Source organism: Mangifera indica, chromosome 3 (genome assembly GCF_011075055.1).
Source record: "Mangifera indica cultivar Alphonso chromosome 3, CATAS_Mindica_2.1, whole genome shotgun sequence".
In the NCBI taxonomy this organism is placed as follows: Eukaryota; Viridiplantae; Streptophyta; class Magnoliopsida; order Sapindales; family Anacardiaceae; genus Mangifera; species Mangifera indica.
In genome coordinates, this window is record NC_058139.1 from 20,482,882 (window position 1) to 20,554,970 (window position 72,089).

General features: G+C 33.7%; 1 protein-coding gene and 3 long non-coding RNA genes across 15 annotated transcripts; 1 reads left to right on the forward strand and 3 right to left on the reverse strand.

Annotated features, from left to right (window-relative positions):
- Positions 1–19,032: 19,032 nt before the first annotated feature.
- Positions 19,033–55,784, forward strand: LOC123211521 (protein WVD2-like 3). Of its 12 annotated transcripts, none has more exons than XM_044630306.1 (6): positions 19,033–19,122; positions 21,329–21,411; positions 21,525–21,627; positions 21,722–21,793; positions 21,961–22,087; positions 55,708–55,784. In XM_044630306.1, the coding sequence occupies exons 2-5, from the start codon at positions 21,335–21,337 to the stop codon at positions 22,054–22,056; spliced, it is 348 nt and encodes a 115-aa protein (XP_044486241.1). In that variant the 5' UTR covers positions 19,033–19,122; positions 21,329–21,334; the 3' UTR covers positions 22,057–22,087; positions 55,708–55,784. The 12 variants fall into 12 exon arrangements, 11 of the variants coding, with proteins under 11 accessions (XP_044486241.1, XP_044486244.1, XP_044486240.1 ...); XM_044630309.1 differs by lacking the exon at positions 55,708–55,784 and adding an exon at positions 54,701–54,719; XM_044630305.1 differs by lacking the exon at positions 55,708–55,784 and adding an exon at positions 38,123–38,153.
- On the reverse strand, positions 22,237–22,567 carry LOC123211525. The gene is made up of 2 exons (XR_006501435.1): positions 22,502–22,567; positions 22,237–22,420 (listed from the first exon to the last, which is right to left on the reverse strand). It is a non-coding gene; the product is annotated as an uncharacterized LOC123211525 (long non-coding RNA).
- LOC123211524 lies at positions 37,996–39,046 on the reverse strand. Its single transcript, XR_006501434.1, has 3 exons — positions 38,987–39,046; positions 38,149–38,200; positions 37,996–38,060 (listed from the first exon to the last, which is right to left on the reverse strand). It is a non-coding gene; the product is annotated as an uncharacterized LOC123211524 (long non-coding RNA).
- Positions 55,614–58,336, reverse strand: LOC123211523. The gene is made up of 2 exons (XR_006501433.1): positions 56,112–58,336; positions 55,614–56,033 (listed from the first exon to the last, which is right to left on the reverse strand). It is a non-coding gene; the product is annotated as an uncharacterized LOC123211523 (long non-coding RNA).
- Positions 58,337–72,089: the final 13,753 nt, after the last annotated feature.

The window sequence follows — 72,089 nt, forward strand, 5'->3', positions numbered from 1 at the left end:
ATAAAATATTTTCATGCAGGTTTTCTATTAAACCGAAACATTTATACAAGTATTTTTGTAACTTATATAAATAGTCCATTTTGTTTATATATAAATGTTTTCATAAATTATATAAATATTTTGTCTTGTGTATATATAAACATTTTTGTGAGCTATATGAATAGTTTGTTTTGTTATGTAATACCCTTAGGCAAATCCCACAATGGCAAAGCAAAAGAGAACTGTTGGGTTTGTCTGTACTTTGTTTGTGTATCCCACATTGGTTAGGGATAGGAGAATTTGACCGGTTAAATAGTCTGTAAGCTCTTTAAACTTTCAAGACGCATTTTGGATTACAAAACTCAGAAACAAAACTATGATAGACTGTGTGTCTCGTAAGGGGGTTAAGTTATTGAATCAGAAATGTTAAAAATGGTATCAGAGCAGCTCTGCATGTCTTCTTGAACGATGGTGGGTCAAACTTCAATGTGGATGTTGAGTCTCGTAAGGGGGTGTATATAGTACCCTTAAGCAAATCTCACATCGGCAAACATAGGAGAAAAGTACTACGTCTATGCATTCCACATCGGTTAGAGATAGGAGAATTTGACTGCGTGAATAGCCTATGAGTTCCTTAAATTGTCAATATGTGTTTTGGCTTGTAAAGCCTAGAAGCAAAATCATGATAAATTGTGTGTCCAAAATAGATAATATTTTGATTGTAGATCGGACTATTGAACTAGGGATGTTAAACCATGATGGACTCTGTCTACAGAGTAGACAATTACTATGATGGACAATATCTTGACAGTGGGTCGGCTATTAAACCAAAGATGTTAAACCATGATAGCTTATATATCTAGAGTGGACAATATCTTAACAATGGGCACAGGAGCTGCTTCTTTCTTGTTAATGTCGTTGTTCTTATTCTTGACTTCCTCTTTCAAGAGCTCAACGTTCTCTGAAACAACCTTGGTGCTTGCCTCCTTTGTTAAGAAATCTCTTCTTTTCCTCTGCTTCTTTCTTTCTTGATAAGCAGCTTCTGGTTGGAGGCACCTTTATATAGTGGTGATTGGGCCAATACTGAACAGACACATGGAGGTTCCCATTGGATTAACTTTGTAGGCCGTTATTTTAAGCGGGAACAACCATGCAAGTAACAAGTTGTAATTGCAAGTAGTGCCAGTGGAACGATCATCATGAAATAGTTATCTTAATTAATTTAATTATGGCTGAGTTTGTTCCGTTTAGCTATTATTGTTTATGAACAAATAAAATCTACTTTTCAACAAGAAATCTACATAAACAGATCAGTGGTCGTAACAAGTTGAATTTGACGCATCCCCCAATGGGTCATGTTGCAGACCACCTAATTGCTTTGACATGTCTAATTATCTAACATATACTCTTGTAATAGTTCATTGTTACTGAAATATTGTTTTTCCCACATGCTTTAGATCAATGATTAAAGAGTATGGAAGTTGACAAAACACAACTTTTTTCCGTTTTCATTAAAGGCTGTTTGGGTTCTCTTGTAGATGAGCATGAGGTTTTTGTGAGCTTTCCTCAGATGCAAATCATTTAGTATTAGAACTACGATCACGTCTTCTAGTTAAAATGGTAACATTAGCACTGTAATATTCGACCAAGGCTAGCTCTAGCACCGAGCTAGGGCACAATAAGCTTGGGTGGGCCGAGCATAGTTCTCCCAACATTCTGATATGTATGTAAAAAGTCATGTTTTTCTATTCATATTACTCGTAAAATGAAGCAATATTGTATATGCCCAGCATGTGCAATATTACTGCAATTTTTAACCAAACACATTTCCTAAAATTAAAAAGATAATGAAGGAAAAATGAATGACAGAGATGCGCAAACACCAGTATGTATCTCCCACAAACTGCATGTGCACTCCATTTCTATGACATCTTGGGGAGATTAGGAGCAACGCGAAGTAGAAATGGCATACTATGATTGTTTCCTAGCTCAAAGCGAATTCTGGAAAAATAATCTCTACAGTGAATGCCATATAACCAGGCCTTTGTTAGTGCGACAGGCTGTAAGTTGGAGCAATGATCCTGTTGGCTTTCTCAAACATTGGCTTTCCAATCTGGGAGACAGTGAAAGAAAGGACCATTGGTAGGAAATGAGTAACTAGAATTGGTGACAAGTAAATCTAACTAATGAAAGCAGTTGAACCTTAGGTTTCTGAATGAATTGGCTTTGATTGTCCCCTAGCTTGGAGAGTATCAGACATATCTTCTTTATCCCTGTTGCATTTACCCAAAACATGTATATGATTGTTTAAAATGAGAGGAAATTTGTTTACAGGAAAAGGGTGTGGCCTGGCCTATTACCTCCTCAATTATCTCCTTTAAAAAGGTCATCATCACTGTACCACTGCAATACAATATAAGATCAAAGAAACCTGTTAAGAAAATTTCAGAGTGGTTTAGCCTATTATCAAAATATGTTGTCAAAATGTATCTTAATAATTTAATGAGCTCATACTCTATTTAAGCAATCATATTTTAACATTCTAAGGGATATGGGATATACATCTAAATCCAACATCTGTTGTGCTTTGCCTAGGAGAGTGTCACAGTGTCACAGTAAAGCACATGAATTGCAGTAAGTCTCTAGGAAAATCACTACTACCATTCAATGTTTCAAGAAATTCAAACAATACTCCAATCAAGATTATTTGATTAAAAAAAAAACCTGAAAACCTTAAAAATTTCCTGAAACCCCATCATTTTCATTCCCGTGAATTCTTCAGGAAAACGGGAAAAATCACAACTGAACCAAGAATTTCAGAATACAAGCCTGAAAATATAGAGGCAGATAAGAAAACTTCATTTCTTCTAAATCCAAGGATAAAGATTCTAATAAGCCTTTAGAGCTTATTTTCTTTTCCCTGCAGTTTTCTCGTCAGCCAAACATACCAAGCCAAGAACCAAAAAAAAAAAAAAAAAACCTTAAGCCCATTACACAAGATTGTAATGAAATCAATACACATAAAAGCAATCCCAAAAATTCCACAAGAAATGGACAAGTGAATCAATAAACTTTTGTGCTTATTTTCTTTTACAGAATTTTTCTCATCTAAGCAATCATAATTGATCCGAGAAAGTTTAATTAGTGCTTATTTACTTGGGTATGTTGGGCAAAGCAGTAAGTGCAGATAAAGACACGCAGTGGCACTTTAATTAGTGATATTTGGAAAGGAGAGAAAATAGAAACTATAAACAAGAATTTGTGTTTTTTTGCGGTAAAATGCAACTTGCAAGTCTAACCTGAACAAAAAAGCTCTGTTTATTATATCTCAACTACACTTGCAGGTAAAACTGGCAACACTACAGTGGAAAAAAATGGAGATGCTATGCTTCACAAGATCTGCTCCAATAAAATGTCTCCATCTCAATCAAATCATCATGTTAGCAGATTATCTAAATGCAACTCCAAACACTAATGGGTATATATACATCTCTTTTAAAAACTCATATAAACTGAAGAAGAACAGTTATGCGGAAGACCGCGGAGAGGGAATTCTTAAGCAACTGCTGGGTCAGGCATGCCTATCGGATTCCACATTAGGTGCTGTGGCACCATCAGCAGCAGTTGTGGTCTTGTCCAGACTCTGAGCCTTCCTCAGAATAATTTGGATCTGCCAAGCCAGAAAAATGGATGAAGAATAAGAACTTGTAACGGGTGAAAAAGAAGGAAGCTAAGTTAGCAGTACAACCTTAGGTTTCTGAATGAAAGAACCTCCATGAACCATCCATCTAAGAGCCGGTGCAGATCAAAAATCAAGAAAAAAATATAGTTTGTCGCTGCTGCTTAAGTTTCGAGCTAAGACATAATTCATTCAGTAGCCTAAGGTTCAACTGCTTTCATCAGTTAAATTTACTTGTCACAAATTCCAGCTTCTCATTTCCTACTAATAGCTTCATCTCTTTCATTGTCTCCCAGATTGAAAAGCCTGTTTTTGAGAAAGCCAACAGGATCACGGCTCCAGCTTACAGCCTGCAACAGTACCAACAAAGGTCTGGTGATATTTATATTCACTGTAGAGATTATCTTTCTGAAATTCCTTCAAGTTTTGAGCAAAACTATAAATATCTTACACCGCTTAACATTGCTCATAATGTCACCAAGATGTCATAGGAATGGAGTGACTATATAATTTGTTGCTTATTTTTCCCTTGTTATCTTTTTATTTTTAAGAAGTGTGTTTTAAAAATTACAGTGTTGTTGTTGTTCATATTAGGCATATACAATATTGTTTCATTTTACAACAAGCAATAAGAATAGAAAAACTTCTTAGTCTCTCTACTTCTCTTTTCTGCCAAATAACATCGTTTTATAAATAAGTCGCAAACTTTAAACCACAAATCTAAATCACAAACTCGAGCTATGGATCCAAGCCATCAATTCAAGTTGAACTAAAACTATAAATTCGAACTATGAATTTATGTCAAACTAGATCCAAATACCCCATAACTCAAGTTTGGTTCAGTTTAAAAGACACTCTAATTCATCTAGCTTGAACTTGATTCAAATTTAAACTAAATAAATTTAAAACAAGCTGAGCTCAACTGATTTTTATGATCGAGTCAGCTCAATTTAAATTTAACCCATTGATAAGCATCGATTAATCAATTTTATTATCTTGTATGGTGATAGATGAATTAAATGAAGTGAGGATAGGACAAATAGCTAGGTTTTTGAACCCACTTTTTGGATACTTACATCTATAGTTATGTGATTAGTGACTTTATGAGGTAGCTCAGGCAAAGTGGGAGTAGTAGAATGTCATGATTTTGGATAAGGGTTCCAAAAAGAGTAGTTGAATTTCTATAAGAATCTCTTCATCCACTTTAGAAAAAATCTGCCTGTCTTTTGTCTCACTATTCTCAATTAAAAGTCCTCATCAAAATTAGCAAAAGCAACTGATCTTGAGGGTGCAGTTGATTTGCAAGTTTATGTGTATGCATGCTTTTTTTTTTTTTTTTCATTTGGCAAGGAGTAGAGATAAAGAGACTAAGAAGTTTTGTTTTATATTCCTAATACTAACCGTAAAATGAAGCAATATTGTATATGCCCTACATGAACAACAACACCAGAATTTTCAACTAAACAAAATTCCTTAAAATAAAAAGATAACAATGGAAAAATGAGTGGCCAACAATATCTTCACTCCATTTCTATGACATCTTGGTGATATTAGGAGGAATGCTAAGCAGAAAAGGCATAATATAATTATGTCTAAGCCCAAAACTTAGACAAAATCCAGAAAGATAATCTCTACATTGAATTTTAGTATCACCAGTCCTTTGTTGGTGCAGCTGCATGTTGTAAGTTGGAGCAGTGATCCGGTTGGATTTCTCAAAGACAGGCTTTTCAATCTAAGAGACAGTGAAAGAGGTGATGCTATTGGTAGGAAATGAGTAACTGAAATTTATGACAAGTAAATTTGACTTATGAAAGCAATTGAACCTTAGGCCACTGAATGAATTGGCCTTGATTGTCCTCAAGCTTGGAGGCTATTAGACATATCTTCTTTGTCTGTGTTGCATTCACCCAAAGCATGTAACTGATTGTTCAAAAATGGGAGGAATTTGTTTAACAGGAAAAGGGTGTGGTCTGGCCACTTATCTCCATTGTATCTTTTCAGAACGGCATCATTCTTGTGCCACTGTATGTTCATCTGCAATACAACATAAGATCAAAGAAACCTGGTTAGGAAAATTTTAGAGTGCTTTTTCATTTTGGAGAACTATTTTTAGCATCCATGGTCTAATAGTTTGATCCAATATCAAGATATGTTGGTATGGGACTCAATGTTTATTATAAATACTAGAATAATTTATCATGGCTTTTTGGTTTTACAACCCGAAAGACATCTTGATATCTAGTGGAACTCACAACAATCTTAGCGATATGGGATGCACATCTAAACCCAACATCTTTACTATGTTTTATTGATGTAGGATTTGTCTAAGGTATTGGAGTATCATAGTAAAACACATGAATTACACTAAGTCTCCAAGAAATCCCTACTGCCATACAATGTTTCAAGAAATTCCAATAAAACGCCAAACAAGATTATTTGTTCAAAAAAAAAAAAAACTGAAAACCTTTAAAATGTCTTGAAACCATATAATTTTCATTCCTGTGATCTCTATAAGGAAAGGGGAATAGAAGCCTGAAAATGTTGAGGGAGATAAGAAAAGTTCAATTCTTCAAAATCCAAGGATATAGAATCTAATCCTATAGTTTTCTTGGCAACGAAACATACCAAGCCAAGAACAGAAGATAAAAACTTAAGCCCATTACACAAGATTGTAAAGAAATCAATACACACAAAAGCATAATTCCCAACCATTTCACAAGAGATGAGCAATTCTTTTACAAAATTTCTCTCATCTAAGCGATCATAATTGGTTCAAGAAAGTTTATTTACAGGGGGATGTTGGGAAAAAGCAGTAAATGCAGATATAGATATGCAGTAGCAGTGTCAAGATTGGTAAAGCACATGACTTACATACATTAAGTCTCCAGGAAAATCCCTGCTACCTACCATACAACGTTTCAAGAAATTCCAATAAAACGCCAAGCAAGATTATTTGTAAATAAAGAAATCTGAAAACTTAAAAATGTCTTGAAACCCCATCATTTTCATTCATGTGAATTCTTTAAGAAAAAGGGAAAAAATCACAACCGAACAAAGAATTTCAGAAGGGAAGCCTGAAAATGTAGAGGGAGATAAGAAAGCTTCAATTCCCCTATAGTTTTCTCGGCAACCAAACATACCAAGCCAAGAACAAAAAATAAAAACTTAAGCCTATTACACAAGATTGTAAAGAAACCAATACACATAAATGCAATTCCAACTATACCACAAGAAATGAACATGTGAATCATTAAACTTTTGTGGTTATTTTCTTTCACAAAATTTCTCATCTAAGCAACCATAATTGATCCAAGAAAGTGATATTTACTTGGGTACGTTGGGCGAAGGAGTATGTGCAGATAAAGACATGCAGTAGCAGTGTCAAGATTATCAAATTACCCCTTCTTGTAAATTGATGATGACAAAGTAACGCTTCCACTACGAGCAATAGTTCTGGTGCCATCTCTCAAGTAAAAAACTCCATGCAACAATGGCGCTTCTTGGAATGTTGGAGAGGCTTGAGAATTTTGTGAGGGAGTCTGTTGTGATGGGGGGCTGATCTTATGTAGAGGTAATAGTTATCTTTGGGGCCTAGTGTTTGTTAAGAGCATTCAGTTAAAGTCGTTTTAAAGACTCATGAGATTGCATTTGTTTCCTAGGCAGCCTATGCACCCAATTCATTACCACTCTATTTGTAGGCCGTTATTTCAAGCGGGAACAGCCTCACCGGTAACAAGTTGTAACTGCTAGTAGTGCCAGTTGAACGACCATCATGAAATATTTATCTTAATTAATTCAATTAAGGCTGAGCTTTAGTAGTAATTAAAAAATCTCTGCAATTTTGCGAGTTATCTGTTAGACTTAGATTATAACAATAATATAAAAGGAAAAGGATGAAGGAACAGTATGTACCATGTCCATGGCTTAGATTACAACAATTATTGTACTGCTTTATGTAACACTGCAACAAGTACATATTAATAAGATTAAACAAAACCCCATTTAGAAAATATGCAGATTTCCATGTCATTAATTTTTCATTTTAGTAAAATGAAGAGAGAAAATTGAATTAAAACCATCCATCTAAGAGCCTATACAGATAAAAAATAATATATATATTATATATAAAATCAAAATTAAGCTTTTAATTAGAGTTGAATTTAAACCGAGTTTGTTAGATCTCGAGTCAAGCTCGGCTCAAACAAGTCTGAAACAAACTCAACTCAAACAAACTTGAGCTTGAGTTTTGGGGTGTTTAACTCATTAAGCTTGTGAACTTAAAAATTTTGATACAAAACAACGTCATTTTGACTAATATATATTAAAACGATATCATTTTAATAACAAACTAGCTAAATGTTTGAGCTTGGCTCTTTTTAAACAAGCTGAGCTCGAGTTCGAGCTTAGTTCCATGCAGATCGAGTCGAGCTCGAGCTTGGCTCGGCTCGGCTCAAATCCAACCCTACTTTCAATCCTACATTTTATGAAACCATTTAGAGGAATTGTGATGAAATATATAGCTAATAAAGAAAACAAGAAAAAAAGTTGATACCTTGGCAAGATTGTGGTAGAAAATGAAGGGCTTATTTTGTTATCTTCATCATGAAGATTATCATTCTAGAATTCCTTAGAGCTAACAATTTTCAATAAGACTTGCTAACCCGACATAACATGATATGAAAAAAATTGGATTAGGATTAAAATTTTTTGACACAAAATTTATTTTAGGTCAACCCAATACAACTCAGAAATTAAATCGAATAGTGTTAGGGTCCACAAGAAAGTAACCCGATACAACCCAAATAGATTCGAATATTTTAGATAAATATTACTTTAATAGAATTTGTTAGAGATAAATTATAAAAATGTTGAAAGACAATATCAACAATAATTGAAATCTTTACAAATTACATATAGTTATAATTACTCATATTATTTTTTTTAAATTTTTATTTAAATATTTTATTTATTATTAAGTAGTCAAAATGTGATATGGTTAGTTAGATTGTTAATATGTTTTAAAAGTCTTAGTATGTAATTTTTAGACCATCTGTAAACAAGATAAAATGTTATATTGTACGTTTTATTAGTAGATTGGGGTAATTCGATAAAGAAATTAAAATAGTAAAAACACCCTAGAAAGTAAAATAGTAGATAATTTCAGGTCAATTTGGATCGAGTTGGATCAACTCAAATATTTAAGAGTTGGGTTAGGGTTAAAATTTTTTGACATGAATCTAATTCAGATCGGGCTAGAATTGAAGGTCTTTAACAAAAAACCCAAATTGGTACAATACAAACACGATCCGATGACACGAACTATCATGTCTATAATTCCTTTAAGTTTTGAGCTAAGATATAATCATATTATGCCATTTTTACCTAATGTTACTCATAATGTCACCAAGATGTCATAGGAATGAAGTGAAGATATAGTTTGTCACTCATTTTGTGATAACTCTAGGAAAATTCCATAGCGACAAAGCACGAGAGAGATGTTATGTCTATCTATGCATCCCACATTGCTTGAGGATGAGAAGATTTAACTAGTTAATACCTTTTGGATTGCAAAACCCATTAGCAAAACCATAGTAGACTATGTATCCAAACTTAACAATATCTTGATAGTGGCAAGGCTATTGGACCAAAGATGTTACAATGGTATTAGAGTGGCTCTATGTGTCTTCTTGAGCAATGGTAGGGCAAACCTCAGCTAAGATGTTAAGTCCTGTAAGGAGGGTGTATGTGATACCCTTAGACAAATTTCAAATAAACAAAACATGAGAGATATATTGATCTATTTGTCCATCCCACATTATTTGGGAATGAGAAAATTTGACTGGTTAAATGATCTTTGAACTTCTTAAGCCTTCAAGATATGTTTTGGCTTGTAAAACTTAGAAGCAAAGTCATGATGGACTAAGTAGACGATATCTTGACAGTGGGTTGGGCTATTAGACCAAGGATATTACACATTTTTCCTTTGTTATCTTTTTATTTGTAGGAAGTTTTTTTGGCTAAAGAATATAGTGCTATTATTTTTGTTGTGAATATTCAATGTTGCTTCATTTTACAATAAGTATTAGGAATGGAAAACAAAACTAATGGTTTCTCTGTCTCTCCTCCCTGCCAAACAACATCGTTTTATCTTGTAAAAGTTAAAATGATGTCATTTTGTAAATGACTCGCAAACTTTGAAACATGAATCTAAGTTACAAATTTGAATCACAAATGTAAACTATAAATTTAAGTCAAACTAGAGCTATGAATTCTAACGATGAATTCAAGTCAAACTCAATCCGAACATTCTATGACTTGAGTTCGGTTTGAATTAAAAGTTGATCCAATTCATCTAGCTCGAATTCAATCCAAAATCAAACTAAACAAATTTAAACCAAACCATGCTGAGCCAATTACCATGACCAAGTCCAAAAAGATAATCTCTATAGTGAATATTTGTATCACCAGGTCTTTGTTGGTGCAGCTGTAGGTTGTAAGGTAGAGCAATGATCCTGTTGGATATCTCAAAAATAAGCTTTTCAATCCAGGAGACAGTGAAAGAAATGAACCCATTTGTGGGAAATGAGTAACTAGATTTTGTGACCAGTAAATTTGACTATTGAAAGCAGTTGAACCTTAGGTATACATATTGTCCTTGATTGTCTTCAACCCTAGTGACTAGCAGACATACCTTCTTTATCACTGTTGCATTTACCATAAACATGCAGCTAATTGTTTAAAAATGAGAGGAAATTTGTATAACAAGAAAAGGGTATGGCCCAGCCTCTTACCTCCTCCATTGTCTCTTTTCAGAAGGGCAACATCCTTGAGCCACTGTATGTTCATCTGGAATACAATATAAGATCAGAGAAACTTGGTATGAAAATTTTAGAGTGGTTTTTCATTTCAGAGAACTATTTATAACATCTATGGTTAAATGGTCTAGTTCAATTTCAAGATATGTTGCTATGGGACTCAACGTCTATTATATAGATTAAACAAAGTTTATCATGGCTTTTGAGTTTTACAACTCAAAAGATGTCTTGATAGCTCAAGGAATTCACAACAATCTTAGTAACGTGAGATGCACATCTAAACCCAACATCTTTACTGTGTTTTACCGATGTGAAATTTCACTAGGGTATTGGACTATCATAGTAAACCACATTAATTACATTAAGTCTCCAAGAAAATCACTACTACCATATAGTGTTTCAAGAAATTCAAATAAAACGCCAAGCAAGATCATTTGTTAAAGGAAAAAACTGAAAACCTTTAAAATATCTTGAAACCCCATAATTTTTATTCTTGTGAATTCTTCAAGAAAAAGGGAAAAATCAAAACTAAACCAAAAATTTTTTAAGAGAAGCCTAAAAATGTAGAAGGAGATAAGGAAGCATCAATTCTTCTAAATCCAAGGATAAAGAAACTAATAAACCTTTCGAGCTTATTTTCTTTTCCCTATAGTTTTCTCAACAACCAAAGATACCAATCGAAGAACCAAGAACAGAAAACTTAAGCCTGACACAAGAATGTAAAGTACACATAAAAGAATTTACTTGGGTGTATTGGGCAAAGTAGTATATGAAAATAAGATATGTAGTAGCAGTGTCAAGATTGGTAAAGAAGTTATCAAGTTACTCCTCTTGGTTGATTGATAAAGACACAGTAACCTTTCCTACTATGAGCAATAGTTCTGGTGCCATCTCTACAGTAAAAAAACTCTATGCTACAATAACACTAGCTTCTTGAAAAGCCGGAGAGGCTTTAGATTTATGTAAGAGAGTCTGTTGTGATGGGGGGCTGCTCTTATATAGTGGTGACAGTTATCTTTAGGGCCAAGAGTTTGTTAAAGAGAGCAAGAGCTATCGATAGAAGGTAGTTTAAAAGAATGATGAGGTTGCAGTTGTTTCTTAGAAAGCCTATGCACCCAATTCATTACCGTTTTGTTTCTATCTTTTAAATGAAAGATTTTATTCGCATAATCAATCATTCAATCCTAATTCCACAAGATATAGACATAAATTATAAAACATAAAATTGAAAACTTTAGTATTATAAAATGTCATACAATCTGAAATTTTCAATTTGTCATGTTGTTGAGATTACCTGCATCGAAGTGGTTAGTCTACTACTTTCAAAACTATACTAAATGGGTTTTAGAGAGGGTACTTAGCCAAAAGTTCAATAACCTTCAAGTCTCACACTAATTTGTCAACCCATATCATAACGTAAGTTTATTATGTTAATTTTTATTAATCACTTAAACATGGTAATAAGCTTGGCTAGGCCCATGGCACGATCCAAAGTCTCAGTCCATGTCTTCATGAACCCTTAACAAGTTGATAGGCCAATTTTTTCTTTCATTATTTATAATTTTTTATTATTTTTAACGGTTAATTTGTAGGTTTTATCCCAAAGCTCTTGGTACAACTTACAATTTTGCAAGTCATGTCATACATGTTGTGTCAAAAGAAAGGGTGTGGACAGTCAACAACAGTATTTTCTCTAATAAACTATAAAAAATTCTCTATTATTTTTTCTCAGATTGTTTCTTTAGGATGCTGGGAAATAACGAGAAATATTGTCAAGATTTACTTGGTGGGAAGTTTATGATCAGAGGCTATCAATGATGAATGAACATGTGGAGGTGTAATACCTCGGCAAAATTTAAAAGGCAATTTGGTCATTTCTCTATTATTTGATACTACATTTTATTACTCAAATTTTGCTTTTAAATTGTATTCATATGCCCGTATTCAGAGATTGTGTATGCCTATCCAATTATATATATATATATATGTATATAAGGTGTGTGAACAAGGAAATGTGTAAGATAAGGATTTGTAATGAATGGTTAGAGATGTTAGGACCATTGAGTTTCTTTGATCACCAAAAGTCGACAGCGGAATGGGGTGGTTGACAACAGACGAACCTACATATGAGAATTGCACGGCTATGCCATGGTTGGGTTACCACTTGTCATAGCCAAGAGCTAGGCTAGTAGCCTAAGCACGCTTGGGGTTCATCGAGGTGTTGGACGTGCACCTATAGAAGTATCGTCTATGAGCAACTCACATGGCAGCCACGTAGTGCGCACACCAGACGTGTATCGCGTAAGCCAAACATGCTCCATGAACGTTGAATGTGTGAAAGCTCAAAGCTGTGTGTCATTGTGCACTTGCGAGAGATGAAATTCACGTGAAAAAATTTATACTAGGTATTGTAGCATGCTAGCCATGCATGCTTTGGGTTAGTGTGCTATGTGCGCACCCCCACATGTTATGGTGCACTTGGAGCTATTAAAATACGCTCCAACAGACCATAATGCATCCATGTCAACCTTTTCACATTCGAGTTGAATCTTAGGAAGGAAAAGTTAGCACTATTCATAAATGTGGGGACAAATTTAATGCCCATAAGAGTTCGTAAACGACCAAGCTAAAAAAGGTAGTCTTAATTATGAGCATAAGTAATTATGAGTCACATTGGGAGCTAGTTGATGAGACATTCTGATCTTGAGAATGTGTGAGCCGATTGATGAGATGTCTCGATTTCAAATAAAAGGACATGGGAATTAATCTAATACGTGGTGATGATGTAAACGACATTTGAGACAGATGTTTAAATTTGATATATATAGATGTAAGAGGTATCTAAGATAGATGCCCCATTTAATACGAAGGCATAGAAGGCACTTAAGTTCGGTATCCGACTAAGTGCTTTAGGGACGAGTGGGGGTGGTAAGACTCTATCAAGAATTTTCATGAGGAAAATCACATTAACTACAATTGTCTACTCAATATTACAAATCACATGTTTATTTTTGGGTTTTGCAGGTAGGGAAAACAGTAAGGCAGACAAGAAGGTGGCTGGATTAGTGCACTAAGTTCTGTATTCGGTTATCATTATTTTCTTTTATAAATTTATGGTTGCAATCAATGTTTTTATAGGGTTAATACATAATGGATTAATATTATTATTGTAAGTATTGAATTTAATTTCAGAACAATTTCTGGGCACACATATTAATTTTCAATAAAGGTATAAGGTTTATTTTCATTAAATTGTTGCTTTAATTTTTTTTTTTTTGTATATATGCACAAGTAACATGTCATATCAAGATAATTATCACTAGGGGTATGCTTCTTAAATAAGGTGTTACAGGAAATTTCTAATTTGGCATAATTTTATAGGTCGTTATTTGTAAGAGGGAACAACCTTGTAACTTGGAAGGGAAATTGGTTAAAAAGGCCATATTAAGAAGCCCAACTAATCCATTAGGCATTTGATGGCAGGCTTCGCACTAACCCATTCACTGAATCTGATATTTTGAGTTTGGTAACTAACAAGAAAATTAAGTTAATCTTTAGAGATAGAATATTAGTCTTTATTAATGATATTTGTATTAATAATAAGCATTAATTTATGTATTAAAAATATTATATCACTATATAAAATAGTTATTATTATTATTAGTACACATAATTTTATTAATTTATTATATGTTTAGAATTAAAAGTGTAATATTGTAACATATTATTCATATGTATAGTCCTCTAGAGGAAGATGTTACTAAATAAGCTATTTTAGTATCCATAAATTTTTAAAACATAAATAAATGATATAGAACTTTGAATAAAACATTAATCATAAATCAAATAAAAATTACAAAAATATCCTTCTGAAAACGTAATAGTTAGAAGTGTACAAAAGATGTTTGCAACACAAAAATATTAACAACATCAACATGGTGTGTGTAGCCAAAGCATAAAGATAACTGAAATACATAAATTGATAAAATCTTGAAAAGACAAAAATGCCCTCAATTGCTCTATGTCGGTTGACCACTATTTACCCATAACCATCACAATCACTTATACCTACACATAAAAGTAGGAGAGTGAGTGATAACACTCAATAAGTTAGAGACTCTATTACAAACTTTTATTTGTTTCCTAAATTGCCCTTGTCTTAACCCATATTAACTTTGTCATCTGGAGTTTATCTCTATACTCTCATTAGGATGATATTGGGTCTTACATCTTACAACTATACTCATACTACTCTCAAGAACCTTTAGGCTATACATTATAATTCTCAAATTAAACTAAGACCTTTTCGACCACTAAAGAAGCACTCCCTGAATTCTTAATTAGTGTGCCATATCATCTCTAAGGTCAACTTTGTCTCACTCGTTCACAAAGAAACCACTCCCCTAGACTTCTATATGATGTGACATATTATTTATTTGTAAAAGCATCGTCATCTAGAAGTTGTGTCTCATAATTATATACTAGGTCGATTGAACTAGATTGAATACATAGATTTGACACATTGGCCATGTGAACACTCGTTAATCCACTACATCTGAACATATCTCATTTGGGCTTTACTACAAACAAGTATCTTACTACGAGTACAATGTTTTACTATAGGCGATGTAGGAAAAATGTACACATAATGCCCTTCTGTAATGATCTTAACATGTCTAACATGCTTGTATCTCAAGCCTCATGTCATCTTTAGCTCAACTTAGCTTTCACCTTAACCATATCTCACACCCCTCCAAAGTCTTATCTCTTCGGCACATTAGGTACTACTATATACTCAAGATTTCTATACTGCCTCTTAGAACAACCCATAAACCTTTAGCCTAGTTTCCTTTATCTTTCTTTATTATGCCCTTTATACACGGACGTGTCATCTAAGATACATAGGCATGTATCTTCCTTGTACATTAGACACGGGCATGTTGCTTTACTGTGCCATATACATGGGCATGTTGCTTCTTAAACACAGGCATGTTAACCTAGTAAATTATACACGACCTTTTTTCCTCATAACCTGTCCTCGTGTAAACCAAATCACTTATACACAAGGAGGTGTATGTCTCCTAACATGAGCATATATTATTTTTTCTATAATTAGCATAATTTTCAAACATAACTCATTTTGATTGCTTTACTTCTCAAAGTATTTTAGTTATTTCACCCCACACATGGTCTTGAAAATGTCATACACAAGTGAACCTAGTGCCCAGTTGACTGCTCAATTATCAATGGTGTCTAATAGTTGTCGGATCATTGGAAAACTCAATCTGATATCTAGAATTCATGCACACGGGCATGTGTCCCATACCACATAATCTTGTGTCCAACCCAAAAAGTAAACTGAGGAACCTTAAGTTTCACAATCTATATGATCCTTATATGTTTTCATGCACCTTACAGATAATTCCATACTATACGATGAATTAAGGGCAAGAATTATAGCTTACAAATCAACTATACAACGTATACAGTCATGAGCAATCGCAAATCATACCCTTACTCGTGTTACTCAATATCGCATCCATAGCTAATTTATCAAACAACACGCCATCCGCTCCAATATATGTATATATTCATTCTTATCACAAGTTCATCAATGATACGCAAGATCCTTATCAAAGTCATGAGAATAGTATTGCATTATTAAAAAGATTTCAGTTGTAATGATAAATTTTTTTTTTTTTAATCAACATGTCCAAAAACCCTAACTTGAAACTATCCAAAATAATAAATAAATAAATATATATATATATATATATATATATATTTTCACAATAACTACTTAATTTGGAAAAAGAAACCACAAATTCGAAAACTATACGTTGAAAAATCTTATAATAGAAAAAATATCAATTTGCCCCCTTAAATGGTAAATATCATAAAACCCCCAAGTGAAAAATATCGAACAAAACCCTTTAATGGCAAATAGTAGAAAGGCCCCTCATGAAAATCATCAACTAGCTGCTAACCCTAAACTCATAATTTCAAGAGGTGGGAACTATTTCAAAACCCACATTTCCCCCTTCTCCATGATCCCACAATCCTCTCAAGTTCTAAAAAGTGGCTTTTTGCCCCCGACTCGTGATCCCATGAGTCCAACAAGTTTCAAAATTGACTCTTTGCTCCTTACCTCGTGAGAGCCTACGAGGCTAACACTATTTGAAAACTTGCAAAACTTAAACCGAAATTTGAGATTTTCTAATTAAAGAATTTGAACTTTCAAAATCTTTCATAAAAGAGATCAAATTTTCAAGAATTTTCAATTGAAAATATCGAACAAACACAATTAAGATTATTTATTTCATTTTATTTGAAAAGAAATATTATTAATTTGATACTTCTTATAAAAACTAATAAAAGTTTAATATTTTTAACAGAGTTTTGAAAGTTTGAACGATAAAACTTAAATATTCAAATTGTCTTATAAAAAAATAAAACAGAATTTATTTAATAGGCCAAAAGACTTATTTCCACCCAAGGTTTAGTTTATTCCTAAACTCTCACTCTTTTAAATTTCGAAAACCTAAATACCTACTAGTTATCTAACTTCTTTTAGAACTTATTGTTAGCTACAAGGTAAAAATGTCATTTAACTAATAATATTAAAAAACTAAAATTTTATCTCATTTTCTCCTATTAATTTAAAAATTTAACAATTTCCCCCACCCAAAAGTTTGAAAAGTTATCTTTGCCCCCTAGTGTTTCATTTTTTTCCCTTCCTTCTCTAACGACCATTCTCCAGCCGACCTCCCATTTGTCGATGCTTCCTCTCACCTCTTGAAAGAAGACACAACTGCAAAGCAACCATGATCGTGATGAATCAAAGTGGCTTCGCCAAAGATCTGTCGTGCTTCATCCAAAACATCTCCCCATCGCCTAAAGATGCAAACGAAGATGAATTGTCTTCGGCCACCTAAAGAGACGAAGACAAATCATCTTTGTCTCTTCATCAAATGAAGATGATTTGTCTTCAACTGCTGACAGACTCTCTTGAGAGGGAGAAGAAGATGGGTGGGAAGGGTCGGTTGTCGATTGGAACAAAGAAGATGGTTAAAGAAAGAGAAAAATACCATAAGGGAAAAATGTAACTTTTCAAACTTTTGGTGGGGAAAATTGTTTGTTTTTCAAATAGAAGGGGGTGGGGGGGATGAGATAAAATTTTAGTTTTTTAAATATATTTGTTTAATGACGAGTGATTATTTAAGTTTTTAAAATTTAATGGATAAGAGGTTGAGAATGGACCAAATCTTGAGTGGGAATAAGTCTTTTTGGCCTTTTTTTAAAAAAAAAAGCAATAATCCTAAAAATCATCCCTTCGTCTACTAGATCTATCTATGACTTAACATAGTTAACACCAACGAGAAACAAGGATAGAACAATTTTATGAAGGCCAAATGACTATTTCCCACCCAAGGTTTGATGCAAACCCAACTTTTCACCTACTAACCATCGAAAATCTAATACCTACTCATTTGTTAATTTTGGTCATTATTGTCAAGGATGAAATTGTTATTTATAGAATTTATCTAAAAAATATTAAAATTATCTCCTTTTTCCCCTTTAGTTTTAAAAACTAGCAATTTTCCCATAATTTAGTTTTAAAATTAATTTTTTTACGTTTACAAAATTCATTTTTGCCTCCCCCCCATTTTTAGGGTTACATATTTATAATTTTGAAACCTTCACTTAACCCCCCATATTTTTTACTCTTACACTATCGCCCCATTCTTTGAAACTTTCACTTTCCCTTCTCTTCTTCTGTTGCCCCTTGCTTTCCAACGTCGTTGTTCATTCTGTTGGTGCACCTTAAACTCTTGAATTAATGGACATATAACGAAGGCCGAATACAAAGCCAAAGTTGACTGAATCGATGTGAAATAAGCTTAGGGTTTCAACTTTGTCGACAAATTCACATCATCATCGACCTCTCCTTCGGTGGTTGACGACGACACAACATCTCCTTCCTTCAATTTGTCGAAATTGAAGGGAGATAGAGTGTCAATGGTTAACGACGAAGCCAAATCAAAGCTTTTGTGGTTGAAATCGAGTAAGATTTCTCACTCAATTTTTACCAAAATTTTGTGTCAGGCAAGATGTAAATGGGAAGAAGGTGAAGGGGAAGTCACATCTACTCGGTCTTAGTTGCTGGAGATAGAGGGAGAAAGACATTGCCGGTGATTTAGATGTCGAAGTTAAAGAGGGGGTGAAATTGAAATTTTTGAAAAGGCTAGGGATGGCTTTATATAGAAAAAAATATAAGAGTCTAAATAAAACCTAGACTTGGGGAAGAAGGAGGTTAGTTTTTAAACTTGAAAAAAATAGAGGGAGAATTATTAGGTTTTAAAACTAAGATAAGAAAAATAAGATAATTTTTTTATTTTTTAAATAAAAAACTAAATAACAATTTTACTCTTGATAATAACAATCAAAATTAATAAACAGTAGATATTTGAATTTTAAAAAATTACTATGTATAAGTTTGGGTTAGCGCCAAACCATGGGTGGGAATAAGTCTTTTGGCCTGGTATAAAAGGAACTCCGGTTTGAAAGAGAGACAACCGATTCACACACAGCTCCATTTTCCATTTTCCATATTCCACTTCTGCTCTCTTTACAGATCTGATCAAGACCGTGAGTGATTTACCTTGTTTGAAATTCTTTATCTCTCTTTTCTAATTCTTTATCTGTTTATCATCACCATGCATGCAATGTAGCTTCAATGATTCTTTCATTCCGTTGCCAACCGATCTGTTAATGTTGTCTGTTTGCTTCTGGGATTTGTTTTTTTGGGGTGTCTTATCACCGCAAGCATTTTTTCTTCACGGGAAAAAGTTTTAAAATTTGATATTTTTTATCTTTGTTGAGTTCAAGTTTCAAGATTGATATCATACTCGTAGTGGGCAGAAATTTCATGTTTTTAAATTGTTTTCTGCAGTATTGTGAGTAAATATATTCTGGGTCAGAATGGGATTCAGTTTGGGTCATAGATTTAATGCTTTTTTTAAGTTGGATAATTCTTCTGTATTTTGTGTGTCCACAGATAAATGAGTGAGCTTTTAACATGGTACACGTTTGTTTATAAGTTCGATTCCTTATTGTGCAATTTTTATTATTAAATGTGACCAACTAAAGATTGGGTGGCTTGAATTTTGAATCAATTCTGTAGTTGATGATTTTTCAAATATGTACTCTGGAATGTTTTCTTTCAATTTTGGTAACATTTCTCAATTTTGGTCGTGCCTTTCTTTTCTCTCTCTCTCTTTTTTTTTTTTTAATTGAAAGTAAACTCATTTCTTCTTGTTTGACTGGGTCCCTACACAGTTAATTAATTGCTTTTTAGAGTATAATCTGGTTGTTTGGTAGGAATTTTTTCATGATTATTAGTTTGAGCAGACTCATTTATCTAATTATTCTTCTTTTATTTGTCTTGACCATCCAGTTTTACGAAGGAAAATGATTCTGTTTGTCACTGTTTTTTTCTTGTAGGATCAATCAACTGTATTTTGAGCTTGTCAAAGACTTTGTTGTTCATTTTTTCTTAATATTTTTCCTTTTTCACATTGTCTTTTTGCTTGGTCAAGCTTGAATATCTTTTATTACTGCAGGTAATCTACTTTTACCTTAAGTAAAATCATTATATATGTTTAGTTGCCACTAAAATGAGTTTTATTGAGTGATTACCTTTGTATTTTTAATGGAGTGTTCTTCTGGAAATGAGACCATTTGGTAGATAGCTGCAAAGGCCCAGGATGAAATGAATTTTTGCAAACTGGAAATTTATTTGCTATTAGGGATTGACAACAGATACCAAAAATAATTCTTTTTGCCTGATTAAATATGATAATTTTGATTACTCTTATTTTGAATTAGAAGTCAGTTTCCAAATGTTTCTGTCATATTTTCTACCTTATCATTAAAACCAATTCCTCGAGCACCCCAAAGGCTTAAGTCTTTCTCTTTGGAAACATGTGGCTCTCCACAATATTATTCAAGGAAATTTATTGTTCTCCCATGGTTTATAAGGTCAATATCAGAATTAATGAATAATAACATCTTAACCTTAAGCATTTTACATCCAACAACATCCATACTCAATGTGCATGTGTAGTGGTGGTTCTCAAATCAATGTTGTGAATTCCTCATTCTTGTTCAACTAAAGTATGGTGCTGCTCTAGCTAAAGTTTCAAGGCCTCATGTATGGAACGGCTTGGTTAAACCTGTAAGATAATAGACTTTGTCATGAAGGCTTTCTCTAGTCTTGCATCAACTAAATTGTTTGTTTCCTTTTTGCTTTATCACCCTAGCTGCACTTTGTGTCTCTATTGATTGTCCTTGTAAACTATAAAGTGGCTTGTATATATTTTTATTGTTTTTTTCCTCTTTTTGGTTTTTGTTTTGACAATAGATAACCTAAAATATATAACATAGTGGATATAGAAGGATTGTGTCAAACACTATTGAGCTTAAGGACTAGTGACATTATGATTACTTCTTATATGAGTATGCTTAGGTATTCCTTTTCCTCATTGCCTTGAAAATTGAGGTTTTATTGTGTCAACATGATATTGGACCATCTAATGTGACCATAATTTAAGAGATGATTACCATAAATTTAGTGCAGAGATCATTTGTGACTGCTGGTAATATTAAAACCTTACTAACATATCAAAAAAAATCTCATGGCAGGCCATGAGCCACTTGCATTTGCTGTCTAATTGTAAATTTTTCATTTGGTTAAAAGTTTTGCAAAGTTTTATTTGAAAATCATAGAGTTGACAAATTCAGGATGAAGTAATTGTTTATAGCTGACCTATTAGCTTCATTTTTTTGGGTCCAGCCACCTATGGTGCTGAGGATGCCATTGCAACCCGAGAACAAGAAGCACCCTGATGAGGAAGATTCTTGTTCTGTAGCTTACTCATATCCTTTGATCCCCAGGAATCATTGTTTGATATCTTATTCTTCTATACCTTCTTGTTCTTTCTATTGCCTCTCCACTCTCTTTCTTTTCAAAATTCATGTTATCTTTTCACTATGCATAGAACTGCAGCATCTTCAAGGACTATTAAGTCCAGGATGACTGTTTCTGCAGCTCCTCCATTTAGATGTTCAGAACATGCAGAGAAACAGAAGGAGGTACTGCCTTTATATATATATATATATATTCAACATGAATCTTGTAGTTTGATTTTTCATATATAATGTATCTATTATGTTGCATTTTTTTTAGTTTTATTCAAAATTAGAGGAGAAACATAAAGCAATGGAAGCTGAGAAAAGCCAGAGTGAAGCAAGGACCAAGGTATGGCTCTCATGCAAATTAGGATAGTTAGAAATCTCTCTTTCTAATGATTTTTAGTGGAAATTAATTATCATGCAATTCTTTACTTTGTATTCCCACTTTCAGTTATGTTGGCTTTTCTGAGTTGGATGATTCTGACCCATCTTGTTACTTTGACCTTCTTCCAGATCTTAATATTTGAAGGAAGAGATAGAGGTGGCGGTCAAGCCATTCAGAAAGAGTTTATCTTTTATGGGGAACCCAATGCCAAGCTTCTACCATGAGGGACTACCACCAAAAGCTGACCTGAGAAAGGTATTGCATGGTTTTGTTTGTTCTTCTTGTCATATAAAAGTTTAGGATTCTGAGATGCCATGCAAATCACTTTCTCCACAAAGCTGCTGAGAAATTTTGACTTTTTAATTGATGAATAGAAGCATAAAAGCATAAGTGTAGGGTTCATCTATTACAAAATTATTTTCTCCTATATGTTGAAACACTTACATAAACTGGAAAAGAAAGAAAGGGAATTCTTAAGCAACTGCTGGGTCAGGCCTGCCTAGCAGATTCCACATTAGGTGCTGTGGCACCATCAGCAGCAGTTGTGATCTTGTCCAAATTCTGAGCCTTCCCCAAAATAATTTGGATCTGAAAACCCAGTAAGATGGATGAAGAATTAGAACTTTTAACTAATGAAATACAAGAAGGAAGCTAATTAATCAGTACAACCATAGGTTTCTGAATGAAAGAACCTCCATGAACCTGCTTGGAGTTCACTGTAGATATCTTCACCTCTGTAGCATCACAACATGAAAATCTAATTAGTTTCAATACTAAAGGATCTTTAGTTAATTAACATGAATAGAATGGGACCTCCTACCCTTGTTAATAGCCAGTCCATCTCCTTTCAGAATCTAAGCGATTTTTTTAACAGCAGGAAAGGCTGCATTAAATCACACCAGTATTTGCATCAATACAGAGAAATAGGAAAAGTTATCCAACTAGACAGTCTGTTAGAGAAAAGATTAACTTTAAGCTTTAGTAGCAATTAAAAAATGTCTGCAATTTTGCAAGTTATCTGTTAGACTTAGATTATAACAATAGTATAAAAGGAAAAGGATAAAGCAAGAGTATGTACCCATGTCCATGGCTAGGGCTGGATTCGAGCTGAGCTGGAGGCTCGGTTCAGTTTACATATAGCTGAGCTTGTGAAAGTCAAGCTTGAACTCGGTTCAAATTCAGCTCGACTCGTTTTTCGTTATTAAAACGACGTGATTTTAATATATATTGGTCAAAACGATGTCGTTTTGTATCAAAATTTTTAATTGAAAAATCTGATGAGTAGCTGGAGCCCGAGCTTGGCTAGGGCTGGCTCGTTTCGGGCTCGAGCTCGAACCGGCTCTGTTCGAATCCAGCCGTATCCATGGCTGAGAGTTCAACATTATTGTACTGCTCTATGTAACACTGCAACAAGTACATCTTAAGAAAGTGGAAGCTTGCCCAGTAGGCAGTTAGATGTAACCATTCTGGCATTACTATGATAGCCTTAGAGCTTGAAGGTCTCTGTCCCTAGGAACATGATGCTTAGGTGTGAGGTTGAGATGGCGGAAAGACAGAAGAGGATAAGCAGCTGTAAACAGGGCATGCCACAACTGTCTTGGGCTATTTTCTTCTGATAGAATTACAAAGTGGTAGCAAGCAGCTCTTTAAGCAGCAGGTTTTTGAAAGCATGAACCAATGAAATTAGCTTGTTTGGATGGAATCTGTGACTAATAAACCCCATTTAGAAAATTCTAAAAATGCAGATTTTCATGTCATTAATTTCTCATTTTAGTAAAATGCAGAGAGAAAAATGAATTAAAACCATCCATCTAAGAGCCAGTGCAGATAAAAAATCGAGGAAAAATAATCAAAATTCAGCTTTCAATTCTACATTTTATGATATCTTTATGAGGAATTATGAAGAAATATATAGCTAATAAAGAAAACAAGAAAAAATGTAGATAGCCTAGCAAGACCGTGGTAGAAAATGAAGGGCTTCCTTTATTATCTTCATTGTAGAGATGACCTTTCTGAAATTCCTTTAAGTTTTGGGCTAAGATTAATGATATCACGCCTTTTCCACTTAACATTGCTCGTAATGTCACCAAGATGTCGTAGTTTGTCGCTCATTTTTCCTTTCTTATCTTTTTTTTTGTAGGAAATGTGTTCAGTTAAAAATTACACTGTTGTTCATGTTGGACATAAATAATATTGCTTCATTTTGTAGCAAGTATTAAGAATAGAAAAACAAAACTTCTTAGTCTCTATATCTCTCCTCCTTACCAATGATGTCGTTTTCTCCGATAATGGGTAAAAGGAAGTCATTTTGTAAATGAGTGGCGAACTTTGAACCACGAATCTAAGTTACAAATTTGAGTTATGGATGTGAAGTCGGTTTTTTGAAACTTATCTTGCTCAAACTTGATTCAAATTTAAACTAAGCTGAGTTGAGTCAAATTTTACGACCAATTTAATTCAATTCAAATTCAGCCTTAAGATAAGCATTGGTTAATCTTATTATCTCTTATGGTGAGAGGTAAATTAAATGAAGTGAGGATTAGGCAATTAGTTAGGTTTTTTAACATGGTTCGACCTATTTTTTTGAAACTTACTTCTACAGTTATGTGATTAGTAACTTTTTGAGATAGCTCAAGTAAAGTGTGAGTAGTTGAATGTCTTGATTTTGGATAGGGGTTTGAAAAAGAGTGGTTGAATTTCTATGATAACCTCTTCATCTATTTTAGAAAAATGCTTATTTAATTAAATGAAAGGATCATGTTACAACATAACTAGTTATCATAAAAACAAATCTGTTCGGCTTTTGCCTCACAATTCTCAACTTAAAGTCCTCATCAAAATTAGCAAAAGCAGCTGATCCTAAGGGTGCAATTGATTTGCAGGTATATGTGTATGCATGCTTTTTTTTTTCCCTCATTTGGCAGGGAGTAGAGATAAAGAGATTAAGAAGTTTTGTTTTTCTATTCCTGGTACCAATTGTAAAATGAAGCGATATTGTGTATGTCCAACATAAACAACACCGTAATTTTTAACTAAACAAACTTCCTAAAAATAAAAAGATAATAAAGGAAAAATAAGTGACCAATTGTATCCTCGCTGCATTTCTATGACATTTTGGTGATATTAAGAGGAATGCTAAGTGAAAAAGGTGTGATATGATTATATCTTAGCCCAAAACTTGAAGAAAATCCAGAAAGAGAATCACTACAGTGAATATTTGTATCCCTAGGCCTTTGTTGGTGCAGCTGTAGGCAGTAAACTGGAGCTGTTACCCTGTTGGGTTTTTCAAAAATAGGCTTTTGAACCTAGGAGACAGTGAAGATGAAAGTATTTGTAGGAAATGTGTCACTGGAATTTGTGACAAGTAAATTTAACCGATGAAAGCAGTTGAACCTTAGGCCACTGGATGAATTGGCCTTGATTGTCCTCAAGCTTGGAGGCTAACAAACATATTTTCTTTGTCCCTGTTGCATTCACCAAAAATATGTATCTGGTTGTTTAAAAATGGTAGGAAATTTGTTTTACAGGAAAAGCGTGTGGCCTGGTCTTTTACCTCCTCCATTATCGCCTTTTAGAAGGGCATCATCCTTGTGCCACTGCATTTTCACAACATAAGGTCAGAGAAACTTGGTTAGGAAAATTTCAGAGTGGTTTTTCATTTTGGAGAACTATTTTTAGCATCCAAGGTTTAATAGTCTGGTCCAATTTTAACATATGTTGCTATAGGATTCAACGTTTATTATACATATTAGAATAATTTATGGTGGCTTTTGGGTTTTACAACCCAAAAGATGATTTGATATCTTAAAGAACTCATAACAATTTCAGCAATGTGAGATGCACCTCTAAACTCAACATTTTTATTATATTTTGTCAATATGAGATTTATCTAGCGTATTGAAATATCATAGTAAAGCACATGAATTACAATAAGTCTCCAAGAAGTCCCTACTACCATACAATGTTTCAAGAAATTCAAATAAAACACCTAGCAAGATTATTTGTTCAAAAAAAAAAAAAACTGAAAACCTTTAAAGTGTCTTGAAACCACAAAATTTTCATTCTTGTGAATTCTTTAGGGAAAGGGACAAGAGAAGCCTGAAAATGTTGAGGGAGATCAGAAAAGTTCAATTCTTCAAAATCCAAGGATATAGAATCTAACCCTATAGTTTTCTTGGCAACGAAACATACCAAGCCAAGAACAAAAGATAAAAACTTAAGCACATTACTCAAGATTGTAAAGAAATTGACACACACAAAAGCATAATTTCCAATCATTTCACAAGAAATGAGCAATTCTTATACAAAATTTCTCTCATCCAAGCGATCATAATTGATTCAAGAAAGTTTATTTACTTGGGTATGTTGGGAAAAGCAGTAAGTGCAGATAAAGACATGCAGTAGCAGTGTCAAGATTGGTAAAGCACATGACTTACATACATTAAGTCTCCAGGAAAATCCCTACTACCATACAATGTTTCAAGAAATTCAAATGAAACACCAAACAAGATTGTTTGTAAATAAAGAAATCTGAAAACTTAAAAATGCCTTGAAACCCCATCATTTTCATTCATGTGAATTCTTTAAGAAAAAGGGAAAAAATCACAACCGAACAAAGAATTTCAGAAGGGAAGGCTGAAAATGTAGAGGGAGATAAGAAAGGTTCAATTCTTCTAAATACAAGGATTCTAATTATATTTCCCCTATAGTTTTCTTGGCAACCAAACATACCAAGCCAAGAACAAAAAATAAAAACTTAAGCCTATTACACAGATTGTAAAGAAACCAATACACAAAAAAGCAATTCCAACTATTCCGCAAGCAATGAACATGTGAATCAATAAACTTCTGTGGTTATTTTCTTTCACAAAATTTCTCATCTAAGCTACCATAATTGATCCAAGAAAGTGATATTTACTTGGGTATGTTGGCTGAAGCGGTATGTGCAGATAAAGACATGCGGTAGCCTTGTTAAGATTATCAAGTTACCCCTCCTTGTAAATTGATGAAGACACAGTAACGCTTCTACTACGAGCAATAGTTCTGGTGCCATCTCTCAAGTGAAAAACTCTATGCAACAATGGCGCTTCTTGGAATGTTGAAGAGGCTTGAGATTTTTGTGAGGGAGTCTGTTGTAAATGGGGGGCCGGTCTTATATAGAGGTGATAGTTATCTTTGGGGCCTAGAGTTTGTTAAGAGCATTCGGTTAAAGGTAGTTTTAAAAATCATGAGATTGCGTCTGTTTCCTAAGCAGCCTAGGCACCCAATTCATTACCACTCTATTTGAATATTTTAAATGTAAGATCTTATTTACATAAACAAACATTAAATCATTAATTCTAATTTCACTGGATATACACGTAGGCTATAAAACATTGAATTAAAAACTTTAGGATTATGAAAATACTTGGAACATCATATAATCTGAAACTTTGAATTTGTGACGTTGTTGAGATTACTTGCATTGGCATGACTAATCTTTCGCTCCTGAAACTTCTTTAAAAGATAACTTTCAATCAATAAAGTTATATTGTATGGTTTCAGTAAGAGTATCTAGTTTATATATAATAGATTTCATCAATGGGATCAAAATCCTTAAATACCACACTAATCATGACATACGTATACTAAACTTGTCTTTATTAGTTACTTAAATCTATCTGTAAACTATCATTAAAGTATTTAATTATTTGATTTAATTAAATTAAAACTATAATTAATGTTTGTCTATGTAGGAAATTTTCCGTTCATCATTTTAATGAAGAATCTTATTGGCCATCTATGAAGAGAAGCACACTAAAACCCTTAACTTTGTGTGAGGGTAAAGTTCTTTTCTCTTGTCATTAATAGATGACTGAAGATCACAACAATCACCACATTCGTCTTCTTTTTAACATTAAGAAGAAACACATATGGGTTTAGCTTCAGAACTTGCATATTAAGAGGCAATTTAATCAGTGATATTTGCAGAGGAGAGAGAGAATGGAAACTAGAAGCAAGAATTCATATCTCTTTGCAGTGAACGAAAATTACAAATCTACCACGAGTACACTTGCAAATAAAAGTGGCAACACTACAATAGAAAACAAATAGAGAAGCTACGCTTCACAAGAACTGCTACACTAAAATGTTCAATCAAATCATCATGTTAGCAGATTCTGTAATAGCAACATAAACACTAATGGTTATATATGCATCTCTATTACAACTTTTATAAACTAGAAAAATAAATTTATGCGGAAGACTAGACACCGTGGTGGATTGTGTCCGGCCAAATTCTACAAAGAGAAACAGTCAAAGAAAAAATAATAGAGTTCTTAACAGTTTATAAGAGATTTGATTGAAATGTTGTTGAGATTTACTTGGTGAGAAGCTAATGATCCAAGTCGTTTTTAGATAGAGGCGACACTGCCAACGTTGAACGAATACTTGGAGGTTTCTAATATGGGATAATTTTGTAGGCCATTATTTTTAAGCAGCAACAGCCTTGCAAGTTGGTGTCAATGGATAAGTAATTAACGGGAATTTAAAAAGAAGGCCTATATTATGGAGCACCAATCCATTCCTTAAATAACAGTATTATTTACACAAATAATAAATATAAATTTGTATATAAATATTGACATACTATTATATAATTAAGTATTATTTTATTTTTAATTCAAAATCACTTAATCACATAGTGATATATTACTGTTTGTGCATAAATTTGTTTTCATTGTTTGAACATATAATTTTATTATTAGCTAAAATTGATACTTTAGAGTTTGGTAACTAACAAGGATATTAAACCTCAAAAAAAAAAAAAAAAAAAAACAATGATTTTACATTAATCTTTAGAGATAGAATATTAGTAAATATTATCAATATTTGTATTATCTCTAAGTATTAATTTATGTACACATGGGCATGTGTCATGCTGTAGAACTATTCAAATCATTCGATTTTATCGTGATTTAGATCTTATCTCAAAATTCAAATTCTGTCGATGATGTATGACTATGTGTGCCCCTACACACAATTATGCCTTTATCTAGAAAACAATTATTAACTCAATTCAAACAAGAAAAAGACTAGAATGCCTTTAAGCTTATTTGTGGATGTTACAGTCCTCCTCCTTTTATATGAATTTTGTCTCTAAAATTCACTCAAAAAGTTATGAGAATTGTTGCCACATGTCTTGCTCAGCCTGCCATGTGGCCTCTTCAATTCAATAATTCCTACAAATAACTTTAATTAAGGGGATCTACCTACATCTGAGCTCCTTGACTCGCTGGTCAAGAATTTGAGCTAAGCAGTCCTCATACGCCAAATTATCCTTGAACTTGATATCCTCAACTCTGAGTACATAGGTTAGGTCATTGATATACTTGTATAACAACAATACATGAAACACGTCATCAATGGGATCCATGCTCGTTGACAACGCAAGCCAGTAGACAACCTTACACGCTCCAACACCTTGAATAGTCTCACAAACCTTGGTGTTAACTTGTCTTTCTTATCGAATCTCATAACATGCTTGTAAGGGGCTACTTTAACAAATACTTTATCACCTACCTCGTACTTAATATCACATGCTTATAGGTTTGAATAACTTTTTTGATGGTCTTGAGCATGCCTCATCCTTTCTTTTATCAATCTTATGTGCTCTATCATCCTCTAAGTCATCTCTGGTCCTAATAACTAAGTCAAGATATCTCTCTCTCCTATATCATCCCAATGTAATGGTGATTTATATTTTCTGCCATATAGAGCCTTATATGAAGCCATCTTGATGGTTGCTTGATAATTATTATTGTACACAAACTCTATGTAATATCTCTCTTCAGATACATACCCCTACCTGAAATATAACCTAAAGAGACATGTATGACCTATGATCGAACTACTAAATTTAAAATCTTATCATTTGATACATGATCATGCAAAAAGGTATAAATATTGACATATTCTTATGTAATTGAATATTATTATATTTTTAATTCAAAATCATTCAATCACATAGTGATATATTATTATTTGTGCACAAATTTATTTTCATTGTTTTAGCATGTAATTTTATTGTTTGCTAAAACTAATATTTTAGGGTTTGGTAACTAACAAGGATATTAAACATTACAAGAAAAAAAAACTAAAATGGATTTTAGGTTAAGCTTTAGATATAGAATATTAGTAAATATTATCAATATCTGTATTATCTCTAAGTATTAATTTATGTAATAATAATAATGTATTATTATATGATTTTTTTGGGTAAATTGTGTCATTATATAATTGAATGTTTAGAGTTAGAAATAAATAAAAATCCGTTCACACACAAAATGATATATGTTATTAGTGTAAATAATTTTAATAATTTATTATCTGTATTGAATTAAAATTATAACTATAACATGGGTTTGTTTTATCTTTTCTGCATTGTCTAGACACTTTTTAACACATATTGAGTTAGTTTATATCTTAGGTTTAGGGCACAATTTAATTCGAGTTAAGATCAAATAAACCAAATTTGAATTGTTATTGTTTTCATAAATAGATTAAATTCAAACTAATTCACATAATCGAGTTTGAATTGACTTAGAGTTGAATCTAAAGTTAAATTATTTTTAAACTCAATTCAAACATGAAATTGATTTTAAATTGAATCTTATTCGAACTTGGTTTGGATAGTTAGGTTTAAACTTAGTTGAAATGCTTTTTTAAATATCATCATACATTTTTTTATGAAGCCACATCATAATTTCAAAAAAAAAAACGAAAAACCTAGACCCAAATTTTTTTTTCGGTATTATTATGAAATATAAACATGGTTCAACTCAATTACACTACTTAGTAGAATTTTTTCTTAATCCAAATTAGAATTCGACTAAACCAAAGTTTGAGATAGACAATTATTTATTTATCTATTTTTACATTTTCGTATATATTTCGGATAAAGAAAAACATTAAAGATAACATAAAAAAAGGTTAACATCATCCCTAATATAATTGAAGTTAGGTTAGGGCAAGTTACCTGTCTACCCACCCAACATAACATGGGCATTATTTAATGGTTAATTAAGACAATACATCAATCACCTTGTTTCATACATTAATATATGAGTAGTGTTATGTGTAAAAATAATGTACTTAATTTTGTGCATAAATAATAGAATGTTACTATATGAGTAAATAGTTTTAAAGGTCAAAGGACTATTTCCCACCAAAGTTTTAATCTAAAGACAAATACACACTTGCAGGGCTTCAAAAATTAAATACCTATTCATAGATCAACTATTGTTAAAAATTGTATATTGGAGATAAGAGTAAAATCATCATTTTACCAATAATATTAAAATGTATAATTTTATCTAATTTTTTCCTTTCAGTATTGAAAACTCACATTTCAACACTAGCCATAACTTTGAAAAATAATTTTGCCCCCAAAAAAAAAAAAATCCCTAGGGTTTTCTCTTTTTCCAACTATGGTGACAATGGTTACCACCATTGCCGGAGAAGAGAGAAAACCTTAGAGATTTGGGGGGAATATATAATTTTGTCTCATTTTTCCCTTTGAGTTTTGAACCTTGCATTTCAACCCTCGCCCCCTCCCCGCCCCACCACCCCACCCCACAAAATCCCTAGGGTTTTCTCCCTCTCTAACTATGGCAATGATGGCTACCACTATTGACAGAGAAGGGAGAAAAACCTTAGGGATTTAGGGTGAAAAAGTTACAATTTTACCTTTAGCTTTAACATAAAAGTTTAACAACAATTGGTTCATGGGTGGGTTTTTGAGTTTTTTAAACCTTGCGGATGTGTATTTGTCTTTACATTGAAACTTAGGTGGGAAATAGTCTTTTGACCAATTTTAAATTAGAGATAAAATAATACCCAACTACATGGTGATATACTATTGTTTATACATAAAGTTGTACACATTATTTGTATTTGTTTATGTACATAGTTTTATTGTTAATATATATTTGTATACATTTCAATAATGATTGGCACGAGAGATAGAAATATTCCTCTACACGTGTCAGGTTGCTACTTTCAATACAAAACATATTGTTTCCATTAACAACAATAATCACACTTATTATTATAATTAATTTGGTGGGTGTATTTCTATTGAGGTATGTTAGTATTAAAAGATATATGTAGATGATGATAAAGATGACTCTAATGGTAATAGTGATGTTTAATCATGTAACACCCTTTCTAGATACATATTCCAACATAGAATATGACCCAGAGCATGCATAACCTGCTTTCTTAGTTAAAATAGAGAAGAATAAATACATGATAATAATTACTAACGTGTGCGAAAAGGTGAAATCTGGATAAATATTTTAAATGTATGAAATAACTTCTAACATTATTACAAATGATGCATCTAAAAAATAACTAATGAATATTAATATGCATAATAAAAAACACAAATACAAAAAAAATTCAAAATGACACTTTTGCCCCTCACCTCATGCAGCTGGTTTGCTGGATCGTTGACTTTTTCGCATCCCTTGCTACTCACCTCTATTTGCAAAACAACATACAAAGAATGCATGAATGAAAAAACGTAGTAAATTAGTGACCTCTCGACACCTTGAATAGTGCATAAAACTACTAAATTGGGTGTTCCACTTATGAATTTGGACATGGTCATAACTCGGCACCCTCATGCCTTGAAATTGGCATATCTAATGCCTTAGTGAAAACATATGACACCTTATGTGTCTACTATTGTCATGCCTTGGGCACATGCCATGTGATCTAATGGGATAACTAATTGAGATACCTTGGTCACATAGGGAAATCTGGCCACAATCTTTCCCTTAACACATACGTTAGCTACGAAACTGTTATCTAAAACCATCCTAGGATGACCCTTACCACAAGTATGTATGTTATGTATCCTACTGACCACATGAGGAATATCTAAAATGTCATAATCCTTTACCATGCACATCTAAACTAAACTAACCTGAACTGAGTTGAGCTAAGTGGCTAATGTGCCTTGGCATCGAGTGCATGATACATCTCATAGGTATTTAGCCTTATTGTTGTCACGTACATTGCCACTTATGCACATAGTTGGTAACTATTTGGACATGTATCATTTTTTTTAACTTTTTTAATTTTTGACCTAGATTTGACTTGATTGGGGTCTGTGTCATTTTCCATATAGTCAGACACCTCTTTTATCACTAACTTCTTTGCCTTTCTTGTTAAGATCTCATTTTCTTTCTTTCCTTCTTCTTTCCATTCCTTATGTTTAGTCAAGGGTAAAATGGTCAATTAACTATCTACATGAGTATGTCTAAATTCTAACATGACATCTACTATCAAAGGAGACATACATGGGGGTGTTTCTCATACCACAAAATTGTGTATGCTTCTTCTCAAGACGAAGCGTTACTTACAAAGTTTTCCTATTTGTATAAAGATACATAAATGTGCGTCGCGATTTGGGAGTTGCAAACCTACGACGTTTTATGCCCTCTACCCATTATAGGTCAATACCAACACATATATAGGTCTCAAACAAGTTTCTAAATTGCCTAAAGTAGTTTATCATCATTATAAACATGTAAACATTTATAACATTAAAAATTAAAATCGGCACACTAATCAAACATGGCCTCATTCTTTTTAACATAGTTACGATCGTGATTATCAATCTTATGACTTGAATAGTCTAGTAAGAACATGCTTTCAATCATCAATAATAATCAATATATTTAGTGAACTAAACTAATCATGTCATAACATCTTTTTCAAAGAAAATTGAGCTACAAGTTGTCTTTCAACATACAAGCAGTTTTTCACATGGCTACAATAAATTTTGGAGATTGACAACTTCCTCTGATAACCAAGAACCTTTTCTCTCTCTCTGCCTCTGATACATGAGTAGATGCATAAAAAAATATAGTAAAAAATTAGGTTAATGCATCTTTTTATTTTTCCTCCTGGACACAACATACAAGCATATACCTATAGTACACGGGTGTTTGTCGTGTCACCTAACTATGGAAATTCTGTTGGGCATACACGATCACAAATTTCAAAATTCAAATAGGTGTGCATCCCTTTGGAATACATTTATTAACTCAATTCAAACAAGAAAAAAGACTAGAATGCCCTTGGGCTTACTTGTGGGTATTATAGTCCTCACCTCTCATATGAAATTTGTCTCTAAAATTCACTTAAAAAGTATAGGAACTACTGCCTTATGTCCTATTCGGCTTCCTATATGCTTCTTCAACTCAGTGATTCTTTCAAAGAACTTTAACTAAGGAGATATACCTATATCAAAACTCTTTGATTCATCGGTCAAGGATCTAAACTGAGCACTCCTTATACGCCAAACTATCCTCGAGTTTGATATCCTTAACTTTGAGCACATGAAACAAGTCGTTGATATACTTGCATAGCAACAATACATCAAACATGTTATGAATGTGATCCATGCTCGCTCGCAACACAAGCCAATAGGTAACACTACACACTCTAATACCTTAAACAGTCCCGCTATAACACCCTTATCCAAATGTGTACCCCTGATGGGAATATATCAAAAAAGGCATGCACAATTAAACTATTTGAAAATGTTAATGCATGATTATAATTATAAAAAATTAATTTCAAATTTATTGGTAAAATAGATAATGATACCTTTTGTATGGAAAAAGGTTTGGTCAGGGAATCCTCAAGTGATGTCAAGTTACCACATCTAATTACGTGGTCGGTTAAGGAAGGGACATATAAACAATAAATTGTCTTTCAACGTTTTCATTAGCCAAATGAAAATCATTATGGACATTTATGTATGTACCTTGTCAAACTCTCCCCGTGACAGACATCAACCACCTCGTCCTTTTAGACGGCAATGTCTTTCACCATTTTACTAGGAATTAGTGGGATGTCTACTATGAAGAACAATCATACATCCTATAAACATGACATATAAAAAAATCAATCACCTAATTAGATTCAATTGTATTCCACATTCTTATGAACAATATTGTACCTATCTATATTATCAGGGATAGTGTATGTGGGGATCTTTTTTTCAATAATCCCTTATGTCCATTACCCTGTACGAAGATTAAAAATAAATGGTTCATCTTCACTTGTGTTAACTATGATAATAAGGTTAATAGTAAATGGTTAATCAAAGGATTTGGAAAGCAAACAAGCACCCTATGAAACCATATTGTTTAACGAGATTAACATTCTTCTTTTCACTAGGATTGAGGTCTGCACATAACCTCTTAATACAATAGGATATGGATCAGTATGTCATTTGCCATAGTCGCTCTCCCTATGGATATGCATTGAATCCATCCATATGATCAACCAATTCTCTCCCTATGGATCTGCATTGAATCCATCTATATGATCAACAAATTGGAGAACCTTTTGGGATATCAATTTTCAAGTGTCGTTCCTTAGTAACCCCAGATAAAGACAATAAAGTAGGGACAAATTAACTACATTGCCATCATCATCCCCCTCATGCCTTCACCTTGAATATATATTCCAGATTATTATATGTGATCGGTTGTGCACTATAGAAATAGGTATCCTGAATTCGATATTTGACATCTCGAGGAAGATAAAGGCTAATGTTTGTCAACCAATTGAAGTGAAGGCGTGTAATAAACGTGAACTCAAATAGGTTGATCAAAATCTAATGTTGTGGACATGCAAAAATTGATCAAAATACATCGTTTGAAAGATTTTTAGTTGCTTCTCTGTTAATGCATTTTTTATAGTGGACATCCCATCTCGATTCCTACATGAGCTTACTTAAACCCTGCAATGTCGCTTAGCCATAGGGTATCTTAATTTTGCCTTTGGCTCCACATGTTTTCTCTTTTGTAATCTTCTATGTAATATAAAAGAAATTGTAATCAAGACAATATTCATCATAAATGCTTTATTCATAAATAAAGATACAAAATTTGAAATTTGCACGTCAAGAATCCTTGATATGGGATTTTTTCTATTTCTCCCTTGTAAATGCAAAATATCATAAAACGAGTAGATTGAATCCTTTATTCAGGAGAGTTGAAATGTACACATCTAAGAACCATTACATTATTAAAAAGATTTAAATTGTAATGATATATATATTTTTTAAATCTATATGTCCAAAAAACTCTAAATTGAAACTATCCAAAATAATAAAAATATATATCAAATTTCGCAATAACTACTTAATTTGGAAAAATGAACCTCAAATTCAAAAATTACATGTCAAAAAACCCTATATTGGAAAGAAATATCAATTTTCCCCCTTAAATGGTAATATCATAAAACCCCCAAGTGAAAAATATCAAACAAAAAGCTTTAATGCTTTATTCAGAGATATAGATACAAAATTTAAAATTTACATGTCAAAAAACCTTGATACAAGATTTTTTTTCTATTTCTCCCCCGTAAATGGAAAATACATAAAACAAGTAGATTGAATGCTTTATTCGGGAAAACAAACTTAAGAGTTGAAATGTACACATCCAAGAATTATTGCATTATTAAAAAAATTTCAATTGCAATGATAAAATCTTTTTCTAAATCTACATGTCCAAAAAACTCTAAATTGAAACTATCCAAAATAATAAAAAATATATCAAATTTTGCAATAACTACTTAATTCTAAAAAATGAATCTCAAATTCGAAAACTACACTTAAAAAAACCCTATACTAGAAAGAAATATCAATTTTTCCCTTTAAATGGTAAATATCATAACACCCCCAAGTGAAAAATATCCAACAAAAACCTTTAATATCAAATATCAACAAGACCCAACATGAAAATTATCAACTACCCCCAACCCTAAACTCACAATTTTAAGAGGTGGGAATTGTTTCAAAACTCACATTTCCCCCCTCCTCACGATCCTACGAGCCTCTCAAGTTCTAAAAAGTGACTCTTTGCCCCCTACTCATGATCCCAAGAGTCTAACAAATTTCAAAACTGATTCTTTGCCCCCCACATCATAAGCCCACAAGGTTGTCACTGTTTGAAAATTTGCAAAAACCTCCCCGTCCCTAGTTGATTTTACCTTGCTATTTCAGCTGACAATGTCAGATTTCCGAACACAAATCCTTTTTTTGGCTCCCATTTCAACAATAATAAAATCTACATCTATTCTAACAAAAACCTCTTACAAAATTCATTTGACACATGAAGGATTTCACCCATATAATCAGTTGTTCAAAACCAAAAAGCCTAACTTTAAAAGGGCTCAAAATTTTCACTCAATTGCTTAAATCTCAACACCAAAATGAATCAAATATAACAAGAAACGATGGACTAATCTCTTTTACCATTTTTGTCGTCAAAAAACTCAAAAAATTGTCGGAGAAAAGAGTAGGCGTCACCTCTCGGTTTTTCCTCACGTTTTCGTTAATTAGAACAATAAATTCACCGCAGAAATGAGTTTGCTGAAATTGTTAAGGTTTGTTTATATATGGGGATGTTTTTGTCAATTCACAATATTTGGGTATATATGTTTTGTGATAACAGAGTTGGGTAATTTTGTTTTTGGCCTAGTAAATTTGGGTATTTAATTTAGTTACCTGAAATTTAATTTTCAAATATCAGATAACAACTTGGTAAATATCATCACATTTTTTATTGTTTCCATTGATTTTTTTTTTAAATTTTTTTAGAACCGAACACTCGCTTTTTATTATTTAATGAACGACGCAGCTCTGTATATCATATCTCAACTGCACTTGCAAATAAAAATGGCAACACTACAACAGAAATCAAATAAAGATGCTACACTTCACAAGATCCGCTACACTAAAATGTTTTTATCTCAATCAAATCATTATACGTCTCTATTAAACTGTTATATAAACTGGAAAAGAAGGAAAGGAAATTCTTAAGCAACTGCTGGGTCAGGCCCGCCTATCAGATTCCACGTAATGTGCTGTGGCACCATCAGCGGCAGTTGTGGTCTTGTCCAGATTCTGAACCTTCCCCAGAATAATTTGTTTGAGCGGCTGCAGGGTGTAAGCTGGAGCCGTGATCCTGTTGGGTTTCTCATAAACAGGCTTTTCAATCTAGGAGACAATAAAAGAGATGAAGCTATTAATAGGAAATAAGTAACTGGAATTTGTGACAAGTAAAATTAACTGATGAAAGCAGTTGAACCTGAGGCCACTGAAAGAATTGGCTTTGCTTGTCCTCAAGCTTGGAGGCTATCAGACATATCTTCATTCTCCCTACCAAAAGCGTGTATCTGATTGTTCAAAAAATGGGAGGAATTTCGAATTTTGTTTAACAAGAAAAGGGTGTGGCCTGGCCTCTTACCTCCATTGTCTCCTTTCAGAAGTGCATCATCCTTATGCCACTGCATGTTCATCTGCAACACAACATGAGATCAGAGAAACCCGGTTAGGAAAATTTCAGAGTGGCTTTTCGTCCATGGTCTAACAGTCTAGATCAATGTCAAAATATGTTGTCATGAGACTCAATGTTTACCATACAGAGTAGACACAATTTATCATAGCTTTTGGGTTTTACAACCCAAAAGACATCTTACTAGTTTGAAAAACTCAAAATAATCTTAGCGATGTGAGATACATATCTAAACCCAATATTTGTATTATGTTTTGTTAGTGTAGGATTTGCTTAGGGTATTGAACTATCATAGTAAATCACATGAATTACATTAAGTCTCCAAGAAAATCCCTACTACCATACAATGTTTCAAGAAATTCAAATAAAACGTCAAGCAAGATTATCTGTTAATAAAGAAATCTGAAAACCTCAAAAATGTCTTGAAACCCCATCATTTTCATTCATGTGAATTCTTTAAGAAAAAGGGAAAAAATAACAACTGAACAAAGATTTTCAGAAGGGAAGCCTGAAAATGTAGAGGGAGATAAGAAAGCTTCAGTTCTTCTAAATCCAAGTACAAATTATATTTCCCCTATAGTTTTCTCGGCAACCAAACATACCAAGCTAAGAACAAAAAATAAAAACTTAAGCCCATTGCACAAGAATGTAAAGAAACCAATACACATAAAAGCAATCCCAACTATTCCACAAGAAATGAGCATGTGAATCAATAAATTTTTGTAGTTATTTTCTTTCATAAAATTTCTCATCTAAGCAACCATAATTGATCCAAGAAAGTGACATTTACTTGGGTATGTTGGGCGAAGCAGTATGTGCAGATAAAGAGCAGTGTCAGGATTGGTGAAGAAGTTATCAAGTTACTCGTCCTCTCTGGTGCCATCTCTATGCAACGGCGGCACTAACTTCCTCGAAATTCTGAGAGGCTTGAGATTAGTATGAGGGAGTCTGTTGTGATGGGGGGCTGGTCTTATATAGAGGTCATAGTTATCTTTGGCGCCAAGAGTTTGTTAAGGGTTCTCCGTAAAATGTAGTTTGAAAGAATGATGACGTTGCAGCCGTTTCTTAAGCAGCCTATGCTCCCAATATATATATATATATATATATATATGTTGGTTCTAGGTTCGGATTTCTATTTGTAGAAACTGATTGGTTCCGATTCCTAAAAATTTTACAGGATACTTGGACTTGCTAACCCTTAGGCACGGATTGTGTTTTATAACACTATTTTTTTTTAGGGATTAGAGAGACTGATGTGATCAAATAAGTCTAGGATATAGTGAGACTAATAATATTTTTTGTTTTCAAGTTAAAACAACTATGTTATTTCTAACAAGAGTATAATAATAAGCTCCCAAATATAGGTGACTCGTAAGGTCACATAATACATTTGTCAGTATGAAATATATTGTTGTATGAGATTTCTATGCCTAAGTATTTGGTTTGGACCTTCCCTCATATGTGAGTAGAAGATATGTATTTTTTAAAATACATATATGAAACTATATTTTATAAAATTTTTCAATAAGCAATTAGGTGTGCAACTTTTTTTAAAAATTTATTTTGTCATATTTTTACATATATATATTTCATATTTATTTTACATATTTATTTTATAAAACTATAATTAAATTAATTTTATTAAGTAATATATATTTAGAAGTGAATAATTTTAATAGGTTTAAACCATAATCAAATCAGATCAAACTGCATTTTTTTAATTTAGTTTAGTTTAAAAATTTTTCAAACTATTTTTTTTCAGTTTGATTTAAAAAAGCTCTCAATACCAAACCTAACCATGCATACCCCTAACAAGAATTTATGTTTGCAGTAAAATGAAAATTACAAATCTAACATGAACGACATAGCTCCGTACATTATATCTCAACAACACTTGCAAGTAAAACTGGCAACACTACAATAGAAAACATAAAGAGTTTTTGTGCTACAAAACATCTGCTACATTAAAATGTCTCTATCTCAATAAAATCATCTTGTTAGCTGATCTTCTATAGCTACTCCTAACACTAAGGGGCATATATACATCTCCATTAGAAACTTATATAAATTGGAAAAGAACATTTATGCGGAAGACTACAACCATAGTGAGTCATGTCAGGCCAAATCTGGTGTGTTCCATCATAGCCACGGGTCATGCCATACTAAGACCTATCGATTGGCGAGTCTTACGGGCCAAGCCAACCTATAAGCATGAACAGACCCGTGACGCCTGTGCTGTGTAAAAACAAGGGGACTTGGGCATGATGCGGGTTGGCCAACCCCTTTACATGTCTACGAAGAACCACAACAAAGGAATTCTTATGTAGTTGCTTGGTTTGATTCCATATTAGGTATTATGGTATTATGGTTATCAGTATCATACAAATATACGATACATATCATACAATATGATACAATACAGATAAAAAATAATATGTATTTTAAGGTGTATTAAAAATTGATAAAATATATAATTTGCGTATTATACAATGTGATACGTATCAGTCTAAATAAGTAAAATTAACAATATGGATTAATATATTTTTTTGAACTAAATTGGGCATGTAACTAAGAGTAGATACAAATCAAGTTGAGCTCGAACACCCCCAACTCGAGTTCTGCTCGAAAAGAAATTGGTCTAACTCAAGCCGAAAAGAAATTAGTCCAACTCAAGTAACATTGGACTTGAATCGAGCTCGCTCAACCTGATTCAACTCGGTTCGAATCCATTTAATTCAAATTTGAATCGAGTTCATGATAAAAGGTTCAACTTATTTTGAAACTAAGCCAAATTTGAGCTAGAGAAAGTTCAACTCAGTTTGGCTTACAAGTTAGATAAACAGCTTGATTCAATTTGAACTTGGCTCATGATTTGATTCAAAGTATGTTAGGTAATTATTAAACAATGTCATTTTATTAATGAATCACAAATTCAAAGCATGAATCTGAGCCACAGATTCGAGTAAGAGATTTAAACTACAAATTGAGCAAACTCAAATCCAATTTGAGCCGAATCATTATCATTCGAACTAAACTCGAATCACTTTTAATGTTGGCTTGACAAACTCGAGTCTAACCAAGTTGAGCTATTTTTTATTCAAGCTAAACTGTAACATTCTTCTCTAAAAGTACTACACTTTAAAGGAAAATGTCATCAAATTGACTATTTCGAGTATGCATTTAACTCAAAACATATCATAAAACTCATTATTTATTGAACACAAACTTCATTTATTCAACTTTGCAAATTTACAAAAATACCCTTGTTAAGACTGAAATCGAAAGAGAAAAAAAGATGTCATAATTCAAAATTTGCTAAGAAATGGAACGGTACAGTCAAATACATAAATATAAACTGAATAACACAAAATCATTAAAGAATAAAGTTGGTAAAACTATGATGACAGAGATGTCCTTATTGCTCTACACCCTTTAACCACTGCTCATCTTATAACCATCATGGTCATCTGTACATGTATGTATAAAAAAGAGGGATGAGTGATAAAACATGAGTAAGTATAAGACTCATTTATTACTTAATATTTAAATCTCTAAAATGCCTTTAGTCTCGACCTATACTATATTTGTCATCCAGAGTTAGCATTAAACTCATTTATGGATGATAATAGGTCCTATATAACATTTATGTGCTCATACTGTATGGTAAGGAATATCCAAGCTATATGTCATAACTCTCAAATCAAACTATGTCATGTTCAATCATTAAGGAGCCACTTTCTAGATTCCTATTTGGCATGACCATACTGAACTCAGTGGAAGTATCTGAATCTAGAAACTATAACTGAAACTATATACTAGGTCGATCAGCTAGGATCAAATACAAGAATTTGGCACTTTGGTTATGTGAGCTATCTCTCTATTCCACTACACTAAATTGCATCTCAGTTAAGCTCTATTGTGAGCAAAGACCCTACTGCGGGTCTTGTGTCTTACTGTGGACATCCCCTACTACAAATAATGTAAGGAATATGCATTCATAGTGCCTCATTGGAACGATCCTATTATGCCTAACATGCATGCATCTTGAGTTTTAACTTAACTTTGCTCGTTCTTGCTTCCACGTAAAATGTATCTCGTCATTCTATAACTTAATTCTTAGGCACATAGGGTATAATAGAGGACCAAGGAAAAAGGGTGGTAGGGTGGAAAACATTCAAAATGCAAAAGAAATTGTGCAAAGGAAGGTTGGCTATGTGGCACCCAAAGGATGACATGGCATATGATGTGGTAGCTTATTTAAAGATGTGGATTGATGACATAGGTCTGTGTAATGACATGAAGCCATGAAAGAAGCCTTATGCATGTGAAATAAAGAATCTTAAGTCTTATTTAATTAATAAATTTTTATTAATATTAGTTTTCCTAAATAAGTTAATAGTCCTATTTTATTATTGGTGAGTATCCTATTTTGATTTAGGAAATAATAAGTTTTAGGAAGTTATTATTTAGGAAAGTTTAATTAAAATAGTTTTCCTTATGTTTATATTTTTCTAGTCTAGTTAGGAGAAATAAGTCTATATAAAGACATGAGTTTTGTAATTCAAAGCATTCAATTCAAGTTATTAATAAAAACTTCTTATTTGAACTTTCTTAAGAATTCCTTTGCAAAGCTTACAAGAATTCTTGGTATTCCTGTGTGCCTGTTGAATAATATCAACCCTAAGCGTCCTTATGAATGATATCACAACTTTATTAGCGCTTGTCTTGCATCACGTGGTATGATAGCCTTGTTTTGAGATGGCTAGGCATGAGGAAAATTCAGATTGGCGTGTTAGTTTAGAGCAACAAATCGCAACATTAGTTAGAGCTGCAAAGGGACTAACTATACAAGTCAATAAGATAGAAGCCAACCTACCTGTATCACAACCTATATAAACTGCTTTTAATCTATAAAGGATAGTTTCAATTCTTCCTAGGTGAATGCAATCAAGAAGAGAAGAAGTTTCTACACAGTTTGAGTAAAGAGTTGATGAAGAATCGAAAGGTGATTATACCTCGGAGCTAAAATTAAGAAGGGAGGAGAGCTTATCAAAACCGTGAACCTTACAAACTCAGGGTAATCTTCATAGTTTAATGGTGTAATGGATATTGAGCAATTTCTTGATTGGTTGTATGAAGTGGAGCAATCTTTTGATATTATATAGATCAAGCCAACACAAAAAGTAAGTTTAGTAGCTTATAAATTAAAGGGATAATGGATATTATGTAATCTCCATAGTTTAATGGTGTAATGGATATTGAGTAATTTCTTGATTGGTTGTATGAAGTAGAGCAATTTTTTGATATTATGTAGATTAAGCCAGCACAAAAAGTAAGTTTAGTAGCTTATAAATTAAAGGGAGGAGTCGATGCATGGTGGTAAAGGCATCAAGAATAATTGAAGATGAAGGGATAACCAATTTTGAGAGATTGGGAGCCGATAAAAGCTTTGTCAAAGTCTTGTTTTCTATCATTCGATTAAGACCAAACATTGTTCCAATAACTTCAAAATTGTTACCAAGGAACCAAAACTATAGCTACCTATATATAAGAGTTTCTATGACTACAATCTCGATGTAACTTAAGTGAGACCAAAGACTAATAAGTTGCGAGGTATATGAATGTCCTAAACTATTCTATTCAAGATCATTTGGCAAAACAAAGCATATGGTCTATTGATCAAGCTTAAAATTTGGCTTTACGGGCTAAAAGAAATTTTGAAGAAAAGAAGATTACCACGGGGTAACATAAATAGGTGACAAACGATTGAAGTAAAGAACCATATAATTCCAAGTAATATGAAAACATAAGAAACCAAGCCTAAACCAACAAAATTGAAGGGAAAAGAGAAGGTTGAGCCAAGCAAGGGTTTGAAGTGTTTCAAGTGTAATGAAATTAGGCACAAATCAAATGATTGCCTTCAGAGAAAACTTGTTAACATGTCATGACAAGAAGAGGATGGAAAAGAATTTGAAGAAGACAACATTGAAGGGGAAGAAGAAATAGAGGAAGTGATAGAAGAAGAAGGTGAACACTTGGTATACATGGTAAGACGAATCTTATACTCCCTTACTGAAATTGATGATTCACAATAGAAAAAAATATTTGACGGATAGTGCTCTGTTAATTCAAAGATATGCAAACTAGTGATTGATGCGTGTAGTAGTAAGAACCTAGTTGCAAAACCACTTAAAATTAAAATCTTAGCCGCACATTCACCTTTATAATATTGGTTAGATTAAAAAAGGACCTAATGTGAGAGTAATGGAACAATGTAGACTACTTTTATCCTTGGGAAAACTTATAAAACTGTGATCTCGTGTGATGTTATAGAGTTGGATGTTTGTCATGTACTTCTAGAGGGACCATGGCAATATGATGTAGATGCAACTTATAGGGGTAGCGACAATACGTACTTTTTTAAGTGGAAACAAAATAGGATTATTGTGTTTCTTAAAAAAAAAGACGTGGGTGGTCCAAAAAAAGATAAAAAGACATTATTAATATCTTTAGAGAAGGAGGAATTCCTCAACACCATAAAAGAGGCAAAGACTCTAATAGCCATTGTAGTTAAAGGAGAAAAGGAGGAGGAGAAACCAATCCCTAAGGAAGGGCAAGGGTTACTTGATGAGTTTAAAGATATAAAAGTTGAACCTATTAGGCTACTGCCATTGTAAGATATTCAATATCAAATCGACCTCATTTCTAGTGCTAGTTTACCAAATTTGCCACATTATCATATAAATCCTAAGGAGAATGAGATATTAAAAGAACAAGTGGAGGAATTACTAAGGAAGGGACACATTCAAGAAAGCATTAGTCTATGCATTGTACCCACCTTATTGACCCTAAAGTAGGATGAAAGTTAGAGAATGCGTGTGGATAGTCATATCATCAACAAAATAACTATAAGGCATGGATTTCTTATTCCTAGACTTTATGACTTGTTGGATCAAATGCATGGTGCCAAGGTATTTTTAAAGGTAGATTTGAAGAGTGGGTATCATCAAATTAGAGTTCGACCAGGAGATGAATAGAAAACTGCATTCAAAACAAAGGATGGTTTGTATGAATAGTTAGTCATGCCATTTCGACTCTCAAATGCATCAAGTACATTTATGAGGTTGATGAATCAAGTATTAAAACATTCCTATCTAGCTTTGTTGTGGTTTACTTTGATGACCTTTTAATTTATAGTAAGAATGATGAACAACACCTAAATCACCTCAAACAAGTGTTCTTGGTTTTGAAGGAAAATAAATTATATATGAATCTAAACAAGTGTGTGTTTTTAACAAGAAAGTTATTGTTCTTAGGCTTCATAATTAGTGTTGAGGGAATGCATGTGGATAAGGACAAGTTTAAAACAATTAGAGAATGAAAGACCAAAAACCATAAGTGAAGTGAGCATCTTTCATAAGTTAGCTACATTGTTTGAAGAAAGGAAAATTTTAATAGGAAGGAGACATAGATCGAAGCTTTGAATTGATTATGGAAAAGTTAATAACAACTCTTGTTTTATCGTTGCTTAATTTTAATAAAGTGTTTGAGCTAAAGTGTAATGCTAGTGGAATTAGGATTAGTGAAGTACTTTCACAAGAGAGGAGACCAATTGCTTTCTTTAGTTAGACGTTAAGTGAAGCTAGACAGAAGTAGTCCACTTACCAATAAGAATTATATGCATTATTTAGATGTTTGAAGACATAAGAGCCTTATTTGTTACTAAGAGAGTTTATCATTTATTTAGATCACCAAGCCCTTCAACACTTTAAGGCCTAAAAGAATATAGACCGAATGTTAGTACAATAGGGTTTGTACCTTGAGAGATTTAATTATATGATTATTCATAAATCTGGTGTAACTAATAGAGTGGCAGATGCATTGAGTAGAAGAGCAGCGTTGTTAGTTACAATTACCCTTGAAATTACTGAATTTGAGCAACTCAAAGAGTTATATGAGAAAGATAAAGATTTTGATCACGTATGGAATAATTATTTACATAATCTTCCCATGGAGGATTTCCTTATTCAAGATAGGTATTTGTCTAAAGGAAGTCAATTATGTATTCCAAAGAGCTTATTAAGAGATAAGCTAATTAGAGAGTTGTACTCAAGTGACTCAAGTGGATATGTGGGTAGAGATAAACCTATAGTTAGATTGGAAGAGAGGTATTATTGACCTCAATTAAAGCAAGATTTAAGGAAGTTTGTCCAAAGGTGTCCTATTTGCCAAATTAGTAAGGGACAATAGTAAAACATGGGATTATACATGCCTTTAACCATCCCTAATGCACCTTGGGATGATATTTCCATGGATTTTGTGTTGGGGTTGCTAAGAACTTAAAGAGGATATGACTCAGTGTTTATTATGGTGGATATATTCTCCAAGATGTCATTCTTTATTTATTATAGGAAAACAACTGATGCTCATCATGTGGCCTAGTTATTTTTCAAAGAGGTTGTTTGTTTATATAAGGTTCCACTATCAATTGTTTTGGATAGAGATAATATGTTTTAGGTAACATTTTGGCTTATTTTGTGGAACACATTTAAGACTAAATTGAAATTTAATAGTACTGCATATCCATAGACTGATGGACAAACAAAGATGGTTAACCATTCCTTGGGAAATTTAATTTGATGCATTTGTAGTATGAAGAAAAGCCAATGGGACCTTGCCTTAACACAAGTTGAATTCACTTACAACAATAAAATCATTGCCTATAGGTAGGGGAGCTAGTCAATGAGCTTTTACATTGGCTGACAATTATGTATCCATGTTTAAGGTGGTGAAACAAATTTTAAAGGAAAGTAATTTGACTTATAAAATCACCATTGATAAACACAGGAGGAGACAAGTGTTTGATGTGGGAGAGGAAGTTATGGTGTTTTTTAAAAAGAAGAGACTTTTAAATAGCATGCATGGTAAATCAAACTAAAAAAGGTATGGGTCTTACAAAATTTTGAAGAAGATTAATGATAATGCTAATGTGGTGGACTTACCTGACAACATGAGGATTTTTAACACCTTTAATATGCTTAATTTGACAAAATTCTACCATAAAGTTAACTTATACAATGATAACTCACTGTCAAGTTCTTTTCTAATGGGGGAGAATAATAAAAGACCAAGGAAAAAAGGTAGTAGGGTGGAAAACGTTCAAAATACAAAAGAAATTATCCAAAGGAAGATTGATGATGTGGCACCCAAAAGATGAAGTGGCATAAGATGTGGCATCTTATTGAGAGATATGGCGTGATAATATGGTTGTGCATGATGACATGAAGCCATGAAGGAAGCCTTAAGCATGTGAAATAAAAAATCCTAAGTCTTATTTAATTAATAAAGTTGTATTAATATTAGTTTTCCTAAATAAGTTAAGAAAACCTATTTTATTTTTGGTGAGTGTCTTATTTTGATTTAGGAAATAATAAGTTTTTGGAAGTTATTATTTAAGAAAGTTTAATTAAAATAACATTCCTTATGTTTTATATTTTTCTAGTCTAGTCAGGAGAAATAAGCCTATATAAAGATATGAGTTTTGTCATTCAAAGCATTTAGTTCAAGTTATTAACAAAACTTCTTATTTGAGTTTTCCTAAAAATTCCTTTACAAAGCTTGAAAAATTCTTAGTATCCTTTTGCGTCTATTAAACAATATCAACCCTAAGCATCATTGTGAACAATATCACAACTCCATTAGCGCTTGTCCTATATCATAGTATTACTACATATTCGTACTCTTTGCATTATTGCTCAAGATGACCCATAAATCCTTAGCCTAATTCTCTTTCTCTTTTTCTTTAATCTACTCTACACATATGGGTGTGTATCTATGGACACATAGGGGTATGTCCTCTTTTGCTCTCACACATAACCATTCCTTATCGTGGCCTCTCCCTATGTGTTAATCTTCTAAACACATAAGCATGTGTTATTATCTAACACAAAGGTATAGCTCTTTTGATAATTATTTCCTTTCCTTATTTATTTTCTTCCCAACTACTCAACTTCTTAAGGGTATTCAAGTCATTTCATCATACATAGAATCGTGCTAAAACTACACATGAGAAGTTTACGTGTCCTAGTTGACCTTTAACTGTTTAACAACAGCCAATGCTCATTAGAGAGCCAAGAAAGTTTAGCCTAAATTATGGTTATTGCACACACGAGCATGTGTCCCATACCACACAGTTATATGATGAACCAAGGAATCAGACTTTGCTAGCTCCTTGATCTTCTTCTTGTGCATCTTACCTATTCCTTTATGGATATAACATAAAACTAAACTTATATCGATACCATGCCTTAATAACAAGTATCAATTCCATGCCTCAATAATCAATAAAACGCAATCTCATCTAATCTCATCCATAAACTCATGGACAAAAACATAGTTAGGGTTTGTCCATCTTACTTTTCCATATTATTCTAAAGCACAAGAGTCACTGTGCCATCAATCATTCACTAAAGCAAAATCACGTGCGCGCCTATATGTTTTTGTGTGTGTGTGTGTGTGTGTGTATATGTACACACACATACACACGAATATGTCTCATGATCTCCTTTCAATTTCATTAAACATAAACCGAAACTAACTAAAGAACTACTATCATTATCATATTTCTATGTTCACAGTAGATCCATACATAAAATATTGATTAACATAAATAGATTCAGCTTGATTAAATTAATGGCAGAAATCATCATCCATAAACTCACAAATGGCGGCAATATCTCAATTAATAAGCATAGGGCAATAAACCTTGCTTACCTATTATCTATGGAAAGTCAAGCACATAGGTAGGTTATCTTCTCTTTAGTTTCCTTTCCTCCATCTTACTAGAATTCAGTCATCGAGGCTATTACACAAACACCGGATGATTAAACTCTTGTCCTTTCTCTTTTTTCTAAAAAGGTTTATACACTTAAGGATTAGAATAATAATCCCTAAAATGCAACAACAAGCCTTTTATAGAAACTTAAACGCGCAAACACACACAGAGGCATATACCACCCATACACAGTCATGTGTAATGAAATTTGAATTTCACATGGAATATATCTTATCTGGCTTATGTGGTATGACACACAAGCATGAACTCTCCATACATGATTGTGTGTCATTGAAAACTCACACATTGACTTTCAAATCACACTAACTCATGCATACATTATATAAACTCATAAATAAAGACTATTTTACCCTTAAGTATACTTGTGGGTGTTACAATTTATCCCTCTTATTGGAATTTTGACCTTTGAATTCACTAAAAATATCTTAGGATGTTGCTCTATCTCCCAAGTAGCCTTTTCAATCTTATAATTCCTTTAAAGTACCTTAACCAAGGGAATCTACTAGTTTCTTAACTATTTGGTCCTTTTATCTAGGATTTGAATCAATCTCTCATCATAACTTAAGTCCTTTAATAATTGAATCTCTTTGGTCTTTAACACATTGGAAGGATCTCTAATATACTTGTGTAATGATGAGACATGGAACACGTCATGAATACAGTACATTCTCTTTGATAATGCAAGCCTATAAGTTATACTTAGAAGATAACTTAACCTTTCTCTCGAACCTTATCATATGTTTAAATAGGGTTACTTTAATGAAAACTCTATCAACTACATTGAACTCTAGATCTTAACATCTCTAATTGGTATAACTTTTTGTTGATCTTGGGTCTGTTTCATTCTCTGTCTAATTAGCTAAACATCTTCAATCATTTTTTGAGTCAATTCTGGTCTAAGAGACTGAACAAAGACATTTTTCTCACCTAACTCATCCCAGTATAAAGTAGAATGACACCTCCTATCATAAAATACTTTATAAGGCATTATCTGCATCACCGCTTAATAACTATTATTATAGGCAAACTCTACTAAAGGGAACATCTCAACCGAACTCACTTTATTCTCTAAGTAACAAGTTCTTAACATATCCTTTAACACCCAGTTAGTTCTCTCAATCTGACCATTAATCTATTCATGATAAGCCATACTAAATGCCAAACTAGTGCCCAGTGATTTATGGTTACATATTTTCTCTTAGATTAGGTATGATATGTTGGAATTCTAAGAAGCAAAGCATTGATGCTCAATCTATAACAAAAGTTGAATACATAGTTGTTGCTTCAACTATAAATCAAACCATTTGGCAAAGAAAACCTTTAGATGATTTGCATGAAAACAAGTAGAAGCTACACCTATTTATTATGATAACAAAGTTGCAATAGCCATAACAAAAAAGGTTAATCCATTATAGCTCAAATGAGCAATTAGCTGACATTTTGACTAAGACAGTAAACATCAAAAGGTTTGTTTAGATGAGAAATAAGTTAGGAATGGTAAATAAGTTTGTCAAGGAGGAGTGATCAAGCTATAAAGTAGTGAAGTAGGCTACTAAAAAATTTTGAATTTTTGAAGATAGTTCTAATGCAGAAACTTAAAGTTGATATGGATTATTTTTTCAACCTTAAAATGATGAAAACTTACTTAACCATCTTGTAATGCTTTTGGTTAGACTGCAACCAAACCAAATAGTAGTAGTTGTGTTTGCAAGGTTTGGTTAGCTTGTTAGAAATGGTATGGGTAAGCTTAATTTAAGCTATTACTGTATATGGATTTAGTGAAACTAATGTAAATATAAATGTATGGAAAAGAATAGAAAATGTTAACTATTTTACAACAACAAAAATCTTCCATTCTAGTTCTCCGATTTCACTCTTATGTTTTTGTATTTTTTTGCTCTTTCTTTGTATACAAATCTCCATTAAAAATCAACCATTTACCCATGCCTAAGGCCGAGAGTTCAACATTATTGTACTGCTTTATATGACTCTGTAAGATAGATTAATAACATCAAACAAAACCCCATCAAAAAAAGTCATAAAATCTTCAAATTTTCATGTCAATAAGCTAACAAGGAAACATGAGGAAACTAAAAATTCTTGACTTAAGTAAAAAATAAAACAAGAAAATATGTGGATACCTTGGCAAGAATTAGGCAGAAAATGAAGGGTTTCTTTGTGTTGGAGACTTGAATGCAAGTGTTGACCTCCTTCTTCTTATTGTTCTTCTTCATCATCTAAGTTGAAGAGTTGTTAATAGTAACAATAGCAATGACAACTTGTAACACCCCGAAACTAATAAAAACGTACAATAAAATTTAGAAATTTTTAACCAAACAAAGTGTTGAGCACATAGTTTTTTATAGTTTTTTTAATCGTTTTGAATTTAAATATTTTATCTATATATAAATTAATATGTCTAGTTCTATTCTAGAAATTTTTGTGAGTTTACCTATTCAATATAATTTATTAAAATTGTTATAAGATTGAATATTAAACCCAAAATTTATTTGGCAAAGTTTGGGACCAATAGAGAAATTTAGCTTTTAAAGCTTTCTGAAATATTTTTGAATTATTTTTTTTATAAATAAATTAGCATGTCTAGTTTAATCTTGGAAATTTTCACAATTTTATACATGTGTCCAATCTAGAAGATGGCAATCTTGGTGATCTGTGAAAGAAATTCATTTTACAAGGCTTTTTAATTTATTTTCAGGTTGATTTTTTTATTTAAACCATTAATATGTTAAGTTTAATTTTACAAAATTTCGTAAATGTTTGAGTTATACTGAATTTCGTAAAATTACTAGAAGCTACAACTGTCAAACCTGAAAACTATTGGCAATCTTCATGAGCTGTGGAAAGAGTTAATTTTTGTGAAGTTTTTATATATATTTTTTAAGCTGAATATTTTTTTTAGTAAACTATCCATGTGTCTTCTTTGTCCTTGCAAAGTTTTTTAATATTTAAATTTGTATAAAAATTTATAAAATTCATGGAACAAAGGTTGTATAGTGTAGGCATGTGTTAGTTTGGTATAAAGTTGTTCGTTTGGATGCTTTTAGAATTTGTGAAATTAGTTTTGAATTAAGGTTCTTCAATGGAATCTAAGAAGAATTGTAAGATTTTGTTGATTCAATTGAATTCATTCATTGTGGCTAGGAATCCAAGAAAATTTTGGTTTGTTTTTTGAAATGTATAAGAGTTTGTGTTGATCTTTGCTCTTATTTGAGATAAGTAGAAATTATTTATTTTCTATTTGCATACATGTTTGATTTTTGACCCTACATGTTTGGACATGACAGTCAAATATGAAAATTTTGGTTTTTATAAGTTATAAAATATTTTCATGCAGGTTTTCTATTAAACCGAAACATTTATACAAGTATTTTTGTAACTTATATAAATATTCCATTTTGTTTATATATAAATGTTTTCATAAATTATATAAATATTTTGTTTTGTGTATATATAAACATTTTTGTGAGCTATATGAATAGTTTGTTTTGTTATGTAATACCCTTAGGCAAATCCCACAATGGCAAAGCAAAAGAGAAATGTTGGGTTTGTCTGTACTTTGTTTGTGTATCCCACATTGGTTAGGGATAGGAGAATTTGACCAGTTAAATAGCATGTAAGCTCTTTAAACTGTCAAGACGCGTTTTGGATTACAAAACTCAGAAACAAAACTATGATAGACTGTGTGTCTCGTAAGGGGGTTAAGTTATTGAATCAGAAATGTTAAAAATGGTATCAGAGCAGCTCTGCATGTCTTCTTGAACGATGGTGGGTCAAACTTCAATGTGGATGTTGAGTCTCGTAAGGGGGTGTATGTAGTACCCTTAAGCAAATCTCACATCGGCAAACATAGGAGAAAAGTACTACGTCTATGCATTCCACATCGGTTAGAGATAGGAGAATTTGACTGCGTGAATAGCCTATGAGTTCCTTAAATTGTCAATATGTGTTTTGGCTTGTAAAGCCTAGAAGCAAAATCATGATAAATTGTGTGTCCAAAATAGATAATATTTTGATTGTAGATCGGACTATTGAACTAGGGATGTTAAACCATGATGGACTCTGTCTACAGAGTAGACAATTACTATGATAAACAATATCTTGACAGTGGGTCGGCTATTAAACCAAAGATGTTAAACCATGATAGCTTATATATCTAGAGTGGACAATATCTTAACAATGGGCACAGGAGCTGCTTCTTTCTTGTTAATGTCGTTGTTCTTATTCTTGACTTCCTCTTTCAAGAGCTCAACGTTCTCTGAAACAACCTTGGTGCTTGCCTCCTTTGTTAAGAAATCTCTTCTTTTCTTCTGCTTCTTTCTTTCTTGATAAGCAGCTTCTGGTTGGAGGCACCTTTATATAGTGGTGATTGGGCCAATACTGAACAAACACATGGAGGTTCCCATTGGATTAACTTTGTAGGCCGTTATTTTAAGCGGGAACAACCATGCAAGTAACAAGTTGTAATTGCAAGTAGTGCCAGTGGAACGATCATCATGAAATAGTTATCTTAGTTAATTTAATTATGGCTGAGTTTGTTCCGTTTAGCTATTATTGTTTATGAACAAATAAAATCTACTTTTCAACAAGAAATCTACATAAACAGATCAGTGGTCGTAACAAGTTGAATTTGACGCATCCCCCAATGAGTCATGTTGCAGACCGCCTAATTGCTTTGACATGTCTAATTATCTAACATATACTCTTGTAATAGTTCATTGTTACTGAAATATTGTTTTTCCCACATGCTTTAGATCAATGATTAAAGAGTATGGAAGTTGACAAAACACAACTTTTTTCCGTTTTCATTAAAGGCTGTTTGGGTTCTCTTGTAGATGAGCATGAGGCTTTTGTGAGCTTTCCTCAGATGCAAATCATTTAGTATTAGAACTAAGATCACGTCTTCTAGTTAAAATGGTAACATTAGCACTGTAATATTCGACCAAGGCTAGCTCTAGCACCGAGCTAGGGCACAATAAGCTTGGGTGGGCCGAGCATAGTTCTCCCAACATTCTTATATGTATGTAAAAAGTCATGTTTTTCTATTCATATTACTCGTAAAATGAAGCAATATTGTATATGCCCAGCATGTGCAATATCACTGCAATTTTTAACCAAACACATTTCCTAAAATTAAAAAGATAATGAAGGAAAAATGAATGACAGAGATGCGCAAACACCAGTATGTATCTCCCACAAACTGCATGTGCACTCCATTTCTATGACATCTTGGGGAGATTAGGAGCAACGCGAAGTAGAAATGGCATAGTATGATTGTTTCCTAGCTCAAAGCGAATTCTGGAAAAATAATCTCTACAGTGAATGCCATATAACCAGGCCTTTGTTAGTGCGACAGGCTGTAAGTTGGAGCAATGATCCTGTTGGCTTTCTCAAACATTGGCTTTCCAATCTGGGAGACAGTGAAAGAAAGGACCATTGGTAGGAAATGAGTAACTAGAATTGGTGACAAGTAAATCTAACTAATGAAAGCAGTTGAACCTTAGGTTTCTGAATGAATTGGCTTTGATTGTCCCCTAGCTTGGAGAGTATCAGACATATCTTCTTTATCCCTGTTGCATTTACCCAAAACATGTATATGATTGTTTAAAATGAGAGGAAATTTGTTTACAGGAAAAGGGTGTGGCCTGGCCTATTACCTCCTCAATTATCTCCTTTAAAAAGGTCATCATCACTGTACCACTGCAATACAATATAAGATCAAAGAAACCTGTTAAGAAAATTTCAGAGTGGTTTAGCCTATTATCAAAATATGTTGTCAAAATGTATCTTAATAATTTAATGAGCTCATACTCTATTTAAGCAATCATATTTTAACATTCTAAGGGATATGGGATATACATCTAAATCCAACATCTGTTGTGCTTTGCCTAGGAGAGTGTCACAGTGTCACAGTAAAGCACATGAATTGCAGTAAGTCTCTAGGAAAATCACTACTACCATTCAATGTTTCAAGAAATTCAAACAATACGCCAATCAAGATTATTTGATTAAAAAAAAAACCTGAAAACCTTAAAAATTTCTTGAAACCCCATCATTTTCATTCCCGTGAATTCTTCAGGAAAACGGGAAAAATCACAACTGAACCAAGAATTTCAGAATACAAGCCTGAAAATATAGAGGCAGATAAGAAAACTTCATTTCTTCTAAATCCAAGGATAAAGATTCTAATAAGCCTTTAGAGCTTATTTTCTTTTCCCTGCAGTTTTCTCGTCAGCCAAACATACCAAGCCAAGAACCCAAAAAACAGAAAAACCTTAAGCCCATTACACAAGATTGTAATGAAATCAATACACATAAAAGCAATCCCAAAAATTCCACAAGAAATGGACAAGTGAATCAATAAACTTTTGTGCTTATTTTCTTTTACAGAATTTTTCTCATCTAAGCAATCATAATTGATCCGAGAAAGTTTAATTAGTGCTTATTTACTTGGGTATGTTGGGCAAAGCAGTAAGTGCAGATAAAGACATGCAGTGGCACTTTAATTAGTGATATTTGGAAAGGAGAGAAAATAGAAACTATAAACAAGAATTTGTGTTTTTTTGCGGTAAAATGCAACTTACAAGTCTAACCTGAACAAAAAAGCTCTGTTTATTATATCTCAACTACACTTGCAGGTAAAACTGGCAACACTACAGTGGAAAAAAATGGAGATGCTATGCTTCACAAGATCTGCTCCAATAAAATGTCTCCATCTCAATCAAATCATCATGTTAGCAGATTATCTAAATGCAACTCCAAACACTAATGGGTATATATACATCTCTTTTAAAAACTCATATAAACTGAAGAAGAACAGTTATGCGGAAGACCGCGGAGAGGGAATTCTTAAGCAACTGCTGGGTCAGGCATGCCTATCGGATTCCACATTAGGTGCTGTGGCACCATCAGCAGCAGTTGTGGTCTTGTCCAGACTCTGAGCCTTCCTCAGAATAATTTGGATCTGCCAAGCCAGAAAAATGGATGAAGAATAAGAACTTGTAACGGGTGAAAAAGAAGGAAGCTAAGTTAGCAGTACAACCTTAGGTTTCTGAATGAAAGAACCTCCATGAACCATCCATCTAAGAGCCGGTGCAGATCAAAAATCAAGAAAAAAATATAGTTTGTCGCTGCTGCTTAAGTTTCGAGCTAAGACATAATTCATTCAGTAGCCTAAGGTTCAACTGCTTTCATCAGTTAAATTTACTTGTCACAAATTCCAGCTTCTCATTTCCTACTAATAGCTTCATCTCTTTCATTGTCTCCCAGATTGAAAAGCCTGTTTTTGAGAAAGCCAACAGGATCACGGCTCCAGCTTACAGCCTGCAACAGTACCAACAAAGGTCTGGTGATATAGATATTCACTGTAGAGATTATCTTTCTGAAATTCCTTCAAGTTTTGAGCAAAACTATAAATATCTTACACCGCTTAACATTGCTCATAATGTCACCAAGATGTCATAGGAATGGAGTGACTATATAATTTGTTGCTTATTTTTCCCTTGTTATCTTTTTATTTTTAAGAAGTGTGTTTTAAAAATTACAGTGTTGTTGTTGTTCATATTAGGCATATACAATATTGTTTCATTTTACAACAAGTAATAAGAATAGAAAAACTTCTTAGTCTCTCTACCTCTCTTTTCTGCCAAATAACATCGTTTTATAAATGAGTCGCAAACTTTAAACCACAAATCTAAATCACAAATTCGAGCTATGGATCCGAGCCATCAATTCAAGTTGAACTAGAACTATAAATTCGAACTATGAATTTATGTCAAACTAGATCCAAATACCCCATGACTCAAGTTTGGTTTAGTTTAAAAGACACTCTAACTCATCTAGCTTGAACTTGATTCAAATTTAAACTAAATAAATTTAAAACAAGCTGAGCTCAACTGACTTTTATGATCGAGTCAGCTCAATTTAAATTTAACCCAATGATAAGCATCGATTAATCAATCTTATTATCTTGTATGGTGATAGATGAATTAAATGAAGTGAGGATAGGACAAATAGCTAGGTTTTTGAACCCACTTTTTGGATACTTACATCTATAGTTATGTGATTAGTGACTTTATGAGGTAGCTCAGGCAAAGTGGGAGTAGTAGAATGTCATGATTTTGGATAAGGGTTCCAAAAAGAGTAGTTGAATTTCTATAAGAATCTCTTCATCCACTTTAGAAAAATCTGCCTGTCTTTTGTCTCACAATTCTCAATTAAAAGTCCTCATCAAAATTAGCAAAAGCAACTGATCTTGAGGGTGCAGTTGATTTGCAAGTTTATGTGTATGCATGCTTTTCTTTTTTTAATTTTTCATTTGGCAAGGAGTAGAGATAAAGAGACTAAGAAGTTTTATTTTATATTCCTAATACTAACCGTAAAATGAAGCAATATTGTATATGCCCTACATGAACAACAACACCAGAATTTTCAACTAAACAGAATTCTTTAAAATAAAAAGATAACAATGGAAAAATGAGTGGCCAACAATATCTTCACTCCATTTCTATGACATCTTGGTGATATTAGGAGGAATGCTAAGCAGAAAAGGCATAATATAATTATGTCTAAGCCCAAAACTTAGACAAAATCCAGAAAGATAATCTCTACATTGAATGTTAGTATCACCAGTCCTTTGTTGGTGCAGCTGCATGTTGTAAGTTGGAGCAGTGATCCGGTTGGATTTCTCAAAGACAGGCTTTTCAATCTAAGAGACAGTGAAAGAGGTGATGCTATTGGTAGGAAATGAGTAACTGAAATTTATGACAAGTAAATTTGACTTATGAAAGCAATTGAACCTTAGGCCACTGAATGAATTGGCCTTGATTGTCCTCAAGCTTGGAGGCTATTAGACATATCTTCTTTGTCTGTGTTGCATTCACCAAAAGCATGTATCTGATTGTTCAAAAATGGGAGGAATTTGTTTAACAGGAAAAGGGTGTGGTCTGGCCACTTATCTCCATTGTATCTTTTCAGAATGGCATCATTCTTGTGCCACTGTATGTTCATCTGCAATACAACATAAGATCAAAGAAACCTGGTTAGGAAAATTTTAGAGTGCTTTTTCATTTTGGAGAACTATTTTTAGCATCCATGGTCTAATAGTTTGATCCAATATCAAGATATGTTGGTATGAGACTCAATGTTTATTATAAATACTAGAATAATTTATCATGGCTTTTTGGTTTTACAACCCGAAAGACATCTTGATATCTAGTGGAACTCACAACAATCTTAGCGATATGGGATGCACATCTAAACCCAACATCTTTACTATGTTTTATTGATGTAGGATTTGTCTAGGGTATTGGAGTATCATAGTAAAACACATGAATTACATTAAGTCTCCAAGAAATCCCTACTGCCATACAATGTTTCAAGAAATTCCAATAAAACGCCAAACAAGATTATTTGTTCAAAAAAAAAAAACTGAAAACCTTTAAAATGTCTTGAAACCATATAATTTTCATTCCTGTGATCTCTATAAGGAAAGGGGAATAGAAGCCTGAAAATGTTGAGGGAGATAAGAAAAGTTCAATTTCTTCAAAATCCAAGGATATAGAATCTAATCCTATAGTTTTCTTGGCAACAAAACATACCAAGCCAAGAACAGAAGATAAAAACTTAAGCCCATTACACAAGATTGTAAAGAAATCAATACACACAAAAGCATAATTCCCAACCATTTCACAAGAGATGAGCAATTCTTTTACAAAATTTCTCTCATCTAAGCGATCATAATTGGTTCAAGAAAGTTTATTTACAGGGGGATGTTGGGAAAAAGCAGTAAATGCAGATATAGATATGCAGTAGCAGTGTCAAGATTGGTAAAGCACATGACTTACATTAAGTCTCCAGGAAAATCCCTGCTACCTACCATACAACGTTTCAAGAAATTCCAATAAAACGCCAAGCAAGATTATTTGTAAAAAAGAAATCTGAAAACTTAAAAATGTCTTGAAACCCCATCATTTTCATTCATGTGAATTCTTTAAGAAAAAGGGAAAAAATCACAACCGAACAAAGAATTTCAGAAGGGAAGCCAGAAAATGTAGAGGGAGATAAGAAAGCTTCAATTCCCCTATAGTTTTCTCGGCGACCAAACATACCAAGCCAAGAACAAAAAATAAAAACTTAAGCCTATTACACAAGATTGTAAAGAAACCAATACACATAAATGCAATTCCAACTATACCACAAGAAATGAACATGTGAATCATTAAACTTTTGTGGTTATTTTCTTTCACAAAATTTCTCATCTAAGCAACCATAATTGATCCAAGAAAGTGATATTTACTTGGGTACGTTGGGCGAAGGAGTATGTGCAGATAAAGACATGCAGTAGCAGTGTCAAGATTATCAAATTACCCCTTCTTGTAAATTGATGAAGACAAAGTAACGCTTCCACTACGAGCAATAGTTCTGGTGCCATCTCTCAAGTAAAAAACTCCATGCAACAATGGCGCTTCTTGGAATGTTGGAGAGTGATGCGTACCTGTTTATAACGCTTTGTTGTGGCAGCTGTTGTTGTCCTCTGGTGGCTTTTCAGCAATCGGATGCCTGGAAATATTGTTATTGTTTGTAAAAGAATTGTAATGCTGATTTTGTAAAGAGGCTGTAATATTCAAGATATAATACTGAATAAATCAACTCTTTATTAAATGGAAAATAGTGCAGAGTACACTGTTTTATTGGCCAAATAAGAAATAAACAGAACACCCAAAACAATGAAGAAACAAAGCAAATACTCAGGAACTGCAGTGAACAGTTTCCAGAGTCCCTAGGCTACCAAGCCTCAACCCAACCTACAGGTTTACTAATTTTCTGGATGCCCTCCTCTGAGACTTTCCTCCTCTTTTAACGTTATCTCCCCTTCCTGTAAATCAGCCTCATTATCCCTTTGATTGCTCTGATTTGGATTTGGATCTGCCAACTGTTTTTGGGCTGTTGGAGATGCATTTCCTCTTTTGCCCTTCCTGTTATAAGCTCTGATGATTGGGGGTCTATCAATACTCCCCCCCAAGACTTTCACCTTGTCCTCAAGGGGAAAAGAAGGGAAGGATGTCGCAATAGTTGAGTAAGTTTCCCATGAACTTTCGTTCAACGGAAGTCCTTCCCAACGAATGAATACCTCCAAATCATCCGAAGAAGACCCACGGGTGGCGAGAACCTCTTGTGGTTGTACGTCAAGTTCCACATCCTCCGTGAGACATGGGGGAAGTGGTTGACTGGTTATGGACGTCCCAATGACCTTCTTAAGATGAGAAACATGAAATACCGGATGGATCTTAGCATATGATGGAAGGGATAGGCGATATGCCACTGTGCCTATCTTTTCCATGATCTGAAAGGGCCCATAATAGCGAGGACTAAGTTTTTCATTTGGTCGGGAAGCTAAGGAACGAAGGCGATATGGTTGCAACTTTAAGAAAACCCAATCACCACTCTGATAATGAACTTCTCGTCTAGAAGAATCGGCATACTTCTTCATTCGTTCTTGGGCTTTAATTAAATTGTATTTAAGCTCATCCAAAATATGATTTCGTTCCTTCATTTGAGTGTTGACATCCTCGACCATGGAGCGATCGTCACCAAATCGTAGAAGGGTTGGAGGGTCTCGACCATAAAGAGCTTTGAAAGGCGTCATTCCGGCGGCACCTTGGTATGTGGTATTATACCAAAATTCCGCCCAGGCCAACCACTTAGCCCATTGAGAAGGGCGAGAACTAGAAAAACAGCGCAGGTAGGTCTCAAGACTTCGGTTCACAACTTCTGTCTGGCCGTCAGACTGTGGATGATAAGCAGAGCTATATTTTAAGGAGGTACCTGCAAGACGAAAAAGTTCGGACCAAAAAGCACTTAAAAATATCCTGTCACGATCAGATACAATGGTACGAGGATAGCCATGTAAGCGAACAATGTCTCGAATAAAGAGCTCAGCAACCTGTCGTGCGGTATAGGGATGCTTGAGAGGAATAAAATGGCCGTATTTAGTCAATCGGTCTACCACAACCAAGATAGTGTCAAAACCACCAGATTTGGGTAGCCCCCCAATAAAATCCATAGCAATATCTTCCCAAACTTGAGTAGGAATTGGTAAGGGTTGTAAAAGTCCTGCAGGCTTCAAAGCCTCATACTTGTTGCGTTGGCACACTTCACATTCAGCTACAAATTTTCGTATATCACCTTTCTAACCCTCCCAATATAAAACACTGGGGATCCTTTTATAGGTACGAAAAAATCCAGAATGTCCTCCTCCTGGTGATGAATGCATTTCCAGAAGTAGTCTTGAAATAAGAGGAGATTGACGTGGGACCACTAGACGATCTTTATAGAATAAAGCTCCATTTTTTAGGCAATAACCCAGGTGAGATTCTGAATCTAAAATGAGGTCTTGGACAATTCGCTGAAGACGAGGGTCTCTAGCAATTTCTTCTAATAAACCATCAGCGCAAGGGATCTGGATAGTGGAAATAGCAGTTAATTCACCTTGTCTTGATAATGCATCAGCAACACGATTTTCTAGGCCAGGTTTATATTGGATCTCGAAGTCATAACCTAATAGTTTTACCACCCATTTTTGTTGATCAGCCCCTAGCACACTCTGTTCCATTAGGTATTTCAGACTTTTCTGATCAGTCCGAATGATGAAATGTCGTCCTAACAAGTAATGTCGCCATTTCTGAACCGCAAATACAATAGCCATAAGTTCCCTTTCATAAACCGATTTCAACCTGTTTCTTTGAGAGAGAGCCCGACTAATGAAAGCAATTGGTCTACCTTCCTGCATTAGAACAGCTCCTAACCCAACGCCTGACGCGTCAGTCTCCAAAATGAAGGTTTTAGAAAAATCAGGCATTGCCAAAACCGGTACTGTAGTCATTGCCTGTTTAAGGTGATCAAAAGCCTCTTGTGCATCTTTACCCCACTTGAAACTATCTTTTTTGAGAAGCCTAGTCAAAGGTTCAGCTATTTTCCCGTAGCCTTTGACAAACCGACGATAATAACCTGTGAGGCCTAAGAAACCCCTCAACCCCTTGACATCCTTAGGAATCGGCCAGGCACGCATACTCTCAACCTTTGAAGGATCTGCTGCCACGCCTAAGGCAGATATGATGTGCCCCAAATACTCAACCTGATGGCACCCAAATGAACACTTCTTTTTATTGATGATCAACTGGTGTTGTTTTAACAACTGGAATGTAGTTCGGAGATGATTCAAATGAGTATTCCAATCTGGGCTATAGACTAGTATGTCGTCAAAGAAAACCAATATGAACCGACGTAAGTGAGGCCGAAAGATATTATTCATCAATGCTTGGAATGTGGCCGGGGCATTAGATAAGCCGAATGGCATAACCAGGAATTCATAATGCCCATTATGAGTTCTGAAGGCCGTTTTCTCAATGTCTTCTTCTACCACCCGAATCTGATGATAACCCGATTTCAAATCCAATTTTGAGAAGATGGTTGCACCCCCTAACTCGTCTAAAAGTTCATCAATTGCGGGGATCGGAAATTTGTCTAAAATAGTGAGCTTATTTAAGGCCCTATAATCCACGCAAAACCTCCAACCTCCGTCTTTCTTTCTAACCAACAAAACAGGACTAGAATAGGGGCTGACACTAGGGCGAATGATTCCAGAATCCAACATCTCCTGTACTAATTTTTCCACTTCATCCTTCTGATAATGAGGGTAGCGATACGGCCGAATATTTGGTGGTCGTGCTCCAGAAATTAGCTTGATGGTATGATCATTAGCTCGTTGCGGAGGTAATTCTGATAATGGTTCAAATAACTTCTGAAATTCCTGTAACAAACTCTCAAGATCTTTTGGAAGTATACCTTGTGAATTTTGGGAGTCTGCCTCTACTCTATTCCATTCCACCCAATACCCAACACTTTCCTCTTGAACTGTTCGCAGAAATGTCTTCAGAGAAATGTCCAATCTGGTAAGTGTAGGATCCCCCTGGATTTCAAGCCATTTGTGGCCTTGTTTGAATTTAAGGTTTAGTAGTTTCCAGTTCGTCCTAATATCTCCCAATCCAGATAACCATTCAATTCCCAAAATGACATCAATATTTCCCAATTTCAACGGAAGGAAATCTTGGACAATTTCTATTCCCTGCACTATTAATTTTAATTTTTTGCAGATTCCTTTACCCCTTATTTTATAGCCATCTCCGACTGTTACTCCAAAATTTTTAGTTGGACATACAGAAATATTAAATTTTTCAACCAATGCATCTGAAATAAAGTTGTGACTAGCGCCGCTATCAATTAAGACGCGTACCTCATGTCCTGAGATGTCACCGACGACCTTAAATGTCCGATATGGGCTGATTCCAGCGACTGAATGGGCTGCCAATTCTATCTGCTCCTCTGGAAAAGTTGCTGCCTCTGTATCTGTCACTGTGGCTGCTGCTAACGTTACTTCGCCGGATTCTGGCATCTCATCTTCATCACCGAGGATCAAGACTTGCAGGGATCTTTGGCGGCACCTGTGGTTAGGACCGTAGGGCTCGTCGCAGCGAAAACAAAGGCCCTTGAGATATTTTGCGTGTTGTTCGGCACCTGAGAGGCGACGAAATGGGAGTCGTTGCATTCTGCTGGCATATTCTGGAGCTTTCGCTATTGGTGGTCGAGTGTTACTGTTGCTGGAACTGCTGGTAACTACAGGCAGTCGGTTGTCTGTTGTGACTGGCGTTGTGTTGTTGATTGGTTGGGTGGGGTTAATGGGGTTGGATCGAGTAAAAGAAATGGGTGTGGTAGTGTGAATTTTATTTGGATTGGGTTGGGTGGTTCTGTAGTGGATGGAGTGGGCTGTGGTGGTTGCTGGGTATGGGTTTGAAGTGGTCTGGATCCCAGAGAAGTTGGACTTTGTGGCTTTAGTCCATTGCTTAGCCTGATCTAGCAACAAGTTTCTATCTTCCACTCGTTGAGCTGCACTCATTGCCTGTCGCAGCGTCGCCGGTTCTATCACCCTGATTTCTCCTCGGATTTCATCGCGTAACCCATTGATAAATGCCCCTTTCAATGCAGCATCTGATAAATCCAGCAGAGCGGCTGTTAGTTTCTCAAACTGGAATCGGTATTCAGCAACGGAACCCCATTGTCGGAGCGAATACAACTCCTCATAGGCTGACCCATCTCTTGTTATTCGAAATCTCTCAACCAACGCCAACTTGAACGCCTCCCAACTGTCGAATGTCCCCCGAACCTCTTCCCATTGTAACCATGTTAGGGCGGCTCCTTCCATACATACACCTGCTGCCTTCACCATATCCTCCTGCCTCACTCGATTAACAGAGAAATATTTCTCTGCTCTGAAAATCCAGCCAACCGGGTCATCTCCTCCAAACATTGGAATCTCAATTCGCCTTGGGTAAACATCTCCTCCGCCATGTCCTTTGAATTCCGTGGTCTCCCCCCCTGTCAGGGGTGTCATTGAACCCTCTTTGCTGCATCCTGATTCATCTCGCTTCCCCTGTACCTCTGATTGGTCAACTGTCATTTTTCCCTTCATTTCTTTCTGGCAAAGTGCCGCTAGGATATCCTTGATTTCTGTCACTTCGCCTCTCATTGAACGTGATTCACGTAATTCTGTTTGGATCTCCCGTAGTTCATTTTTTACTGTTCCGAATTCATCTTCCAAGTTTCTAAACCTCTCATTAATTACTTTCTCTGTTTGCTCGATTCTGGAATCCATGCGTGTACTGACCATAACCCAAATTCACCTTGCTCTGATACCACTTTGATGCGTACCTGTTTATAACGCTTTGTTGTGGCAGCTGTTGTTGTCCTCTGGTGGCTTTTCAGCAATCGGATGCCTGGAAATATTGTTATTGTTTGTAAAAGAATTGTAATGCTGATTTTGTAAAGAGGCTGTAATATTCAAGATATAATACTGAATAAATCAACTCTTTATTAAATGGAAAATAGTGCAGAGTACACTGTTTTATTGGCCAAATAAGAAATAAACAGAACACCCAAAACAATGAAGAAACAAAGCAAATACTCAGGAACTGCAGTGAACAGTTTCCAGAGTCCCTAGGCTACCAAGCCTCAACCCAACCTACAGGTTTACTAATTTTCTGGATGCCCTCCTCTGAGACTTTCCTCCTCTTTTAACGTTATCTCCCCTTCCTGTAAATCAGCCTCATTATCCCTTTGATTGCTCTGATTTGGATTTGGATCTGCCAACTGTTTTTGGGCTGTTGGAGATGCATTTCCTCTTTTGCCCTTCCTGTTATAAGCTCTGATGATTGGGGGTCTATCAGAGAGGCTTGAGAATTTTGTGAGGGAGTCTGTTGTGATGGGGGGCTGGTCTTATGTAGAGGTAATAGTTATCTTTGGGGCCTAGTGTTTGTTAAGAGCATTCAGTTAAAGGTCGTTTTAAAGACTCATGAGATTGCATTTGTTTCCTAGGCAGCCTATGCACCCAATTCATTACCACTCTATTTGTAGGCCGTTATTTCAAGCGGGAACAGCCTTACCGGTAACAAGTTGTAACTGCTAGTAGTGCCAGTTGAACGACCATCATGAAATATTTATCTTAATTAATTCAATTAAGGCTGAGCTTTAGTAGTAATTAAAAAATCTCTGCAATTTTGCGAGTTATCTGTTAAACTTAGATTATAACAATAATATAAAAGGAAAAGGATGAAGGAACAGTATGTACCATGTCCATGGCTTAGATTACAACAATTATTGTACTGCTTTATGTAACACTGCAACAAGTACATATTAATAAGATTAAACAAAACCCCATTTAGAAAATATGCAGATTTCCATGTCATTAATTTTTCATTTTAGTAAAATGAAGAGAGAAAATTGAATTAAAACCATTCATCTAAGAGCCTATACAAATAAAAAATAATATATATATTATATATAAAATCAAAATTAAGCTTTTAATTAGAGTTGAATTTAAACCGAGTTTGTTAGATCTCGACTCAAGCTCGGCTCAAACAAGTTTGAAACAAACTCAACTCAAACAAACTTGAGCTTGGGTTTTGGGGTGTTTAACTCATTAAGCTTGTGAACTTAAAAATTTTGATATAAAATAACGTCATTTTGACTAATATATATTAAAATGATATCATTTTAATAACAAACTAGCTAAATGTTTGAGCTTGGCTCTTTTTAAACAAGTTGAGCTCGAGTTCGAGCTTAGTTCCATGCAGATCGAGTCGAGCTCGAGCTTGGCTCGGCTCAAATCCAACCGTACTTTCAATCCTACATTTTATGAAACCATTTAGAGGAATTGTGACGAAATATATAGCTAATAAAGAAAACAAGAAAAAAAGTTGATACGTTGGCAAGATTGTGGTAGAAAATGAAGGGCTTATTTTGTTATCTTCATCATGAAGATTATCATTCTAGAATTCCTTAGAGCTAACAATTTTCAATAAGATCTGCTAACTCGACATAACATGATATGAAAAAAATTGGATTAGGATTAAAATTTGACACAAAATTTATTTCAGGTCAACCCAATACAACTAAGAAATTAAATCGAATAGTGTTAGGGTCCACAAGAAAGTAACCCGATACAACCCAAATCGATTCGAATATTTTAGATAAATGTTACTTTAATAGAATTTGTTAGAGATAAATTATAAAAATGTTGAAAGACAATATCAACAATAATTGAAATCTTTACAAATTGCATATAGTTATAATTACTCATATTATTTTTTTTAATTTTTATTTAAATATTTTATTTATTATTAAGTAGTCAAAATGTGATATGGTTAGTTAGATTGTTAATATGTTTTAAAAGTCTTAGTATGTAATTTTTAGACCATTTGTAAACAAGATAAAATGTTATATTGTACGTTTTATTAATAGTAGGTTGGGGTAATTCGATGAAAAAATTAAAATAGCAAAAACACCTTAAAAAGTAAAATAGTAGATAATTTCAGGTCAATTTGGATCGAGTTGGATCAACTCAAATATTTAAGAGTTGGGTTAGGGTTAAAATTTTTTGACATGAATCTAATTCAGATCGGGCTAGAATTGAAGGTCTTTAACAAAAAACCCAAATTGGTGCAATATGAACACGATCCGATGACACGAACTATCAGGTCTATAATTCCTTTAAGTTTTGAGCTAAGATATAATCATATTATGCCATTTTTACCTAATGTTACTCATAATGTCACCAAGATGTCATAGGAATGAAGTGAAGATATAGTTTGTCACTCATTTTGTGATAACTCTAGGCAAATTCCACAGCGACAAAACACGAGAGAGATGTTATGTCTATCTATGCATCCCACATTGCTTGAGGATGAGAAGATTTAACTAGTTAATACCTTTTGGATTGCAAAACCCATTAGCAAAACCATAGTAGACTATGTGTCCAAACTTAACAATATCTTGATAATGGCAAGGCTATTGGACCAAAGTTGTTACAATAGTATCAGAGTGGCTCTATGTGTCTTCTTGAGCAATGGTAGGGCAAACCTCAGCTAAGATGTTAAGTCTTGTAAGGAGGGTGTATGTGATACCCTTAGACAAATTTCAAATAAACAAAACATGAGAGAGATATTGATCTATTTGTCCATCCCACATTATTTGGGAATGAGAAAATTTGACTGGTTAAATGATCTTTGAACTTCTTAAGCCTTCAAGATATGTTTTGGCTTGTAAAACTTAGAAGCAAAGTCATAATGGACTAAGTGGACGATATCTTGACAGTGGGTTGGGCTATTAGACCAAAGATATTACACATTTTTCCTTTGTTATCTTTTTATTTGTAGGAAGTTTTTTTGGCTAAAGAATATAGTGCTATTATTTTTGTTGTGAATATTCAATGTTGCTTCATTTTACAATAAGTATTAGGAATGGAAAACAAAACTAATGGTTTCTTTGTCTCTCCTCCCTACCAAACAATATCGTTTTATCTTGTAAAAGTTAAAATGATGTCATTTTGTAAATGACTCGCAAACTTTGAAACATGAATCTAAGTTACAAATTTGAATCACAAATGCAAACTATAAATTTAAGTCGAACTAGAGCTATGAATTCTAACGATGAATTCAAGTCAAACTCAATCCGAACATTCTATGACTTGAGTTCGGTTTGAATTAAAAGTTGATCCAATTCATCTAGCTCGAATTCAATCCAAAATCAAACTAAACAAATTTAAACCCAACCATGCTGAGCCAATTACCATGACCAAGTCCAAAAAGATAATCTCTATAGTGAATATTTGTATCACCAGGTCTTTGTTGGTGCAGCTGTAGGTTGTAAGGTAGAGCAATGATCCTGTTGGATATCTCAAAAATAGGCTTTTCAATCCAGGAGACAGTGAAAGAAATGAACCCATTTGTGGGAAATGAGTAACTAGATTTTGTGACCAGTAAATTTGACTATTGAAAGCAGTTGAACCTTAGGTATACATATTGTCCTTGATTGTCTTCAACCCTAGTGACTAGCAGACATACCTTCTTTATCACTGTTGCATTTACCATAAACATGCATCTAATTGTTTAAAAATGAGAGGAAATTTGTATAACAAGAAAAGGGTATGGCCCAGCCTCTTACCTCCTCCATTGTCTCCTTTCAGAAGGGCATCATCCTTGAGCCACTGTATGTTCATCTGGAATACAATATAAGATTAGAGAAACTTGGTATGAAAATTTTAGAGTGGTTTTTCATTTCAGAGAACTATTTATAACATCTATGGTTAAATGGTCTAGTTCAATTTCAAGATATGTTGCTATGGGACTCAACATTTATTGTATAGATTAAACAAAGTTTATCATGGCTTTTGAGTTTTACAACTCAAAAGATGTCTTGATAGCTCAAGGAATTCACAACAATCTTAGTAACGTGAGATGCACATCTAAACCCAACATCTTTACTGTGTTTTACCAATGTGAAATTTCACTAGGGTTTGGACTATCATAGTAAACCACATTAATTATATTAAGTCTCCAAGAAAATCACTACTACCATATAGTATTTCAAGAAATTCAAATAAAACGCCAAGCAAGATCATTTGTTAAAGGAAAAAACTGAAAACCTTTAAAATATCTTGAAACCCCATAATTTTTATTCTTGTGAATTCTTCAAGAAAAAGGGAAAAATCAAAACTAAACCAAAAATTTTTGAAGAGAAGCCTAAAAATGTAGAGGGAAATAAGGAAGCATCAATTCTTCTAAATCCAAGGATAAAGAAACTAATAAACCTTTCGAGCTTATTTTCTTTTCCCTATAGTTTTCTCAACAACCAAAGATACCAATCGAAGAACCAAGAACAGAAAATAAAAACTTAAGCCTGACACAAGAATGTAAAGTACACATAAAAGAATTTACTTGGGTGTATTGGGCAAAGTAGTATATGAAAATAAGATATGTAGTAGCAGTGTCAAGATTGGTAAAGAAGTTATCAAGTTACTCCTCTTGGTTGATTGATAAAGACACAGTAACCTCTCCTACTATGAGCAATAGTTCTGGTGTCATCTCTATAGTAAAAAAACTCTATGCAACAATAGCACTAGCTTCTTGAAAAGCCGGAGAGGCTTTAGATTTATGTAAGAGAGTCTGTTGTGATGGGGGGCTACTCTTATATAGTGGTGGCAGTTATCTTTAGGGCCAAGAGTTTGTTAAAGAGCGCAAGAGCTATCGATAGAAGGTAGTTTAAAAGAATGATGAGGTTGCAGCTATTTCTTAGAAAGCCTATGCACCCAATTCATTACCGCTTTGTTTCTATCTTTTAAATGAAAGATTTTATTCGCATAATCAATCATTCAATCATAATTCCACAAGATATAGACATAAATTATAAAACATTAAATTGAAAACTTTAGTATTATAAAATGTCATACAATCTGAAATTTTGAATTTGCCATGTTGTTGAGATTACCCGCATCGAAGTGGTTAGTCTACTACTTTCAAAACTATACTAAATGGGTTTCAGAGAGGGTACCTAGCCAAAAGTTCAATAACCTTCAAGTCTCACACTAATTTGTCAACCCATATCATAACGTAAGTTTATTATGTTTATTTGTATTAATCACTTAAACATGGTAATAAGCTTGGCTAGGCCCATGGCACGATCCAAAGTCTCAGTCCATGTCTTCATGAACCCTTAACAAGTTGATAGGCCAATTTTTTCTTTCATTATTTATAATTTTTTATTATTTTTAACGGGTTAATTTGTAGGTTTTATCCAAAAGCTCTTGGTACAACTTACAATTTTGCAAGTCATGTCATACATGTTGTGTCAAAAGAAAGGGTGTGGACAGTCAACAACAGTATTTTCTCTAATAAACTATAAAAAATTCTCTATTATTTTTTCTCAGATTGTTTCTTTGGGATGCTAGGAAATAACGAGAAATATTGTCAAGATTTACTTGGTGGGAAGCTTACGATCAGAGGCTATCAATGATGAATGAACACGTGGAGGTGTAATACCCCGGCTAAATGTAAAAGGCAATTTGGTCATTTCTCTATTATTTGATACTACATTTTATTACTCAAATTTTACTTTTAAATTGTATTCATATGCCCGTATTCAGAGATTGTGTATGCCTATCCAATTTATATATATATATATATATATATATATATATATATATATATATATATATATATATATATATATATATATATATATATATATATATATGTATATATATATATGTATATATAAGGTGTGTGAACAAGGAAATGTGTAAGATAAGGATTTGTAATGGATGGTTAGAGATGTTAGGACCATTGAGTTTCTTTCATCACCAAAAGTCGACATCGGAATGGGGTGGTTGATGGCAGACGAACCTACATATGAGAATTGCACGGCTATGCCATGGTTGGGTTACCACTTGTCATAGCCAAGAGCTAGGCTAGTAGCCTAAGCGTGCTTGGGGTTCATCGAGGTGTTGGATATGCACCTGTAGAAGTATCGTCGATGAGCAACTCACATGGCAACCACGTAGTGCGTATACCAGACGTTTATCGCATAAGCCAAACATGCTCCATGAACGTTGAATGTGTGAAAGCTCAAAGCCGATGTGTTGTTGTGCACTTGCGAGAGATGAAATTCACGTGAAAAAATTTATACTAGGTACTGTAGCATGCTAGCCATGCATGCTTTGGGTTAGTGTGCTATGTGTGCACCCCCACATGTTATGGTGCACTTGGAGCTATTAAAATATGCTCCAACAGACCATAATGCATCCATGTCAACCTTTTCACATTCGAGTTGAATCTTAGGAAGGTAAAGTTAGCACTATTCATAAATGTGGGGACAAATTTAATGCCCATAAGAGTTCGTAAGCGACCAAGCTAAAAAAGGTAGTCTTAATTATGAGCATAAGTAATTATGAGTTACATTGGGAGCTAGTTGATGAGACATTCTGATCTTGAGAATGTGTGAGTCGATTGATGAGATGTCTCGATTTCAAATAAAAGGACATGGGAATTAATCTAATATGTGATGATGATGTAAGCGACATTTGAGACAAATGTTTAAATTTGATATATATAGATGTAAGAGGTATCTAAGATAGATGCCCCATCTAATATGAAAGCATAAAAGGCACCTAAGTTCGGTATCCGACCAAGTGCTTTAGGGACGAGTGGGGGCGGTAAGACTCTATCAAGAATATTCATGAGGAAAATCACATTAACTACAAATGTCTACTCAATATTACAAATCACATGTTTATTTTTGGGTTTTGTAGGTAGGGAAAACAGTAAGGCAGACAGGAAGGTGGCTAGATTAGTGCACTAAGTTCTGTATTCGGTTATCATTATTTTCTTTTATAAATTTATGGTTGCAATCAATGTTTTTATAGGGTTAATACATAATGGATTAATATTATTATTGTAAGTATTGAATTTAATTTCAGAACAATTTCTGGGCACACATATTAATTTTCAATAAAGGTATAAGGTTTATTTTTCATTAAATTGTTGCTTTAATTTTTTTTTTTTGTATATATGCATAGGTAACATGTCACATCAAGATAATTATCACTAGGGGTATGATTCTTAAATAAGGTGTT

What these genes read in the sequence shown, in the direction of transcription:
- LOC123211521 (XM_044630306.1), top strand. Translation starts at nt 21,335, where the DNA reads ATGGTGCTGAGGATGCCATTGCAACCCGAGAACAAGAAGCACCCTGAT. An exon ending in TCTTGTTCTGTAGCTTACTC is followed by an intron (nt 21,412 to 21,524) that starts ATATCCTTTGAT and finishes TTATCTTTTCAC; the next exon opens with TATGCATAGAACTGCAGCAT. An exon ending in ATGCAGAGAAACAGAAGGAG is followed by an intron (nt 21,628 to 21,721) that starts GTACTGCCTTTA and finishes CATTTTTTTTAG; the next exon opens with TTTTATTCAAAATTAGAGGA.